Here is a 72,089-nt window from a genome sequence, read left to right on the forward strand (position 1 = left end):
AACATTTCGTATACGGCTTATTCTGGGATTTTATTGTGACAGAAGATCTCGCTTCCTGATCTTCTGTTGTACAGTTTTTCTCTTGAAAAAAGAAGCTTTTATTTCATTTATTTACATTTTCGGCTCGCGTTATCTTCCATAGGAAGAAATAAATTCAATTATATAACGATGCGTCGTGAATAAAATGGATAAAAAATGAATGCAAAATTCCATCGAAGATACGGCAAATTGCTCTTGGTAAAACGAATAATTTGTTGATTGTCTATTAAAGACGTTCCTCAATAAAACATCGGCATGAATTTTTCACATTAAAATCGAAGAGTTTTGTTTAAATGTCCAAAGACTTTTAAAACAAAAAAGAAATTGCGAACGAAACGAAATTGATTCTTTGAAAGTGAAATTAAAAATATTTGTATTACTATGATTAATTAATATTGTCGACTTAGTATAATAGCGTGAGTGAGATATCCATTCACTGATTGAATTTCAGCAGTTATCAATTCATAAGTGCAATCAAAGTGTCGTTTAATGATTTTTCAAAAACTAGCAATATCAATTGAAATTTGAAATCTGCAAACTAAATGCTATCTTCAGAATAAAATATCGTAAAACGGGCTGAATATAGGAATGAAACTTTGTAAAAGCACAAACATAATATATTCCCCCTATTATATTCGCAAAAAAAATTTTCCTTTCGCAATTTATTTTTCAGTTGGCTAACATGATAACAGAAAATTCTTTTGTGAATCTAATAGGGAAATATATGCTTGTGCTTTTACAAAGTTTCGTTCCTATTCCCCCGTTTTACAGTAAAACATACGAAACACATTTTGCAAGAAGCTGGAGTTAATGAATTATATCACAATATTTTTGTTGCCTTCATCTAAATATATTTAGCCTCTCGATTTATCCCAATATTAATATCGTACTTCTTTCAAACGTACCAATTGTAGTAGAATTTACAACACCCACAAGCTATTCCATTAATTCTTAACCCTGTTAGAGTGAAATTACTTGCGGCACCACAAACTGGAGTTGTCCCTTCCCAGTAGATACTTTTTCTTCTTCTTAACCATATGTGCACCTCGTATATATTCGTCTGAGAAATTTCTAATGAATCGGTACAATTCGAAATGTGTGTTCTGCGTGCCTAACGTATTTAGTTCTTTGACCTAACGTATTTATGTTGCCAGAGTTGGGCTCGTTTTGTGTTCTTGCTGGGGTTGCCATCCAAATCGATACCGGTTTCCCCTTGTCGGAGCACTCGATGCACGGTATAAATAACTCGTGGCCCTTTCTATCCATTCCGTTGAAAATTTTAAACACTTCGATCATATCCCCTTGTCTCTTCCCTGCACCCACCCTACGTCTTTTGTTCTGAAGTTCAACCCATATAGATTCAATATCACTTCTCTGCACGTTACACTCTCTAGCCTTCAAACAGGATTTCACGTATATCAACACTCCACCCCCTTTCATATCAGATCTATTTCTCAAAAAAGTATCGTATCCTGAGATGTGTAAGAAAGATTCATCCCCATCGTTTGCTCAAGGTTCTGTAATGGCTATAAGATCCAACTATCACAGTTTCTAAAAAAATCTTTCTTATTACCCAAGCTCCTGGCATTTATTACCACACATTTTAATTTGCCCGGTGATTTAGTGTTAATCGAGAAGCCATCTAAGTCAGAGGTGGGTAATTTCCCGTCAGTACTGTTGTGATCAGGGCCGGTCTTAGACCTAGTGGCGCTCGGTGCAAAAACAGTAGTCAGCGCCCCCCCCCCCCAGGTGCGAATCCAGAGTGATATGTCAGAGGAGGCATTTTTTGCTAGTCATTACTGTCCCGTAAAATAAGGGACAAATTCATTCTACCATACTATCAGACTCTTTGGTGTGGTGATCGTCCCCATTCCCTCCACACCTCTTGGTTGGATATTAAGGGACGAAGAAGTCGGAGAAGCTTTGTTCTTAGAACGGGTTAACTGGTATTTAACTTGTAAACAAAAGCATAAAAACCAACTTGTTTGATTTAATTAAGAGATTTAAAAACATTAAAAAAGCAAAAGTCTCACATTTATGCAGGATACTGATCACAAAGAATCTATCTTCATCATACTTATTTTATATATATATATATATATGTATATATAATTGAATTTTATGGTAAAATTCACGTAGTGCACGCATCACGTACGGGCAAAGCTGATAATAAAAGTGGTTAAATTAAAGTGATATAAATATAAAAGAAATCATACATAATAAGACCCATGAACTTCATTTGAAATTATCCCTTTCAGACCCAGTACTAAGAAACAGAAGGGGCAGGCAAACACCAGCTAAAGCACCGAACCCTGCAACTTGTGCAGTCCCGTAACTATTCTTGGGCGGTGCAATGAGCCGAATGGGGGGGAGGGGAGCTTGTAACTCCTCCTTTTTCTGAGCATAACCATTTCGAGGAGACTCCAAGAAAAGGCTGCCCCCGAGAAAGCACGCTACGGTTCCGGGGAAGGGGCAGGGCCGTCCTAAGAGCATCATGTGTCACCGGGCCAAGTAGTTTTTTTTGAGGTCCTACCTAGTAAATTCTAGAAAATTTGAACTAGATCTCATTTTCGTGAGGCCCTACTACACTTGAGGCTTCCGGGCCACTCCCGGGTGGATCCATGTGTTAAGACGGCACTGGGAAGGGATTATTTTTTTCTCTCTGAGATATTTTTTAACCTCAGGGACTTTAATTTCAACGATAAAATTCTTGAAGTTTGGGCTGAACATCCCTGAGGTTAAAAAAAGAATATCTAAAGTGAAAAGAAGCAACCCGCACGTTTGTGCACACAGGGTTTAAATTTCGCAACATTCATCACTTTTACCGAGACGATTGATGATTATGCATTACCGGTATGCTTTTCCGATTCAACGCATTTACCGTAACATACATTTAATTCCATATTTCATCAGCTTATAAAACCTCATTTCAAACATACGAAGATACATATCCGAAATTTCTCTCTTATACGAAATGGATTTGCCGCTGCCCCCTCCTTGTTTTGGATATGTAAGGTACATTACTTTATTTCTACATTTCCATGGAAGTCCCAATTAACCTACCTATTCTGCTGCGTATAGTCCGTAGATTATACGTTTAAAAAAAATTACGTTGAAATGAAAACAAAACGTTGGAAATGAATTTCTTATTGTGGATCGAAGTTGCATGAGAAGAGTCTTAACTTTGAAGTGGCTTTAGTGCGGATTTATCTACGGCTGTACTGATAAACTACGTACGGATTTACTGCGTCTTATCTACGGCTTTATTTTTTTTCCGAGACAGGTTTCATTAGTTATAATTACGTTAAAAATTTATTAACGAAACATATATATTTTAAATATTTGTAGATTCGGTAGATGCCAGTACAAAAATTGGCATTTTTCTCTACAAAACCGTGTTAAACAACAAACCCCCTCTCCCACCTTAAGAGCGATTTTATATTGATAAATGAAATTTTCACATGTGGGTTATATACTGCTGCGGACTATACATGGTGCTTTTTTTCCCTCACACTAGCAAAGTTTGCATCTGCAAATTATAAGCAGCAAAATTCGATAGGTTTTGTTTAATTCTTATTCAAAATTAACGTCGAGAAAATGACTTGCCTTCAAAATGACTTTCTTTAAGATGATCAAAATTCTTACAAATTTTATAGAAAACTAATACAAACAAAAATTAAAATCGAAAATTTCACTAGAATCGCCAGATTTTCATTTCGATCGAATTTATATTGAGGTTTTCGGCCTTTCTTGAAAGTCGGTTGGAAAAAGAAATAAAATCTAACACGTTCCTCATTAGTTTCTTGAAAGGAAAAATATGTCTTTTTAGAGTACCGTTGTGGCCACACCTTACCAAGGCCTCCTAGACAGTATCATAGGAGGCTTTATCGTTACTCACCGGGTACCTGGAACAAGATCCATGAAACTCCGAAAAGATGTTCAGTTGTGCATATGTACGGTTTGTTAAAATTTTCCACAACACACATACGTTGCACTCAGGGGCGGCTCGAGACAAAATCTCTACCCGAGTGGGACCTATTTTTGGGCCCCCCGACCTCCCCAATTAAAAAAACTTTTGTTTCAATCGCTTCGTTTTGATGCGTTAAAAGGAACAGCGATATTTTATGTCATAACATATGTCAAATTTCTTTTGGCCTTTTACCTTGGATTTGGCGCTCCTCCTAGAGCGGGCAGAAATCATTTTCCCATTTTTTCGCCCTTTTACCTAGAACTTAACGTCCCTACTACAGAGGGCACGAATAAGTTTTCCTAATTTTTTTTTTTTTGCGTTTCCACTTCGGATATAACGACCCTTCTAAAGTGAGCAGAAATAATTTTCTGTAATTTCTTTCACCCTTTTACGCCGGATTTGGCGCTCCTACTAGAGGGAGCAGAAATCATTTCCCCTAACTTTTTTTCGCCCTGCCTACCTCAGACTTGGCGCCCCTCCTACAGCGGGCACAAATAAGTTTTTCAAAAAATTTTTTTTGCCCTTTCGCTTCGGATTTGACGCTCTTCTAGAGCACATCCAGTGGCACCGAGCTGCCCCTTTGAACTAATAGGAAAGTGGTGAGTCGGGAGACTGGCCAGTGATCTTGGGCGGTATGCATGGGTTTTCTCGTGTGAGCACATTTTTGTTTCTCCTCTTGTGACAGGTAGGAACGCGGCCCAAGTGCAGGATCCCTATTTAAAATAGTCAGCTGATCATACTGTTTAATTCATTCATTTGCTTTCTTAAATGTTTTTTTTTCTCGAAATACTGTACTGTATTGGCGATTCGATTCTGCGTTTTTAATACAAGTAATACAAGTCGGGAAAAAAGCGGCATAAAAAGCCACTGTCTCAAAATCTTTCCCACATCAGAAGACACCTTCAATTCCTGTAATACTCCCCACAACACAGCAAAACACTTTTGCTCTCGTTAATAGAAAAATTGGGTGACCGAGGGCGATTCTCTCTCCTCCATCATTTTTATTTTTTACTGCACAACAACAGATATTTCTTCTCCAACCCCCAAAAATCTCCTGCAGGGGTAAACGAAAAGAGCTCGAGAGAGGGTGTGTATTTTTGACTGACCAAAATCGCTATGTACTGTACGTATGTAGGTGCACTGCCCATCGATTATTTTCTTTTCGAAATAACCGTAATATTATATACACTCAAACCTTTTTTTTTTTTTAATTTCTCATCTCGGTCATTTTTCATGTATTATAGTTATTTATCTATTATAGTTACTTTTTTATAAATACGTACCTTAAAGATATTTTTCTAGTAATGTATATTTAACGCGTTTCGGCGCTCCTTCTCATTTGGCGCCCTTGCACCGGTCGCACTGTCCTAAGACCGCCCCTGGTTGTGATTATGATTAACTAACCCGCATTCCCGACTACGTTGTCTGGGAGTAAAAAAACCTGACCTAAGACTATCGTAAACCTCCCAGACCCCCTCTTATTTAGATGGATCCCATCCGAACGAAGCCACCTATCGGTAAATGCTGGAAGCTCCAAGAACGTGACCGCAAGTGAGGAGCAAATGCCCTTCAGGCCTATATAGAATTGGTGGATCCTACTCCTCCTAAAGTACAATTTAAACTTATTAGAATTAACTAACTATCTCAAATCACTAACACTGCAACAATAGGCCCGAGTGGAAGGAAAAACAAAGTTATTGAGAGTACCCGGGAAAAACTATACACTGTTTGCTAACATTAACGTCCAAAAAAACCACGAATTTATATCAAAGAAGCGAGAAAAACCACACCTGGCGAAAATACAATGAAAATGAAATGCGAACGAGAAAAAAAAATTAAGTCGATCAAAAATACACAACGAAAATTAAAAAAAAAATGAGAGCAATATAATAAAAAAAAACACTTATCTCGCAATCCAACGTGAGCTAGAAAAAAAAGAAAAACACCGCAGAATATGACCCAAAAATAAACAACACGCTAAATAAAACTCACGAGAACGAAGAAAAACACAAAGAAAGACACAAAATGGCGCCCTGACGTGACGGATAATCCTTCGGTAATCCCCAGGCAACGGTTTCGGATAAAACTGCTACTACTGGTCGGTAAGCGGAGCGCGATAAAAACACGTCCGTTCCCAACCACGGCGAAGACGACTAAGTCGTATCGTAACTCGTGGTTAGCAGGATTATTTGTTATTAGCAATCTAATTTTATTGTATATATTATCTAATTCAAGTATGTTAGAGTATGCACTTCCCCAAGCACAGATTCCATATAGTTACTATTGAGTATATCCGTGAATAAAAGATATATTTTTAAAAATCACCATCTATTGTATTTTTAAGTCTATAATACTGCTGCAAAAGTTCAAATCTTTTTGATTATTTTTACACACAATGCAAATTCCATTTGAGGTCATCTTGTATTATTATGCCCAGACAGTTATAGTTGAAGACTGTTTCTTTCAGGAATTACAGTTTGATATGTGTGATTTGACTGGGGGAATACCTATGAATTTTTATATGTATGCTATCAAAATCATTGATGTTTCTTGTATTTAATCAAAGATATTTTGTTTTTTGAATATTTATTTTCAAGTTGTGCGTACTTAGCCAACTATTTATTATTAAAAGATCTACTTTTTTAACAAACTTGCTATTTCTGTGTTGTCTACATAAAGAACTGGATTGTTGGCAAAAGATATTAACTTTCCATTTAGTTTAAATTTGCAAAAATCGTTTATGTAAATCAGGAAAAGTATCAGTCCTAGAACTGACCCTTATGGGCACACCCATTTTCATTTCCAAAAATGTACTAATTTTTCATTTATTTTAACTGCTTGATGTCTTTTATGATATTATGTTTCGAACCATTTTAATATATTGCCTCATATGCGAGCTGACTAAAGTTTCTTATAGTCCGTTTCAGGTTAACTTTGCAGTGAAGGGGGAACCGCATCACTCGTTGCTATGGCAACGGAAGCCTCTTAACAATGTATCGATGCGCGGCCTTGGTAAGGTATGACCGATTCGATTTTTTCTTGCCAATCTCACCGAGAAAATTTTTTTTTACGTGTAACGTAATGCATGTAGAAAATTGCACAGTAAGTTGATGAAAAAAAACCCACTGTCGATACTTTCAGAACCTAAAGTGCGGTTTTTAGAAATCATTCGTTTTTTGTGGTTTTTTGATTGAAAAGTGTTTTAAAATTTAGAAAAAATAATTATCTTATGTCAACGTGTCACTTACTCTTCATTGCTGACATAAGTAACACTAAAAAAATTTCGAAAAGCATAGTAATATTTTTCTGCAATATTTCCCTTCCCTCAGCTGAAATTTATTTATAAAGAAAATACTGCACAAAATGATATGAAAGCAACGTATAATTTTAAAATACTGTATATTAATGAAGCCCTGGCGTACACATAACACAAATTTATTACAAATTTTAGCACAAATTACCAAGACACAAATATGTCCCAACTAAGAATCAGACAAACTGAACATACTTCTGTGTGTGAGTCAGTGAGTGATATGGCTCTCAAAAGTCGGGGGAATTTTGAATTTTTTTTTCAATTTATATGGAAAAAATAAATGTTAAATAAAATTTTGGAAACCAATAAAAAAAAATTAATTAAGAACAAGCAGATTAACTGCTATTAAACAGGTTTTCACGTTCCAATACCGGAATATCACCGGTAGTTGCTCACCGGAAGTAGTTATAAATAATAATATATTAAGGTACGGAAAAGTTTAGAATTCTTTTACTCACTTTTGTTGTCGAATTTTCAGCCGCTCACGCACCCGAATGGTATACGCCTATGGCACTTGTTTTCACTACAGTTTTAGTCTTTTGTTACTGATTCTCCTCACTTGAAGTTGAACTATCGGATTCTCTATTAATTATTAATTGTTGTTGCTCCAACACCTCTTCCATCAGGCTTTACAATACAAAATTCCTCTTCTTTTTCAATAATGTGCTTTGGAAGGGGAAATCTCTTTCAAGGCTTGATGAACGAGACTTTTCACATCTTTTAATTTGAAAATCGTATTTTTATTTTGCACTTCATATCAATTCTATGGGATTGAGCTCCCAATGATAAGGAGGGAGACGGAGAATCTCCAGACCCACAGCTTTTGCTATATTATCGACACGACAGCAATCAAACCGAGACTTCACTTGCTGCACTATTCCTAATAGCTCCAGCTTTAAAATGTTAGGCTGAAAAGATATGCCCTTAGACGTTAGCAAACCCTGAATCTTGTCTTTCCTCCATGACTGGGTGGGAACTTTCTCACACCTCGCGGAATGGTAAGGGGAGGGGCGTTGCCCATCACGATCACACTGTTCGGCTTCAGTTTTGGGATTCATGAAATTGTGAACCACTGTTCAAAGTGTTCACTATCCATTTCTTCGTAGAAGTCCGCAGACTTCTTTCCAACGAAAACATCAGCAGCACCTACAACAAAACCATCATTACTGTCAGCGTGGATGACGATGACATTACCACCTTTTTCGAATGGTGCAGCAAGTCCAGTGGATAGATTCTTGCGTTTTGCGTCTGATGCACTTGCAATTAATGTATCCTGCCATATTTTGCTAACTGTGGGATCATCATTAACCCACGTTTCATCTATGTACAGTAGACTCTCGGTAACTCGACACGTGGATAACTCGACTATCCGGATAACTCGACATCTATTATTACCTTGGTTGGCACAATACCAATTTTAATGAAGGGAAACCTCTCTAACTCGACACATGTTTGACTTAACTCCGTTTAAGTCGACTACGATTTTTGTCCCTTCACCACAAGGTTTTTGCAATTGGCCTTTGTGGTTTTTACAATTTGTGGTTTTTACAATTGGCCTTCTGTTACCAGTTCTAAGAATTTTTTGACATTGTTCATGGGTATTTTGACAATCCTTTGTTTCTTTGTTCTCTATGATGGGTCCCTTTTTTGCATTGGGGGTGGGGGGGCGTATATGTGAAGAATTAATGTTTGAAGCCTGTTGGCTGGCTTATCATTTTAGTGGAGTTTCCAAAAAAGGTCTTTCATTCTTTTCATGGTCAAAAAAGTGTGGATATTGTCAACATCCAATAGGGATAAAAATCTTATCTACTGGGAGTTTTGATATCTTCTGTTGTAAAGAATGTTTTCGGTGGAACTCAGTTTTACGATTTCTTGGAAAAGGAGTAAAAAAAAGAGCTAAAGCCTAGTTAGATGCTGAATGTCATTTGGTTTTCATCTTGAGTATCGACGGCCATGAATATAATGGCTCCACGCAAACTTCACACTAAGTTTAAAATCAAAAGTTGAAATTTTGAAAATAATGGAATCGGGTAAAACTCAAAGTGAACTCGCCAAAGAATATGGAGTTGCACTTAGAATAAGACAACCATAAGTATTCTTTATGGGTATTGTATAATATTTTATCATGTGTATATATTGTTTGTAATTTGTGTTAATTGCATTTTTAATTGGGTTGCTGTATTTTTGAAACATATGACATCCATATTTTTATGGGCATCTTTTTATCAGCCACCTCGTTGGGCATTTTGCCTGTTGTGGCGTTGTATTTGTATTTGTAACACTATTTCAACATTTGCCAAAAATAAGGAAAAAATTTTGTCAGCATTTGAATCTTCTTATGAACCAAGCAGAAAACGCATAAGAAAATCAGAGTTCAGTGATGTAGAAGAAGCAACTCTTTTGTGGTTCAAATCCGCTCGATCTCGCTCAATCCCATTATCAGGACCAATAATTCAAGAGAAACCAAAGGATTTCGCAAAAAGTCTCAATCGAGGTGATTTTATTGCGAGCAGTGGATGGTTGACCAGATTCAAAGACCACCATGGCATTGGTTTTAGGAAAGTTTGTGGAGAGAGCATATCTGCATCTCAAGAAACAGTTGAAAATTGGAGGAATGATATTGAATTGTTCTGAAACCAATGATAGAAGGGTATAAAGATGCAGATGTGTTTAATTGTGATGAGACAGGTTTATTTTTTCGCTCTTTGCCCAACCAAATGCTTGCCTTCAAAGGCGAAAAATGTGAAGGAGGTAAAAAACACAAAGATCGTTTGACAGTTCTTTTGGCTTCAAACTCAGACGGTTCTGAAAAATTGAAACCGTTAGTTATCGGAAAATCGAAAAACCCGCAGTGCTTTAAAAATGTTAAAACTCTTCCTGTGGTCTATGATGGCAACAAAGAGGCATGGATGACATCAGAGAGTTTCGAACAATGGTTGAGGAAGTTAGATAGAAAATTTTCAAGTGAGAAAAGAAAAGTTTTATTTATTTTGGATAATTGCACTGCTCATCCAAAATAAATAAAACTTTCTGCAATAAAATTATGCTTTTTACCACCTAATTCAACAGCAATTTCACAACCACTGGATCAAGGAATTATCCTAAGTATGAAAACGTTTTACAGAAAATTACAGACCAAAAAAATCTGTGAATTTTTGGATGTTGGAATGGACACAAAAATTTCTGTTTTAGATGCTATTGAAATGATTGATTCTGCGTGGAAATCAGTCACGAGTGCCACGATTCGGAACTGCTTTCGTCGTGTTGGTTTTTGTTCAGTCTTTGGAAAACGATCATTTATCCAAAGATTCCTCTCAAATTGCGCGTGGAGAAAGCATAAATAACGCTACAGGTGATTTTATAGAGGATGAATTTGTGAACGTTGACTTTGATCTTGTAACTTCAGGACTTTTAGAAGACGATGATATTCTAGAATCAATCAATCAAAGAGGAAGTGCCTCATGTTCCGAAGAAATAGAATCACACAGAAAGTTCAGATGAAGAAGTATCTGCATTATCTCGCGATGATGCATTAAAAGCTGTAGATGAGATACGTCGATTCCTACGCACTCAGGAAAAAGCCGAACAATCGCGAGATAAACTGAACAGTGTAGAAGAATTTTTGTTTTCTCTGCGGAAAGACAAACAAAACAAATAGACTTGATTATTTTTCATGAGATAAATGATTTGATTCTATTATGAAACAACCCCGAATTAAAATTAATGAGAGAATTCGCATTTTATTTAATCGAATTGTTTGAATGCATATAATTACGTACACAAAACCGATCGGACAAAAATTTAGAGCAAAACCCCGCAACTCGACATCCGCTTAAGTCGACATGTTTGTCGATATTCTTAGCGTGTCGAGTTACCGAGAGTCTACTGTATAATATCAATATCAAATCTTTTGGGGATACTTTAAAAATTGAAAATGTCTTTTTGATCGCTTTTTCTTCTAATTTATTTGCAATAAATTTGCATCTAAAATTTGGATTAGCAATAAAAAAAGCATGGCCTACCAATATTAATAATTAATTTTTATTCGACCGATGCACAATTCAGATTCACACAATTTAGATTATAATCTATATATATAAAATTGATTTTCTGTGTGTGTGTCTGTGTGTGTGTATGTATGTTCTCTATACAAATCTACAATTTTAGATCGATCGTCGCTAAATTTTGCATATATACCAAATGGGACCCAACTTGAACGATAGGCTACTTTAAAATTTTGTTAGAGCAGGGCAAGTGCCCCAAATGAGCAAAAAACTCTCGGGCAACAATGGTTTCTCGGGCTCAACAATCACTTTCCGAACGTTTACTTTGGTTACCTTGGTTCCTTAGCAATGCGTTTCAGACGTGTATATGCCTTTACAATGGTTTGTCGCTTCTTTTACGCTGCCAGTGTATATGTATAACAGTTTATGCCTTTATAATGGTTTGCCACTTTTTTCAATAGTCGTCAGAATCATAATCAGCATCACTTTGAAGGTCAGGCAAAGGATGATCCCCCATAGATATCAGTGTTAAAATTGCAGATTTTACTGCATAAATACGGAAATTTACTGGGAGTTTCCTGTCACATCAATAATTTTAAAAATTGCATTAAATTCTCGATTTTTGAAACATTGAGTTCGCTTTGAGAGATATACGAAGCCCAAGAGATTAAATATGAAGTAATTATCCGGACCTACTTTTGAGTTGGATATTCATGCAATAACATTGATTTCAACTTTTTATTTATATCTTCTCAAGCGTGAAAATTAATGTCTCCGTATAGTCTTTTGATATTCAAACTGCATAAATTCATGTGGGGTAAGATATTTTAAAATTAATTATGGGCCCGTAAAAAGTACATCGAAAAAATTCCACAGCTTTAATTAAGCATTTTTGGAAGCTGAAACTGGCAGATGGATAACTTGAAGTTCGGGGGGGGGGGTCGAAATACTGAGCGACCCTTAAAGAAGGGGGGACAATATATATATATTCATTTCTACGTTTCTTTAAATATGGATTTGTTTATTTCATGAAGTCGCGCAGGAAGTCGCCATATTGGTTAATTTAGACACGGTTTGCATGTCCCTCAAAGAAAGAGGGAGATATCACGTGATCCAAAAAGCATCATTCAAGAAAACCCGGGCAGCGCCGGGTATTATAGCTAGTGAAATATAAAATTTAAACTCGAAATATAGGGTGCACATATCCTAGTTTAGAGGAAAATTTGTCACATATTATCAAATCTATCTCGATTCCTCGAAAAAAAGGAATAAGAGCAACACATCGATTGAATTATTAAAGTTTTCGATTAAAACACTATGCATTATTCTAAATACTCACTAATGGCCAATATCACTAAACGAAATTAAATGCATTGACTTTCAAATCCACTCTTCAAAGAAAAAAAAGTTGAAACTGCATCGTTCAAAAAATTCGATTTTCAAAAGCGCCCGCAGCAGAAGAAATATTCGATGCATTTAATATAAAAGCTCACTTTTTCTATTCAAAAACATTTGTCGTTTTTTCGCTCATTTATGCTTTTTAGTTTTTCATTTTGTGCTGTAAAATATTTTCCCCCTTTCTTTTATTTTGAAAAACTTCTCTCATACATATGTTTTCTTTTCTGTTCTATTTTCGTGCCCGAACACACACCTGCACATACGAAACATTTAAAAGTAGCTCGAAATTTTATTGAGTAAACTTTTTGTTTTCATTTAAACATAAGAGGAGAGAAACAAAACACTTTTCTGTTTATCCTTTAATACTTGAAGCAAGATTTAATTTTTACCTTTTCTGTGTGAAAAATTGTAAATCTTTTGAAATCTACTTAAAAAAGGCAAAAATATTACTTCCAAGTATCTCTAATGAGAGAGAAATAAATATATAATTTTATCGTTTGAATCACAATATGTTGTTTGTGTTCTATAGAAAAAATAACTTTAGTAACTCATTCCTTTGATTTGTATACAGTAGAACTTGGTTAATTAGAACTCGATTAATTCGAATTTTCGATAATTCATACCTTTACGAACTCCCCTTGAGAGATAGAGAGATAGACTGCTTTTTTTTCTCAGCCCCTTATATCAAGGAAACAATTATTTTCTGGATTTTATGCCGAAATGAACTCGGAAAAAAAATCATCTGGTCTCAACCGGGACTCGATCCCAGGCTCTTGGAAACCGAGCAAGCATGTGTGCTACCATCTACACCCCCATCTACTATTTTCTTTCCGAGTTCACCTCGGCATAAAATCCAGAAAATATCTGTTTACCGTTGAGAGAGTTTTCATCTAATTTATATTTATAAATTTTTTTGTTTAATTCGAACTTTTTCAAATTTTTTGGCTAATTCGTAGTTGGAGGGAAAAAATGATTTTTGTATGAGCAAATTTAGTTTGGAGAAATTCCACAAGAAAGTCAGAGACTTTGCTTTTCTCGATCAGGTTGTTAAATAACAAATTTTTAGAGGCTAAAAAAGTTTGAAAATTCTGTTCTTCTCTACTCTTTTTTTCTTTTTTTTTTTGTAAATTTGACATTGTTCAGCTGAAATGCATCGAGATTGTGTGCCACTTAACCTTCTTAGGTTGTTGCAATGTAGCATACACCTAAGGAGTTCGGGTCAAAAATGACCCACGGTGCACTTTTCAATATTATTGAATTATGGTCACATTTTATCAATGTTATTGAATTATGGTCACATTTTATCAATGTTATTGCCGTAACTGTTTATTTAACTATCATTTTTCTGTATTGTATATCATTTAACGTTGTCTTACAGGTAAGTTTTCGTAACCATAAGGAAGTATATATTTGTGAAATAAAAATGCAGTAATTCTTTCACTGCTGAAAATCACACTGTAAACTTTCAAATACAATACAATGTAAGATGTATTTTCCCTATATTTATTGCATATATTTATATTTACATTCAATGGATAGAACAATATTATCAAAAGAAAAATTACGAAATCGTGACAAAATATTTCTTACATTTGGGCGTTTGACAGTCAATGATAGGACGTAATATAAATTTTTTTCATTCTTTAGTCATTAAGTTGTTCCATTCATATACAGTTGTTGCCCACTTGGGTGAAATGTTTCTTACAAATGAACTGTCCACATTTGAAGCACTGTTTTGGTCAGTCTGTGGGCACAAGCGGCATCTTCCCCCTTTTGCTAGTAATTGCTACACTTCCAGATGCTTCAGATCGGGGTTCGGGTTGTCCTGAGTTTTGAATACTCACCACCGATTGTCGAGCAGCCCTTGCTCTTGTCAAAAGTTTCCTTCAATATGTTGGGTAACCAAAGTCATGCCCAGTTTCAAAATGAAGATTCCCCTTTTATGAAAGGAGTTCATTTCCCATTCTGGATTGACCTTGATGAATAGTGCGTATGAATTATACGCGGAAATGTCTAGGATGTTGGAGAAAACTACGATGGACCATCTGTTTGTCTTCCTGCGACAGGAATAGTGAGAGGCAAGTTTATCTAAAGTGTCTACTCCTCCTTTGGTGCTGTTATAATCCAGAATAATTTAAGGTATCTTTGTTTATGTATCTGCTACATTTCTATCACGGTGAAGCGTACTCTGGAGTACTATGCACTTGCCTCTTTTCCGAATGTACGATACAAGAGCCGAATCCTATGTGAATACAAATGTTGAAGTGTACTTTGGAGTCCCTTTTGCAAGTAATTGCGGAGGAATTGTTGGCTTGTAATTTCTGATTGTTCCAATCATTGTGGTTTTTCTTCCGAAGAAGCTACCCAAGTTCATACGACGTGAAAAAAGTGTTGTTGCGACATGAAAAGTTATTGTTGGAGAAAAAAACAACATAAATGCAGAGTATTCGTCATCAATAGTAGAAGTGGCGTATCTCGTAGGCCCTGGAGGCATATTCACAACATTTTCTGCCCCCCGCCTTCCACATGAGGCTTGTGGTTCTGATTTTCATACAGTTTTACCATCTTTGCTAAGTAGAGTCGCCGTCTGACTCCTTGACTGGTCAAATTCGTCATCTGTGTCATCATCGGATGATAGTTCATTTTCAGAGACGAGATCGTCAATTTTCTGCAACTTCTTCCGACAATGCAAGCAACAATTGCTCAATTCATTTACCAGCAGGTCCATGATTAGCCATATCGCAGAGTTTGGAGATTCGTAACAAAACACGTAAGAAATAAATTGTGAAAACTACAACGTCCACACTCTAGGAAAGGGGGAAAATAAATGCGGGAAGCCAAATCTGGTAACAGAAACTAGCAAATGCTGAGAACAGTACACCACCTATCATCGTCATTTATCGCGTTAACAGAGAAAGAAATACATACCGGAAAAGAATGTGAGCATTAATTTGTTGTCACAGCTACAATAATTGAATAATATATTGGAAATTGCAGTTATCATCTTCCTATGCACTGAAAATTCTACACGGGTCAAAAATGACCCGAACGACTTATGTGTAACTATTTTTACTGTAAAAAAACTACCATTTCAAAAAACAAATTACACATAGCTGAATATTCACTATGACAAAGGAAACAAAGTCACAAAATATTTTTTAAAAATTCCAAAAAATATAGAAGATCTACACAAAATAATTGCACTGCTCATCCAAAATAAATAAAACTTTCTGCAATAAAATTATGCTTTTTACCACCTCATTTTGAACCTCTCTATTCTATTGCCCGACTATTCCACATTCCCCTATAAAAATAATCATTTTAATGCCTTTCTTCATAGTTATAATATTTATTTTTGAATACGACACACTTGTCAATGCAAAGAAAACAAACCAAATTTTGACAGTGTTTAACAGGAAATATAGATTTCAGGTTTCTACCATGTATCAAATTGGATTAATCGAAAAAAAATAAAAGTGGTATTCCGTATTATCCGAATGTACTATATCACGAGAAACTGTCTAATGCGAAAGTGAAAACAGTATTAGAAAATAATTTAATACAATCTTTACTAATTGATTCCAATTAGCAAAACATTTTACTATTATCTCATCCAAATCTCTTTCCAAGTGTAAATGCAAATGCTACTATTTTGCCGAAACAAAATATAGAAAATGTTATGGATAAACGAAATATGACATTTTGACCAATACGAGTATCGTGCGACCTATCGAAATCCGTTAATCTCATGACATCGAAAACTCCGTTGCAGTAGAAAAAATGGGCGTTTTGACATGGCATTTGCTGTTACTACTGCTGGTCGGGTAACTGCTGTGACATTGGTATTTTTTTCAACGCTAATAAAAAATAATAACAATCATAAATATCCTACCATCCATTCCTTTTTATTGATTAGGTGGAGTTTGTATAAATGATATCTCTAGTTAGTCGATGATTATTTTAATTATCTGAAATGGCCATTCACGGCCATCAAATAAAACGGCTTCTTTTTTGTTCATTTTGTTAGAGAAACGTATACGTTTTGCATGTAAGATGTAATTCTTTCGTTCAATCCGTGATTATTTCAAGAGTGAAAAAACAACCATTAATAAAATAACATTAGATAATAAAACGCTCATTTATTTAGAGTACACTCTGAATCTGATCGTTTAGAGAAGCCATTTTTCGGTTGTACATCTCAATGTAAATAGAACATTCATAATGAAAGAATATAATCTAACTAATAATCAATCTAACATTTTTATTTCTAGAATGCGCAAACCAGTGAAATGTCTTCCAAAAGGAAGTGACAATGACGCAAGTTTCATGAGTTGTAAGACCGAATTATTGGTTTCTTGAACATGCTACTATTCTTAGCCCTTAAATGTATGATTTTTTTCGAATTGTTAATTTTTTTTCATACTTAATGGCACGTATATGCGAAACTACAAAAATCATTTAGAAATATTTATTTCGAATTGCACTGCTTATACACGGCCTTGAAGAGGTCATATAGAGCCTCAAAAATCGCCCATAAAATAAATGTATTGCCATAATGGAATGTAATATTGCTTTTATTTTATGGCGATAAAATAAAAGTAATATTACGTTCCAAATATATAACAACCTTTTTGGTGATTCAAATATAGAAAGATAAAAAATTCGGATTGCAAACTTCAAGGTAGAAAAAAAGGAATGCACAAACTAAACATTTTAACAAATTACTGATATCACAGACAAATGCTCTACAACAAACAAAGAGTTGTTCTCATTAATTGGGATATCTACCAGCAAATTCAAGGTATATAATCGAAAGTAAATGACCTCAGCAAATTCAATTCTGATTTTTTATCTTCAAACTGGCTGCAGTAATGAACGTCCAAAGTCCCGAAACGATGAACCTTTCCGCTAATTATATGAAGTACAGATGACTTCATATAATCTGGATACCAAGCGAAAATAATTGGAAAGAAAAGCAAAATTCTTCTGTGGGGAATTGAACCACCAACTTCGCACTTTCTGGGAGCGTGCTCTACCATTAAGCTACAGAGGACAGACGTTTTCACTCCTAAGAACACTATGTTCCTTTTTTAGGCTGAACGGGACTGCGCAATAGACAGCCTTCTAACTCAGCAACAGCTCGTAACGAAATTAGCCTCCAGGTGGTGACAAAGAACGGAACGATGAAGATGTGTTCTTAGGACAGAAAATATCTGTTCTCTGTAGCTTCATAGTAGAGCAGGCTCCCGGAAAATGTAGGTTGGTGGTTCGATTCCCCAAAGAGGAATGTGACTTTTCTTTCCACTTATCTTCGCTTGGTAACCAGTTATCTATACTTTGTCTAAAGTACCGTTTACGTGGGAAATGAAAAATCCGGTTTCCTTTACTTTACAATAGGGATTATGGAAAAGGGTATGCACCGCACAAATCCTCGTGGAAGAGATGTTAAATATTTTTTCCTCTTTCCCTACGAGGGAAAAAAGTTGTCAAGCGGGAACAAGAACTCCCAATGCTACCGCAATATTGCCATATTTAAACGGAGCTCTTAGGATCCTTTGCATATGTGCAAAGCTACGCATTTAAGAGTTAAAACTGATTAAAGAACATTTTTTCAACCTTTTTTATTACCTATTATAGCTATAGTATAATTTAATTTTATATGTTGTTTTTGGTAAACGGATATTGCACAGTAAAAAACGTTCAACTTCGATTTTGATGCGACTTCAAAGATGATCATATCAACAACCATTTAAATTTGAAATTTAATTTATTTGTAAATTAAATTCCAAATGCTATTCAAACACGATATTTGGATTTCAAATACAGCTGCTTTATTCGAATTTATTTCAAAGAGGGAATGAAACATGAAATAACTGTCGTAAACTTATCGACAAAGAAGAAAACCGTTTATTTTCCGCTATTGGATCCGAAGTATAAAAACGCCAAGTGCTTGACAAACGTCTTAAATTTACTCTTTAGCTTTTGAACGAAAAGAAAAAAGGCTGAAGTATCGCGATTCCGAACTTTCGTTTCATACTTTAGTTCCCACTCGTAAAACACTTTTCCTTTTAATTCGGGCTCCAAACACTCGCTCGTAAACTTCAAACTCCTTTCGATTTTTCACAGAATTTCCTTTTTTATTTTTATTAATTTGTTTTTTTTTTTTTTGTTTTACTTTTTACGGAAAAACCCGAAGCAAGTCGTTTTCAAGATATATGCAGTCGACGCCGCTTATTATAATCACGAATAATGTTATCTTTCGGGTGTTATGACTTTTGTAAGGAAAGAACCAATTTCATAACATGGGAAAAAATTCGTTCATAGTTATCGGGACTTCGGATAATGTTACCTTTTTTTTCCCCATTGAAAGTTTTTTGCGCATTCTGAAGCTAAGGTTTAACCAAACTTAATTTTTTTTACTGTAAGGTATCGTCATCATCAGGCTGCGAGACTTTGCAGGAGGCTAGAAGATGTTTTCCTCCCCCCCCGCCTTTTGTTGACAAACATTTCCGTACATGTTGTAGTCTATCACTAGTATTCGCTGCGATCTGTATATGTTACGATAAATGTGATAAATCTAACGTCTTACTATGCATGCTTACTAATCGTCTTAGTAAGTTTGATAAATTTTTCACACTTTTACCGGTGAATTTGCATAATACCCAAGCGTCGTTGGTTAATTTGACAAATACTGAAAACATTATCACTTTTTTTTACCGGCGTATGAGTAATAACCAATTGTAGTTGATAAATTTGATAAATACTTGAAATTTATCGCCTTTAACTGTGATTATGCATAATTCTCAAGTGTAATTGGTGAATTTGATAAATATGAAAAAAATTCCAAATGAGTCTAGTGTATGTGATGAATAAAGTCGAACGCCGATATGCGATCTTACCCCGATATACTGATAACAAATTTTTCGATCGTACCCCGATATAATGATGTAATACATTTATAAATTATCATGTATAGTATATCATAAAGTACGATTTATGATGTTTACCAACGAAGCGATGCTGATGCTTGGGTAGTATGCATAATCTCCGGTAAAAGTGATAAATTTAGGCAAATTCATCAAACTTACCAACGACGCTTGGGTATTATGCGTAGTCACCGGTAACAGTGATAAATTTAGGGAAATTTATCAAACTTACCAAAATGATTGGTTAGTATACATAATAACCGCATTTATCACATTTACATGTAGGCCTACGTGTGGAGCTGCTTTTACAATGGCCTTCCCATAGTGAAGGCAAATGTATGACGGAAAAAAAATCGCTTTACCTTCAGTTCTTGATCAGTTTCTTTCAGTTGATCAGATTTACATTTCTTTTCCCGAGAGACTTTCTCAAGGAATCTATGAAACGTATTGTGTACATTAGAAAAATATCATAATTTACCATAATTTATGTGACAAGCATTAGACAGTTCCATTCTAACGTCTCAAAATGGCTGAGAATGACAAAAATGCAAAATTTTAGCTAATAGGCAAAAAAAAAAAAGAGGTCCCGTTTTAGAATAGAAATGAAAAAAATGCAAACGAACATTTTGCAACCAATTATATTGGAAAGAAAAGTAAACATTTTACCAATATCAGTTTACCATACGTCCTGTTCGACCAAACTGGATGTATGGTCATCATAATTGCAAACGGACTTTCACATATAGTTATCATTCGGTTAATATTATCAGACACCTCGAGTCTCGAAGTGATCACATTAAGCGACGTGGAATGTATTTTAAGCAGAAAATATTTCAAATAATCATTTAAGGGGTCTCATCTTTTAACATGGTGAAAAACTATGCTCTAGTAGAAATACCATTAAAAATACTATATTTAACCACTGATTTACTTCAAATTTTTTTTATGCATGTTCTTGATTGTATGTGCTATGCTATTCTATGACAGTACATATATAGTTTTACATGTCTAATACTTAATTTTTTGTAAATTTCAAAAAAATGCATTAAAAACGGCTTGCACGCATAATAAAATATCATGACATCAATGTGTAATTGAGTAAAAATATTGATTCAAAATAAACAAATCGTTTAGTTCATGAAATGAAGCAAACGTTTGAAGTTTCATTAACTCAATCTAATTGAAAATTTAAAAAGTTTTGAAATTTAAAATTTTAATTTTAAAATTTAATTTTAAATAAGATTGATAGCCGTATTAACTGACAGAGTTTAACTGCAATCGCCGGGGTTAAAGGATTAGAGATCGACACGGGTTGGTTAAAATCCCAAATTTAACCAATTCGTTTCGATCTGTAGTCCTTTAACCTGCGATTGCAGTTAAACTCTGTCGGTAAATACGGCCGTGTGTCAATGAAATCTCATCCTTTTTTTCCTCCATTTCATGAACTGAACAGTTCCTTTCATATATATTTTAAATCAATTTTTATTCAAAAACATCACAGTTTCCCAACCTTTTTGTTCCATCGCCCCCTTCTTTAGCAATTATTTTCTCTCATCGCCCCCCAACTCAAATAAAACCTTAGGATGCTATGTTGTACCCGTAGCCTCTATCGTCCCCCTGGACCATTCCATCACCCACCAGGCGGCGATATTGCCCACTTTGGGAAACACTAAACTACATTGATGTTATGGTATTTTATCGTGCGCACAAGCTGTTTCTGATGATTTTTTTTGAAAATGTATAAAAAAATCAAGTATCAGAGATATGCAAAACTTTATACCGGCAAAGGATAGCACTTACAATCAAAAACATATATAAAAAAATTTTAAATTAATCAATGGTTATATATACGGGGGTTGGACAAAATAATATGGACACCTGTGAAATGAGACAAAATCTTTATTAATAGGCTGTTGGCCCTCCTTTTGTATTAATTACAGCTTGTATCCGTCGTGGGATGGGCAAATACAAGTCATGCACAACAATCACAGGGATACGTAGCCACTCCTCCTGCAAAAAGGCAACTAATTCAGAACGTGTCTTTGGAGGTGGAAACCTACTGTACATTTTGGCATGCAAAATACCCCACAAAGGTTCAATTATATTAAGATAAGGGGACCGAGCGGGCCACACGAGGTGTTGCAGTTCATCATGGTGTTCATCAAGTCAGTCTCCGACAATTCCAGCAGTGTTAACGGGCGAATTATCTTCTTGGAACACAGGTCGAGAATCAGGGAACAAATATTGCACCATTGGATGAAGATGGTCGGCCAGAATACTGACATAAACCGCTGCATTAACTCACCCATCCAGGACAACAAGTAGGCCGACACCACGGTAAGACATCGCGCCCCACAGCATCACTAATCCCCCTCAATGCTTAACAATAGCAAGGAGACAATCAATGTATATATGAAGGAGACAATCTCCAAACGTAAACACGTCCGTTTAGTCTGTATTAATGTGAACGACGATTCGTCTGACCAGATGACATTGTCCCATTGTCGTTGTGTCCAATTCTTTATGTTCGTGACATCATGTTTGTCGTTTCAAGGCATTGCATGGTGCTCGTTCGCTCTTATGGTGAACGGGGAATTCTCCGGTTGGACAGGCGTCACAAGTGGAGTTCCTCGAAAAAGTGTCCTTGGCCCCATACTTTTTTCACTTTTTGTCGATAAACTCGATGAGGGTATTGATGGGATTGCTAGCAAATTCGCAGATGACGATTACCCCATTAGCTGGGGGTAATCGGGAATCAAAGCGATAGGGAGTTGATGCAGACCAACTTAAACAGGATTGCAGCATGGGCAAATGAATGGAGCATGACGTTTAGCGTTGATAAGTGCATGGTTGCTCATTTTGGTGGCTCATTTTGTGGCTTTGAATTTGTATTTATTTGTATGTTTGCTGCATGCAGTTCACGGTGGATAGTTTTAGTCGATACACCTTCCTTTAGATGTGTGTTCATCTCAGATGTTATCTGGGATGCTGTTATTTTGGGCTTTCTGGTCACACACAATCCGCTTCAAAACCCTTCTGGGTCTATCAGTCATCTTCGACTTTCGGCCACTGTTGTGCTTGGTAGATGATGTCTTTCCCCGTTTGCTATAGGCTGTCTTTACCATCGACATAGTACTTCTCCCGACACCAACAATGGTGGTCGTTTTCGTTACTGTGGCCCCGGCAAGAAGGGCTCCAACAATCATGCCTCTTTCGAAATCTGTGGGGTCAGTCATAACGAAATTTTAACGTCCCAATAAATATCGCATCCGAACGATATCACTGCTACGACTAGACTGATATGTGCACATTCTCACCTGCTAGGTGACACTCTTCCACACTAGAGGGCGGGAGTATAAGACAGGTTCTCTCGAGCGTTGCTTTTTTCACAGGTGTCCATATTATTTTGTCCAACCCCTGTATGTATATATATAGTATTTTTAATTATATTTCTATTGGATCACAGTTTTTTTAATATGTTATAGCAGGTACGAGAGCCCTTTTAACTCTTGATAAAATTGCTCCCCAATTCATTCTGATTTTTTCACTAAATAAGCTTATATTGCATAGCTGCCAACTTTTGAAAATGAAAATTCGGGAGATTTTCGCGCACACCCGTATTTTATGCTAAAACCACTCCCTAATAAATACAATAGGGATTTTTCCAAATAAAATAGGGATTTTCCAAACATAAAAGTTAAAGCGTAGGGAATAAAATCCCTACTCAAAAACTGAAGTCAAATTAAAATAGGGATTTTACACACATGGAAGTTAAACCGTTGGGAATAAAATTCCTACGCAAAAAACAAGTGAAATTGGAGGCCAAAACTTCAATAATATAAAAATAAATATTGTGTTCAATCAGAAACGCTGTGAACAAACATTCTGCGCGAATGACTCCAAAATCATCGGAAGATGAAGGAAAACACCGTCAATTTTTGAAGAACACTGACTTTTTGTAACGCTTGCTTGATGGGTTTTTTTTTCATTTCACGAGTGATGATGGCAGTCTTTCCATGACCGATGTTTATGTCCGTAACACAACTTGTACAAAAAGGAAAAGTCGGCCCCTCTTCTGGAACGTTTGATGAAAGGAAATTCATCGGAATAAGTATCTTTAAAATTGATTAAATATGTTTTTGCTTATCAGTATTCGTGTTTTGTTATATCGCACGTTATAACAAAAGAAATTTTGACCACATGCGCGTGACTATAATCTTCAATTATTATCCAGGACTATTGGCTGCTAAGTCATTTCCCTGCACGATAAGACAAACAACTTTCTTGTTACCATCAGAGGGTTTGTAAAACTTCCTTAAAAAGGGAATTTCCCCATTTACGACGTGTGACGTCATTTCAAAAGGGAAAAAAAAGAGGCTTGATGCCCCACAAGAAATTTCTTAGGGATTGTTTTCATAGATTTTTTTTAATGAAGTAGGGAATGTTTACGGACAATTAGGGATTTTTGTGATTTTCGTAAAAATTCGGGAGATTTAAGAACTTTTCGGGAGGTCGAGCGATGAAGTTAAAATTCGGGAGATTCCCGAAAAATTCGGGAAACTTGGCAGCTATGATATTGTGGAATTCTTTTAAAATGTGGAAAAAGACAACCAACAGATGCAGAGACAGCCAACTACATGTACGTTATGTGAGATGCAGATGTAGAAAATTAAAACGGCATTTGCTTGTTTTACTTGAAAAGGCCCTCATTTTTTCATTTTTGCGTCAGCTGCATTTTATTATCTTGTGCATGTTGAAGAAGTTTTTCTAAGCATTAAATTTATATAAGAAATTCCATTCTCCGTCTTGATAGAAAATTACACAACCACTTTCTTTTTTTTCTATTCCTTCGAGCAACTTTTCTTTCATCTCACCCGAGGCTTCGTAAAACTTCAGAATAAGGTATAAATTATCACCACTGTGGTGGTCGAGTGGTTATAGTGACGGACTCGCGATGCGAGGATCCGAGTTCGAACCCCACAGTGGTGGTCGGCTGAAGTTGGTTTTCTGTGGTTCCCAACTTCAAGGCGCAAATGCGAGCCGATCTCCCCGTTAAAAAGTCTCGCCACAGAGAGCAACAGTCCTACAACGATAAATCATTCAATCATAACACTTCACTCATAGTTAGAAAACCTGGTGACAGATGGCAGCACTACACATAACAAGCATTACAGAGAAACAAAAAAACTTCACGTCAGGTTTCACTACACGTACACGCACATTCCGTGGGGGAATGTACCGATGCGTTGGGGGGTTCCGCGGGGGAGGGGGTGCATGTGTGGTGTAGCAGTAGTAGGTAGGGCCCCCAAAAAATGGGTCGGGGATCCATGTTGTTCTTAAATCAGCCACCTCGTTGGGCAGTTTGCCTGTTGTGGCGTTGTATTTGTATATTTGTATTTGTATCATTACGTATTAAGCACCAAATTTGAATCAAAAATGGATGTTGAAATAAATTGTTGACTAATTAGGAAAGCATAGTTATGTGTGAAGCGAATTAAATAATGTCTTAAATAAATACTTGCAATAAATTTTGCTCTTATTGCTGCTACTCCTCAGGGGAAAAGTTCGTTTTCCAAATCACCAATAAAATTGTTGTTAAAATTGTTAAGAAATTTTTATTTTTATTGAAATACAAGATGATGGGAAATGAAAATGATTTGGGTAAAAAACGTATACATTATTTTCACTTTATATAAAACAGTGTTTCCCAAAGTGTGCATCGCCAACCTTTCTCAGGGACGTCTCTGTGGAGATATTGATTTGTATGTCAATTTATGCTTTATAGCGATTCTTTTGTATAGCCATGGCCACACACGGGTCAAAGCTGGCCCAATACGTTCCATAGGCAAGCAGTGTGGCCGCTCCACCATTGGCAATGACCGTCGAATGTTAAAGACTGGTCGAGTACCTTCCATCTTCCAACCCGCGTCGCGTCTTCCTTCCCGATCTTCCAATCGGTCTCGCCACACATTGGTCTAAGAACGCCAAAAGTCACGACACGAAGGGTGTTCTGGAAAAACTGACTCTTTTCTTGGTCTTGGCAAATATTCGCCAAGGCGTAATGGGCCAAGCTGGGCCAGTGTGTAGTAAGCCTATGCCGCTGCAGCTTCTTTGTATCCGGGAAGGCAAATATTGGAAGCAAATATTTCCGAATGGCTATTGGGCTAGGCGTAACACGAGTGTGGCCCTGGCTCATAGGAAAATATCTGCCAAACTATTCTGGGGAGCCGCAGATAAACATTGAATTGGGCAAGGGCGCTTGTGAGAAAAGTTTGAGAACCTTTAATCTAAAAGGTACTTTTGAATCATTTCAATGAATGTTCTCTGAGTGATAACAATCAGTTAAAACAATAGCTCATAAAGCTTCAGGAATGTGCGAGTAAAGCGAATGATTAGGCATGAATGATACAGTTGTTTATGAATATTGCACATTTTTCATCTAATTTCGGGAACGCGTCAACTGGCTTGTAATCAAACAAGTTGAATAATTTGAATGGTAAAATACGTTTCGTAACTTTGTTCATCGTGCTCAGACGAGCAAGATCCATTTTATGACGGAACATGAAAAAAAAATAATTGTCTCGTTTTTTGCGCACTGTGCTAAGCAGCGTGGTTGGTCTGGACTGGAAGCGACTTTGGAGAGAAAATAAGAAGATATATTTTATACCTCCATAATATATATATCGCCTATGACTAAAAGAACGATTTTTTCCGCATCAAATGTGGTATGTGAAATTTCCTTGTCACTCCTTGTTTTGTGAAAAAGGTTGCCATATTTTGGCGACTTCTGAAGTGCGGTGAGGCACGTATCCCTGGAATAAGTGGATTTTTTCCCATGGGTTTCATTTCAAAAAATTATTTGTTTCTATGTGTACTGTCACTCTTTCATTTTGGAGCCAGAATTCCGGGGGACACTGTATGCATCCATATACCTACAAACAGAGGATTCTCGCATGCCTTATTAGGGTGGGTCGAATTAAGTTTGAAGTATTCTACATTGGTACCCCCGTGGTGTTAAACGTCCGAGAAGGCGTCCCCACGCAAGATGGATTGACGAGATCAGGAAAGTGGCAGGAGTCAACTGGATGGCTAAAGCATCAGACAGAGCAGAATGGAAAAATTTAGAGGAGACCGTCATCCAGCAGTGGATTGAAAATGGTTGATATTGATGATGATGTTGATTGTGATGATGATGACGACGACGACGACGGTGGTGATGATGATGCTGCTGATGATGATGATGGTGGTGACGACGATGATGATGATGCATTCATATACGAAGGTTTTAACATCTGGCTGATGCGAGGATGAATTCGGGAAAGAAAATCCAACTGCTTCCGTGGGGCATCAATTCACCATCTTCTCGCATGCCCGGCGAGTGCGCTAGACCATCACGCTACACAAGCAATGGACATTTTTAATTGGAGCTTATATTCGCTGAACGTGGGACTGAACAGTCAGACCTACCTCAACTAGTAGCTCACATATACTTACATTTTTGCCACCAGGGGGCGACTTATCTGAAGGTGTGTGTGTACGTGCGTGCGCTATTCATATACACAACATAATATAAACTACATGCCAGTTTCGAAGATTGATGGCTAAACACGCATAACATGCATAACGCTATACACATGATGCTGTAACTATATCAGCACAATCTCGACACATCTCACCTCTAAGAGGCTGAAATTATAGTAAATTGTTTTTGGCGATGAACCGGAGTTGTAGACGGTTTAGACAAAAGAAAAACAAACATGACTAGAGAGAGAAAGGTAATTTTTGGTAGAGATATAATTGTTTTTACAATATTATTATAGGGTTAAATCTGTCACGACACACGTGATATGAACAAAGGAAGTAGAGCAGCCATCTTCAACATGTTGCTCGCGAACATCATAGTGCTCCCCAAAGAACGAAGAATGCTCAGTGCTCGCGTCTGATTTCATGATAACGAGCACTTGATTGACGAGAATTTCGCGAGCACTTGATTGATTGCAATTTTCACTTAAACATCCTGTGAAAATTGCATACAAGGACTACAATTATGCAGATTTCAGGCACACTCATATGTCAAAGTGGCCGTAAGGGTGCCTTTTTCATTTGATGATGAGCGTAGGCAATACTCACGACTCAAGAAAGGTTGGAGACCCCTTGAGGAGAGTGATATGTAATATAATTTTTTCCATACCATTTCCAATATACCGTGCACGTTGTATCGTACTGTATGGTTAAATTGGGGATTGCGATGAAAAGCTCTTCTTTTCTTCCATGCAACGTTAGTTTTAAAAATCTATCTATCTATATATATAAAATTGATTTTCTGTGTGTGTGTATGTATGTTCTCTATACAAATCTACAATTTTAGATCGATCGTCGCCAAATTTTGCATATATACCAAATGGGACCCAACTTGAACGATAGGCTACTTTAAAATTTTGTCAGAGCAGGGCAAGTGCCCCAAATGAGCAAAAAACTCTCGGGCAACAATGGTTTCACGGGCTCAACAATCACTTTCCGAACGTTTACTTTGGTTACCTTGGTTCCTTAGCAATGCGTTTCAGACGTGTATATGCCTTTACAATGGTTTGTCGCTTCTTTTACGCTGCCAGTGTATATGTATAACAGTTTATGCCTTTATAATGGTTTGCCACTTTTTTCAATAGTCGTCAGAATCATAATCAGCATCACTTTGAAGGTCAGGCAAAGGATGATCCCCCATAGATATCAGTGTTAAAATTGCAGATTTTACTGCATAAATACGGAAATTTACTGGGAGTTTCCTGTCACATCAATAATTTTAAAAATTGCATTAAATTCTCGATTTTTGAAACATTGAGTTCGCTTTGAGAGATATACGAAGCCCAAGAGATTAAATATGAATATGTCCGGACCTACTTTTGAGTTGGATATTCATGCAATAACATTGATTTCAACTTTTTATTTATATCTTCTCAAGCGTGAAAATTAATGTCTCCGTATAGTCTTTTGATATTCAAACTGCATAAATTCATGTGGGGTAAGATATTTTAAAATTAATTATGGGCCCGTAAAAAGTACATCGAAAAAATTCCACAGCTTTAATTAAGCATTTTTGGAAGCTGAAGCTGGCAGATGGATAACTTGAAGTTCGGGGGGGGGTCGAAATACTGAGCGACCCTTAAAGAAGGGGGGACAATATATATATTCATTTCTACGTTTCTTTAAATATAGATTTGTTTATTTCATGAAGTCGCGCAGGAAGTCGCCATATTGGTTAATTTAGACACGGTTTGCATGTCCCTCAAAGAAAGAGGGAGATATCACGTGATCCAAAAAGCATCATTCAAGAAAACCCGGGCAGCGCCGGGTATTATAGCTAGTAAAATTATATTTTCTAGGAAACTTACCCATTTATTTGTTGGAATAAAAATTGTTTTTCTTGTTTTTGGGGTGGTACGAACGCACTTTTCAAGCCTACTTTGGTCCGGGAAAACCGTTGAATGATTCAGACATAAAACTAGGGAGCTGACGATTGCATCAAATTAATTTAACTAAACCAGTGGGTTTATTTTGGAATCATGCTTTTTTTTCAATTATTCTTTTACACCCATCCAAGGTAACAATATTTAAGTTATGCTTCAAAAGTCACACTAATATATTTCAATTTCTTTATTTTTCAGACCTATTTATATGCCATGCTATTCATTGCATTTCCCCCGTAAATTATGATCATGTTTATATGCATATAACACAACAACTCAAGACATTTTTGAGGAATTTAAATGTGCGAAGTCAAGAATTTCAGCTACATCATCCATGATGCACATATAAGAAATAACAATTAGTGCTATATAATACACTGCCTATAAAATTAATATTATGGTTGTCTAATCTAAGTATGATAGCTTCTCAATTTATCTCACTATGTTTATTTCTTTTTTATTTCTTTTTAAACGTCTCAGTTGTGTTAGTTACGACACCCGTAGGTAAGCTATTCGATTTATTCACAACCCTACTAGAGAAGAACTCTCTGCGACACCTCAACCTGAGTTGTTCCTTGCTAAACGATACTGGTGTCCCCTTGTAGAAGCAGCTGATTGACGGTGTATTAATAACTCATGGTCCCTCCTATACATCATGTTGAAATTTTTAAATTTTTCGATCATATCCCCCGACACCTGCGTTCCTCCAATGTAAACATATTCAACAGCTCAAGTCTTTCCTCATAGCTCAAGTCTTATGTGCCAACAAGAGCACTTCTCTGCACCCCTTAAACCAAGTCTATGTCCCTCTGTAGTTATGGTTTCCAAACCCTTACGGCATACTCCAGTCCAGGACGAACTAATCCTCCGAAAAGCGAAAGAATAACTTAAACAGAACGCGAAGAGACATTTTTAAGAACAAAACCGCGCCGCGAGCATTCTATTCACTTTTTTGACAACCGCTGAACAATGTTCAGAAAACCTAAGCTGCTCGTCAATAAAAATTACCTGATCGAGGTTGTTCCGGTGATTATGAAGAATATGTCAAAGAATTTTCATCTTTACTATATACATAGTTTTTAGATAGAAATCAACGTACCGTCAAATTCACATCAAGATTGTAAGAACAGATTTTAATTGCAAAATAATTATAATTATTCACTAATTATTGTTCTTAAAGCTGACATTACATTGCATGTTAGCTAATTACCTATCTCAGTTGAATGAAATCGCCTCTCCGACACAAGCTTGAAGGATTACAATAACTTTTCGGCATGATAGTATCAACTTGGTTATATAGGCTAATAATGTAGTTAGTATAAACTAATATGGAAACACAGATGGAATGAATTTTTTACCCATTTTAATCATTTTTCGTGCCCTTGATAGCTTGTGTGTGTGTGTGATTTTCACTTATTTTTCTTTTTTACATTAATTATAAATGCCACTTTTAGTGCCCATTTCAAGCATTTTTACTGCCTATTGTTTCAATTTTTAGTGCCTAAACTTCCTTTCTCTAAAATAACAAATATTCTCCCAAACAAAGTTTTTTTTTTTCATTTTAAAATAATTGCATTTTTATCGTAATTATCTATTTTTTATAGGATGTTTCTGAGCTGCACTGATCTGTCGAGGATAATCCGTATTTCTATTTTGTTTCGATAAAGTAACGATAATATTGTCACGATAAATTCCAAGGGATCTGATCTGGAAATTGAAACAAGTTCTTAAGCGATGTTTTTGTTTCGGCAACGGCTTATTTTCCGAAAAGACATTAAAGGAAAGGAAGTCAAAGCTTCTAATGCGTTACATTGAAAAAGAAAGACATCCAAGTCAAGTTTTTTTACTAGATTCAAGAAAAAATGAAATTAATTTGGAGATGAGATGCCCAAAATTTCTGTATCCAGGAAAAGAGAAGAAAATTAAGAAATCTGGCTTCGTGTCTTTTTCCTTTGCGATTTAAAGCTCGTCCCTTCTGCAATATCATTTACATTTTACTCTTTTCAAGCAGACCAGCGATTGTTTTTCATTTGTTTTTCTCTTTACTAATCGTGTACACACATACACATATCTAGCTTTTTTTTTTGTTCTCATTTCTTTTAAACGCGACAGAGTTGTACTTCATTGTAAAAGAGGGCATGCATTCTAATTGTCGAAAAACTTTGCATGATGATAGGTGGAACAAATCACTCGTATGAATGGTAGAAAATTTACGATAAGTGCTCTTCCACTGGAAGATACGTCAGCAAACTCATTATCCACTTTATATTAATGGCATCGAAAAAAAAGAAATTTGTCAAATCTTCTTGTTAATTACCGGCATTTGTTAAAAAAATACTTGAATACGTGAAGATTTTGATGTTTGAATGAAAATGAAGTACACTTTCACCGTATTAATTTGTTAGATCAATTATTAAGTCACAAGATGATGGGCTTAAACTCATTCATTATTTTTTCTCGCATATCATAAAAATAATAAATACTAATACAGTAAATAAAGAAATCAAGTAGCTACGTTGTTTGTTCCCCAAACTGTGTTCTGATACTTCTGGATTCTAATCCTGGTTCGGATACGAGTAGTTTTGTCTAGCAGTTCGGAATCGGATTGAAACTTTGGTTTATTTTGCTTTGCATTGATCCATCTTAAGAAGTGCAAATATGGTCTGATAAAATGAACCAAAAAGAGAAAAGAAATTCAAGAGGAAGAAATCTATTAGTAAAAATAACTTTCATTAAAACTTTCCAATTGAAAACAAAAATATTATCGGAAGAAACATTTTACGCGTAGTTTATCAAGTGAACTGTGCATAAGTTTTATTTAAATTTTTTGCTTCTAATCAATACGGTTTCCAAAAGAAAAATACAGAAATGGCTATAATAGATATATGCAATCGATTAAATAGTGGCTACAACCTAAATAAATATTCAGTAACCATATTTTTTTTAATTTAAAAAGAGCTTTTGATTACGTTTACCTAAACATTCTAACTAAAGTCGTTCCACGTTAACTTTGCAGTGAAGGGAAAGGTAGAGAGAGTGTATTTCTTCGTCGTAGAATATAGTGCCCATATATCGGAGGTTTATGATGATCCTTTTTACAGAAATTTCCATTTTTTTTCTATGATTTTGAAGAAAAAACCTGAAAAGTATCGTTTTGAACCGACATTTGTTCGTTTAAAATTTTTAAAATAGAAAAACATATTGGTTACTATTATCAAAAATCCATTATCAAAACCGCAACAACATTTTTGCGCGATATCCTAGAAATTTTCCCCGCCAGTATCAGTGTTGTGCTTTTTTCATTGCACAATTATATGCTGTATATATATTTTTTTATTCATTATTTTCGTTATTCAGTTGAATTAAAAGAAATAATAATACCATAACGATAAAATTTTTCATTCAGTTTTCCATGTAGTTATAGGCCTACATCCAGACGGATATTCTCTCTCTCTCTCTCAATCAGTTTTTTTTTCTCCCAAAAATAGGCTTCAATGACTTCAGATAGTCACTCATAGATTACAGGAAATGTAACCCTTTCACGAGGGCACCGATACCATTGTGAGAGGTTCTTTATGGGTGTAGGTTTTGGTTTCAGGTCTTCCTTGTTTTAATTAGTTATATCTTGCCATGTTCGTGGGATAGGGGTGGTTACCGAATTCCGATAGCCGAGTGCTGGCATAGGTAATGCGTCTTCCACTCACAAGAACGCCTTCTTCCAAACTACAGCAGGGGGGGCCATCTATTTCTCCAGATGCCCCTTTAGTGTCTGTTCAGATAAAATAAGCGAGAGAGGGGCCCACAGTGATTTAGGCTTACTGTGTATTTTTTCCTCTTTTATATATACGTATCAGTAGTATCTTTCCCTTTTAACCAGAGATAGCCATGCTAAAAAGTTCTTTGCTCTTTTCATTCCTCAATACTATATTTTTGTTATTTGAATACTTGCCGTAAATAGACATGATAAAAAAATCATCCATAATAACCGTGAGAGCACAACAACAAGAGAAGCTGTTGAAAAAATTGTGGCATTTCCTTTAGAGCCATCTACAAGCCGACAAGGAAAACCTCTACAATCAACTGCAAGGAAAAACATTCTTCTCATTTATTCAATTGTTATGGAGGAAAATCCAGAATGGACGACAACAGACGTAGTGAGGAGAGTATCAAAACTCACAGGCGTGTCACAGACGGCAATTTATGCCATAAAGAAAACTTGCGAAGATGTTCCGAACTCCCGGAAAAAAAGACCTTCAGCAATTTGTAGGTAAAAGCGTCCAAACCATTATGATGATTTTACTTTCTCAGGCATCATAAGAAAAATCCATAACTACTTACGCCTGAATGAACTTCCTACATTGGGTAAATTATTATCCGAACTAAATGCTGATGAGGAAATATTACCAAAAAGGGGTAAACCGAACAACATTATATAGGTTGCTAATAGGTTTGGGTTTTCGGTATAAGAAGAGATAAAAAAAATTCTCTCTCATACAAATACAACGCCACAACAGGCAAATTGCCCAACGAGGTGGCTGACTTAAGAACATCATGGATCCCCGAGCCATTTTTTGGAGGCCCTACCTACCTACTACTACACCACACATGCACCCCCCCCCCCCCACAACGAATCGGTACATGCGGGAATGTGCGTGTACGTGTAGTGAAACCTGACGTGAAGTTTTGTTGTTTCTCTGTAATGCTTGTTATGCGTAGTGCTGCCATCTGCCACTAGTTTTTCTAACTATGAGTGAAGTGTTATGATTGAATGATTTATCGTTGTAGGTCTGTTGCTCTCTGTGGCGAGACTTTTTAACGGGGAGATCGGCTCGCATTTGCGCCTTGAAGTTGGGAACCACAGAAAACCAACTTCAGCCGACCACCACTGTGGGGTTCGAACCCGGATCCTCGCATCGCGAGTCCGTCACTATAACCACTCGACCACCACAGCGGCCAAAGACGCGCGTCATAGAAAGCAACGACATCATTTTGTGGAGGAGAAAATATTTACGTACGATTAAGCAGTTTCGTAAAGAGCCCAACACAAATATTTATTACAGTAGACTCTCGGTAACTCGACACGCTAAGAGTATCGACAAACATGTCGACTGAAGCGGATGTCGAGTTGCGGGGTTTTGCTCTAAATTTTTGTCCGATCGGTCTTGTGTACGTAATTATATGCATTCAAACAATTCGATTAAATAAAATGCGAATTCTCTCATTAATTTTAATTCGGGGTTGTTTCATAATAGAATCAAATCATTTATCTCATGAAAAATAATCAAGTCTATTTGTTTTGTTTGTCTTTCCGCAGAGAAAACAAAAATTCTTCTACACTGTTCAGTTTATCTCGCGATTGTTCGGCTTTTTCCTGAGTGCGTAGGAATCGACGTATCTCATCTACAGCTTTTAATGCATCATCGCGAGATAATGCAGATACTTCTTCATCTGAACTTTCTGTGTGATTCTATTTCTTCGGAACATGAGGCACTTCCTCTTTGATTGATTGATTCTAGAATATCATCGTCTTCTAAAAGTCCTGAAGTTACAAGATCAAAGTCAACGTTCACAAATTCATCCTCTATAAAATCACCTGTAGCGTTATTTATGCTTTCTCCACGCGCAATTTGAGAGGAATCTTTGGATAAATGATCGTTTTCCAAAGACTGAACAAAAACCAACACGACGAAAGCAGTTCCGAATCGTGGCACTCGTGACTGATTTCCACGCAGAATCAATCATTTCAATAGCATCTAAAACAGAAATTTTTGTGTCCATTCCAACATCCAAAAATTCACAGATTTTTTTGGTCTGTAATTTTCTGTAAAACGTTTTCATACTTAGGATAATTCCTTGATCCAGTGGTTGTGAAATTGCTGTTGAATTAGGTGGTAAAAAGCATAATTTTATTGCAGAAAGTTTTATTTATTTTGGATGAGCAGTGCAATTATCCAAAATAAATAAAACTTTTCTTTTCTCACTTGAAAATTTTCTATCTAACTTCCTCAACCATTGTTCGAAACTCTCTGATGTCATCCATGCCTCTTTGTTGCCATCATAGACCACAGGAAGAGTTTTAACATTTTTAAAGCACTGCGGGTTTTTCGATTTTCCGATAACTAACGGTTTCAATTTTTCAGAACCGTCTGAGTTTGAAGCCAAAAGAACTGTCAAACGATCTTTGTGTTTTTTACCTCCTTCACATTTTTCGCCTTTGAAGGCAAGCATTTGGTTGGGCAAAGAGCGAAAAAATAAACCTGTCTCATCACAATTAAACACATCTGCATCTTTATACCCTTCTATCATTGGTTTCAGAACAATTCAATATCATTCCTCCAATTTTCAACTGTTTCTTGAGATGCAGATATGCTCTCTCCACAAACTTTCCTAAAACCAATGCCATGGTGGTCTTTGAATCTGGTCAACCATCCACTGCTCGCAATAAAATCACCTCGATTGAGACTTTTTGCGAAATCCTTTGGTTTCTCTTGAATTATTGGTCCTGATAATGGGATTGAGCGAGATCGAGCGGATTTGAACCACAAAAGAGTTGCTTCTTCTACATCACTGAACTCTGATTTTCTTATGCGTTTTCTGCTTGGTTCATAAGAAGATTCAAATGCTGACAAAATGTTTTCCTTATTTTTGGCAAATGTTGAAATAGTGTTACGTGCAACTAAATATTACAAATACAAATACAACGCCACAATAGGCAAAATGCCCAACGAGGTGGCTGAGAAAAAGATGCCCATAAAAATATGGATGTCATATGTTTCAAAAATACAGCAACCCAATTAAAAATGCAATTAACAAAAATTATAAACAATATATACACGTGATAAAATATTATACAATGCCCATAAATAATACTTATGGTTGTCTTATTCTAAGGATGGATAGCTTCTCGATTTACCCCAACATGTTTATCGTATTTCTTTTTAAACGTGTCAATTGTGTTATAATTTACTACCTCCGTGGGTAAGCTATTCCATTTTATAACAACCCTATTAGAGAAAAATTCCCTGCGACACCATAGCCTTGCATTGCCCCTCACCAATCGATACCTATCCATCCCATTGAAAACTTTGAAGACTTCGATCATATCTCCTCGACACCTGCGTTCATCCAATGTAAACATATTTAAAAAATGAAGTCTCTCTTCATAACTCAAGCCCCGTGTGCCAATAAGGACACGCGTAGCTCTTCTCTGCACCCCTTTAACCAAGTCTATGTCCCTCTGTAGGTATGGTCTCCAAAACCTTACTGCATACTCCAGTCCAGGATGAACAAAGCATCGAAAAAGCGGAAGAATGACTTTAGGAGAACGCGAAGAGACCTTTTTGAAAATGAGACCAAGCATTCTATTCGCTTTTTTGACCACCGCTGAACAATGTTCAGAAAACCTAAGTCGCTCGTCAATGAGAATTCCCAAATCGGTGACCCTAGTTGCATCCGGGATAGTGACACCATTCAACTCGTAAGAGAACTGTGGGTTGTTCGAACTAAAATGAGCGACCATGCACTTATCAGTGCTAAACGTCATGCTCCATTCATTTGCCCATGCTGCAATCCTGTTTAAGTTGGTCTGGAGCAACTCCCTATCGCTTTGATTCCCGATTACCCCCATTAGCTTCACATCATCTGCGAATTTGCTAGTAATTCCATCGATACCCTGATCGAGTTTATCGATAAAAAGTGAAAAAAGTGTGGGGCCAAGGACATATTCTTTAGCGAGTTCACTTTGAGTTTTACCCGATTCTAGTTTTTCAAAATTTCAACTTTTGATTTTAAACTTAAAGTGTGAAGTTTGCGTGGAGCCATTATATTCAAGGCCGTCAATACTTTATATATATATAGATGATAGTTTTCCAACATTTTTTGTCCCAACGCCCCCTTTTTCAGAAATTTTTTTCTCCCACCGCCTTCCAAAGCAATCTAACCCATAGAATCCTATGCTATACCCGTAGCTTCTACCGCCCCCCTGGAACATTCCATCGCCCCCCCCAGGGGGCGTTAACGCCCACGTTGGGAATCACTCTAGATGAAAACCAAATGACATATTCAGCGTCTAACCAGGCTTTAGCTCTTTTTCTTTTACTCCTTTTCCAAGAAATCGAAAAACTGAGTTCCACCGAAAACATTCTTTACAACAGAAGATATCAAATCTCCCAGTAGATAAGATTTTTATCCCTATTGGATGTTGACAATATCCACACTTTTTTGACCATGAAAAGAATGAAAGACCTTTTTTGGAAACTCCACTAAAATGATAAGCCAGCCAACAGGCTTCAAACATTAATTCTTCACATATACGTCCCCCCCACCCCCAATGCAAAAAAGGGACCCATCATAGAGAACAAAGAAACAAAGGATTGTCAAAATACCCATGAACAATGTCAAAAAATTCTTAGAACTGGTAACAGAAGGCCAATTGTAAAAACCACAAATTGTAAAAACCACAAAGGCCAATTGCAAAAACCTTGTGGTGAAGGGACAAAAATCGTAGTCGACTTAAACGGAGTTAAGTCAAACATGTGTCGAGTTAGAGAGGTTTCCCTTCATTAAAATTGGTATTGTGCCAACCAAGGTAATAATAGATGTCGAGTTATCCACGTGTCGAGTTACCGAGAGTCTACTGTACATAGATGAAACGTGGGTTAATGATGATCCCACAGTTAGCAAAATATGGCAGGATACATTAATTGCAAGTGCATCAGACGCAAAACGCAAGAATCTATCCACTGGACTTGCTGCACCATTCGAAAAAGGTGGTAATGTCATCGTCATCCACGCTGACAGTAATGATGGTTTTGTTGTAGGTGCTGCTGATGTTTTCGTTGGAAAGAAGTCTGCGGACTTCTACGAAGAAATGGATAGTGAACACTTTGAACAGTGGTTCACAATTTCATGAATCCCAAAACTGAAGCCGAACAGTGTGATCGTGATGGGCAACGCCCCTCCCCTTACCATTCCGCGAGGTGTGAGAAAGTTCCCACCCAGTCATGGAGGAAAGACAAGATTCAGGGTTTGCTAACGTCTAAGGGCATATCTTTTCAGCCTAACATTTTAAAGCTGGAGCTATTAGGAATAGTGCAGCAAGTGAAGTCTCGGTTTGATTGCTGTCGTGTCGATAATATAGCAAAAGCTGTGGGTCTGGAGATTCTCCGTCTCCCTCCTTATCATTGGGAGCTCAATCCCATAGAATTGATATGAAGTGCAAAATAAAAATACGATTTTCAAATTAAAAGATGTGAAAAGTCTCGTTCATCAAGCCTTGAAAGAGATTTCCCCTTCCAAAGCACATTATTGAAAAAGAAGAGGAATTTTGTATTGTAAAGCCTGATGGAAGAGGTGTTGGAGCAACAACAATTAATAATTAATAGAGAATCCGATAGTTCAACTTCAAGTGAGGAGAATCAGTAACAAAAGACTAAAACTGTAGTGAAAACAAGTGCCATAGGCGTATACCATTCGGGTGCGTGAGCGGCTGAAAATTCGACAACAAAAGTGAGTAAAAGAATTCTAAACTTTTCCGTACCTTAATATATTATTATTTATAACTACTTCCGGTGAGCAACTACCGGTGATATTCCGGTATTGGAACGTGAAAACCTGTTTAATAGCAGTTAATCTGCTTGTTCTTAATTAATTTTTTTTTATTGGTTTCCAAAATTTTATTTAACATTTATTTTTTCCATATAAATTGAAAAAAAAATTCAAAATTCCCCCGACTTTTGAGAGCCATATCACTCACTGACTCACACACAGAAGTATGTTCAGTTTGTCTGATTCTTAGTTGGGACATATTTGTGTCTTGGTAATTTGTGCTAAAATTTGTAATAAATTTGTGTTATGTGTACGCCAGGGCTTCATTAATATACAGTATTTTAAAATTATACGTTGCTTTCATATCATTTTGTGCAGTATTTTCTTTATAAATAAATTTCAGCTGAGGGAAGGGAAATATTGCAGAAAAATATTACTATGCTTTTCGAAATTTTTTTAGTGTTACTTATGTCAGCAATGAAGAGTAAGTGACACGTTGACATAAGATAATTATTTTTTCTAAATTTTAAAACACTTTTCAATCAAAAAACCACAAAAAACGAATGATTTCTAAAAACCGCACTTTAGGTTCTGAAAGTATCGACAGTGGGTTTTTTTTCATCAACTTACTGTGCAATTTTCTACATGCATTACGTTACACGTAAAAAAAAATTTTCTCGGTGAGATTGGCAAGAAAAAATCGAATCGGTCATACCTTACCAAGGCCGCGCATCGATACATTGTTAAGAGGCTTCCGTTGCCATAGCAACGAGTGATGCGGTTCCCCCTTCACTGCAAAGTTAACCTGAAACGGACTATAAGAAACTTTAGTCAGCTCGCATATGAGGCAATATATTAAAATGGTTCGAAACATAATATCATAAAAGACATCAAGCAGTTAAAATAAATGAAAAATTAGTACATTTTTGGAAATGAAAATGGGTGTGCCCATAAGGGTCAGTTCTAGGACTGATACTTTTCCTGATTTACATAAACGATTTTTGCAAATTTAAACTAAATGGAAAGTTAATATCTTTTGCCAACAATCCAGTTCTTTATGTAGACAACACAGAAATAGCAAGTTTGTTAAAAAAGTAGATCTTTTAATAATAAATAGTTGGCTAAGTACGCACAACTTGAAAATAAATATTCAAAAAACAAAATATCTTTGCTTAAATACAAGAAACATCAATGATTTTGATAGCATACATATAAAAATTCATAGGTATTCCCCCAGTCAAATCACACATATCAAACTGTAATTCCTGAAAGAAACAGTCTTCAACTATAACTGTCTGGGCATAATAATACAAGATGACCTCAAATGGAATTTGCATTGTGTGTAAAAATAATCAAAAAGATTTGAATTTTTGCAGCAGTATTATAGACTTAAAAATACAATAGATGGTGATTTTTAAAAATATATCTTTTATTCACGGATATACTCAATAGTAACTATATGGAATCTGTGCTTGGGGAAGTGCATACTCTAACATACTTGAATTAGATAATATATACAATAAAATTAGATTGCTAATAACAAATAATCCTGCTAACCACGAGTTACGATACGACTTAGTCGTCTTCGCCGTGGTTGGGAACGGACGTGTTTTTATCGCGCTCCGCTTACCGACCAATAGCAGCAGTTTTATCCGAAACCGTTGCCTGGGGATTACCGAAGGATTATCCGTCACGTCAGGGCGCCATTTTGTGTCTTTCTTTGTGTTTTTCTTCGTTCTCGTGAGTTTTATTTAGCGTGTTGTTTATTTTTGGGTCATATTCTGCGGTGTTTTTCTTTTTTTTCTAGCTCACGTTGGATTGCGAGATAAGTGTTTTTTTTTATTATATTGCTCTCATTTTTTTTTTAATTTTCGTTGTGTATTTTTGATCGACTTAATTTTTTTTTCTCGTTCGCATTTCATTTTCATTGTATTTTCGCCAGGTGTGGTTTTTCTCGCTTCTTTGATATAAATTCGTGGTTTTTTTGGACGTTAATGTTAGCAAACAGTGTATAGTTTTTCCCGGGTACTCTCAATAACTTTGTTTTTCCTTCCACTCGGGCCTATTGTTGCAGTGTTAGTGATTTGAGATAGTTAGTTAATTCTAATAAGTTTAAATTGTACTTTAGGAGGAGTAGGATCCACCAATTCTATATAGGCCTGAAGGGCATTTGCTCCTCACTTGCGGTCACGTTCTTGGAGCTTCCAGCATTTACCGATAGGTGGCTTCGTTCGGATGGGATCCATCTAAATAAGAGGGGGTCTGGGAGGTTTACGATAGTCTTAGGTCAGGTTTTTTTACTCCCAGACAACGTAGTCGGGAATGCGGGTTAGTTAATCATAATCACAACCAGGGGCGGTCTTAGGACAGTGCGACCGGTGCAAGGGCGCCAAATGAGAAGGAGCGCCGAAACGCGTTAAATATACATTACTAGAAAAATATCTTTAAGGTACGTATTTATAAAAAAGTAACTATAATAGATAAATAACTATAATACATGAAAAATGACCGAGATGAGAAATTAAAAAAAAAAAAAGGTTTGAGTGTATATAATATTACGGTTATTTCGAAAAGAAAATAATCGATGGGCAGTGCACCTACATACGTACAGTACATAGCGATTTTGGTCAGTCAAAAATACACACCCTCTCTCGAGCTCTTTTCGTTTACCCCTGCAGGAGATTTTTGGGGGTTGGAGAAGAAATATCTGTTGTTGTGCAGTAAAAAATAAAAATGATGGAGGAGAGAGAATCGCCCTCGGTCACCCAATTTTTCTATTAACGAGAGCAAAAGTGTTTTGCTGTGTTGTGGGGAGTATTACAGGAATTGAAGGTGTCTTCTGATGTGGGAAAGATTTTGAGACAGTGGCTTTTTATGCCGCTTTTTTCCCGACTTGTATTACTTGTATTAAAAACGCAGAATCGAATCGCCAATACAGTACAGTATTTCGAGAAAAAAAAACATTTAAGAAAGCAAATGAATGAATTAAACAGTACGATCAGCTGACTATTTTAAATAGGGATCCTGCACTTGGGCCGCGTTCCTACCTGTCACAAGAGGAGAAACAAAAATGTGCTCACACGAGAAAACCCATGCACTTTACCGCCCGAAATCACTGGCCAGTCTCCCGACTCACCACTTTCCTATTAGTTCAAAGGGGCAGCTCGGTGCCACTGGATGTGCTCTAGAAGAGCGTCAAATCCGAAGCGAAAGGGCAAAAAAAATTTTTTGAAAAACTTATTTGTGCCCGCTGTAGGAGGGGCGCCAAGTCTGAGGTAGGCAGGGCGAAAAAAAGTTAGGGGAAATGATTTCTGCTCCCTCTAGTAGGAGCGCCAAATCCGGCGTAAAAGGGTGAAAGAAATTACAGAAAATTATTTCTGCTCACTTTAGAAGGGTCGTTATATCCGAAGTGGAAACGCAAAAAAAAAAAATTAGGAAAACTTATTCGTGCCCTCTGTAGTAGGGACGTTAAGTTCTAGGTAAAAGGGCGAAAAAATGGGAAAATGATTTCTGCCCGCTCTAGGAGGAGCGCCAAATCCAAGGTAAAAGGCCAAAAGAAATTTGACATATGTTATGACATAAAATATCGCTGTTCCTTTTAACGCATCAAAACGAAGCGATTGAAACAAAAGTTTTTTTAATTGGGGAGGTCGGGGGGCCCAAAAATAGGTCCCACTCGGGTAGAGATTTTGTCTCGAGCCGCCCCTGAGTGCAACGTATGTGTGTTGTGGAAAATTTTAACAAACCGTACATATGCACAACTGAACATCTTTTCGGAGTTTCATGGATCTTGTTCCAGGTACCCGGTGAGTAACGATAAAGCCTCCTATGATACTGTCTAGGAGGCCTTGGTAAGGTGTGGCCACAACGGTACTCTAAAAAGACATATTTTTCCTTTCAAGAAACTAATGAGGAACGTGTTAGATTTTATTTCTTTTTCCAACCGACTTTCAAGAAAGGCCGAAAACCTCAATATAAATTCGATCGAAATGAAAATCTGGCGATTCTAGTGAAATTTTCGATTTTAATTTTTGTTTGTATTAGTTTTCTATAAAATTTGTAAGAATTTTGATCATCTTAAAGAAAGTCATTTTGAAGGCAAGTCATTTTCTCGACGTTAATTTTGAATAAGAATTAAACAAAACCTATCGAATTTTGCTGCTTATAATTTGCAGATGCAAACTTTGCTAGTGTGAGGGAAAAAAAGCACCATGTATAGTCCGCAGCAGTATATAACCCACATGTGAAAATTTCATTTATCAATATAAAATCGCTCTTAAGGTGGGAGAGGGGGTTTGTTGTTTAACACGGTTTTGTAGAGAAAAATGCCAATTTTTGTACTGGCATCTACCGAATCTACAAATATTTAAAATATATATGTTTCGTTAATAAATTTTTAACGTAATTATAACTAATGAAACCTGTCTCGGAAAAAAAATAAAGCCGTAGATAAGATGCAGTAAATCCGTACGTAGTTTATCAGTACAGCCGTAGATAAATCCGCACTAAAGCCACTTCAAAGTTAAGACTCTTCTCATTTTTAATGTTTTTAAATCTCTTAATTAAATCAAACAAGTTGGTTTTTATGCTTTTGTTTACAAGTTAAATACCAGTTAACCCATTCTAAGAACAAAGCTTCTCCGACTTCTTCCTCCCTTAATATCCAACCAAGAGGTGTGGAGGGGAATAAGGGACGATCACCACACCAAGAGTCTGATAATATGGTAGAATGAATTTGTCCCGTATTTTACGGGACAGTAATGACTAGCAAAAAATGCCTCCTCTGACATATCACTCTGGATTCGCACCTGGGGGGGGGGGCGCTGTTGTTTTATGAGCACTACTGTTTTTGCACCGAGCGCCACTAGGTCTAAGACCGGCCCTGATCACAACAGTACTGACGGGAAATTACCACCTCTGACTTAGATGGCCTCTCGATTGACACTAAATCACCGGGCAAATTAAAATGTGTGCTAATAAAAGGAGCTTGGGTAATAAGAAAGATTTTTTTAGAAACTGTGATAGTTGGATCTTATAGCCATTACAGAACCTTGAGCAAACGATGGGGATGCATCTTTCTTACACATCTCAGGATACGAGTGTAACGTGCAGAGAAGTGATATTGAATCTATATGGGTTAAACTTCAGAACAAAAGACGTCATAAACTTATTGTTGCGGTTTGTTACATCCACAGAATAGGTATTCCAACTACATCGCTAAATTGCATGATGAAATTTCGTACATGTGTAGGCGTAGGATGGTTCTCATGCTAGCGGATTTCAATTACCCAGGTATTGATTGGGAGAACCTTTTAGTATATCAGTATGAAAGAGACTTTCTTAAGTTGGTGCTCGAACATTTTTTGTATCAGCATGTATCAGAAGCCACTAGGGGTACTGCCATTTTGGATTTAGTTCTTACTAGTTCTGAGGATCTTGTTGAACATGTTTCGGTGGGGGAAGAGTTTTCTTCCAGTGATCATCGTATCGTCAGATTTCACTGTAGCTTTTTCTCGGGTAAGGTTGGTAACAAAAGACTGGTTCCTTGTTTTCGGAGAACCAACTTTGATGTTTTGAGAGGAAGGTTAGCGGAAGTTTTCAAAGACCGGTTGAAGGGGTTGTAAGTCAATGGGAAGAATTTAGTACGAAGCTGTCCTCTGTTTTGCACAACGTCATACCATTTGTTCGTAAAAAGCGTGTTTGTACATCTCCCCCTCTATGGTTCACGGATAGCGTGCGTAACCTTTATCTTGGAAAGAAAAGAGCATTCAGAGAGCATAAAAGTGGGCGAGGTCACCTATCATTGTTTACTAATAAAAGAAGAGTGTTGAAGAAAGCGATAAGGTATAGTAAAAAGGAACTTGAATCTAGGTTGGCAGATAACATTGGCTCTGACCCAAAATCATTTTTTCGATACGTCAATAATGGATTTAAGGGGACAGTTGGCCCCCTCTCGATAGGAGGCTAATGTAGGCATGTGTAGAGCTTTCAATGACTTTTTCGCGTTGGCTTATAATGGAGATAATGATATTCGATATACGGGTGTTGCATGGGGTAATAAAACCCTCAACGATATTCAAGTAGAAGACGTGGAGGTCCTAAATCTTCTAAGAAATGTATGTGCAAGCAAAGCACCAGGACCAGATGATATCTATCCCAGGGTCCTCAAGGAATGTGCTAATGAATTGTTGGGGCCAGTCACACAGATATACAAGAGTAGTGTTGCTGAGGGTATCGTCCCAAGAGATTGGAAACTTGCTAACGTTGTTACAATATTTAAGAAGGGTAGTAGAGAAGCAGTGTCAAATTATCGTCCAGTGAGTTCGACGAGCTCCCACTCGAAAATTTTGGAAATTATCATCAAAAGGCAGTTTGTGAAGTGAATAGACGAGAATAATGTATCGTCGGATAATCAGCATGGGTTCAGGAAGGGGAAGTCATGTGTAACTAACCTCCTTTGCTTCTATGATCACGTGACTAAGACTTTGAGTAAGAGCAAAAATGTAGATGTTGTTTACCTTAATTTCCAGAAGGCATTCGATCGGGTCCAACATGATAAACTCTTGAAGCGTTTACACGAGATTGGAATTGTGGACAACTTGCTGAATTGGATAGAATCGTCGTTAAGAGATAGGTCGCAACGAGTTATTTTGAACGGAGAATTCTCTGGTTGGACAGACGTCACAAGTGGAGTTCCTCAAGAAAGTGTCCTTTGTCCCATACTTTTTTCACTTTTTATCGATAAACTCGATCAGGGTATCGATGGGATTACTAGCAAATTCGCAGATGATGTGAAGCTGATGAGGGTAATCGGGAATCAAAGCGATAGGGAGTTTCTCCAGACCAACTTAAACAGGATTGCATCATCGGCAAATGAATGGAGCATGACGTTTAGCGTTGATAAGTGCATGGTCGCTCATTTTGGTTAGAACCGATGGTTCTCTTACGAGTTAAATGGTGTCACTATCCCGGGTGCAACTAGGGTTACCGATTTGGGAATTCTCATTGACGAGCGACTTAGGTTTTCGGAACATTGTTCAGCAGTGGTCGAAAAAGCAAATAGAATTCTTGGTTATTGGTTTGATTTTCAAAAAGGTCTCTTTGCATTCTGCTAAAGTCATTCTTTTGCTTTTCCGAGGCTTAGTTCGTCCTGGGCTGGAGTATGCTGTAAGTTTATGATGACCATACCTACAGAGGGACATAGACTTGGTCGAAGGAGTGTAGAAAAGAGCTGCGCGTGTCCTTATTGGCACATGGCTTGAGTTATGAAGAGAGACTTCATTTTTTGAATATGTTTACATTGGATGAACGCAGGTGTCGAGGAGATATGATTGAAGTTTTAAAAATTTTCAATGGGATGGATAGGATGGACCATGAACTTTTAGTACACCGCCAATCGACTGCTTTAACAAGGGGACACCAGTATCGATTGGTGAGGGACAATGCAAGGTTATGGTGTCGCAGGGAATTTTTCTCGAATAGTGTTGTTAATAAATGGAATAGCTTACCCCCGGAGGTAGTAAATTGTAATAGAATTGACACGTTTAAAAAAAATACGATAAACATGTTGGGGTAAATCGAGAAGCTACCCATACTTAGTATAAGATAACCATATGTATTCTTTATGGGCATTGTATAGTATTTTATCATGTGTATATATTGATTATAATTTTTGTTAATTGAATTTTTAATTGGGTTGCTATATTTTTTTGGAAATATATGACATCCATATTTTTATGGGCATCTTTTTCTCAGCCACCTCGTTGGGCATTTTGGCTGTTGTGGTGTTGTATTTGTATAACTAAAACATAACTGAGTGTCGCGCATTACCCATGAAAAAACTGTGTATAGAGGATAATAAAATTTTTAATATCAAATGAATGATGGTTGATAAAGAATCAAAATAGATCTCCACAGAGCAATGTGACTTTTCTTTCCAGTTATCTTCGCTTGGTATCCAGTCATCTGTACTTCGTATAATTCGCGAAGAGGTTCATCGTTACGTTCTCAGAAAGGAATATCAGTACCGAAAACAAATAAAACATTATTCAAAAAGAGTTTTAGTGTGTATCCTCTAAAGACGACACCCATATCGTGTCGAAATGTATAAGGAGCTTTGATTTTTTCCTTGTATTTTCCTTTCTTGTTGGTTGATTTTTCTGAGAAAGTGTTTTAGTTACACTGCTCCAAATATGCTGAATAATATTAGAAAATACTTTATCACGCTATCAATCACACAAACATCAGGTTAAATTATGATATTTTTAGTTTTGCAAAGAGCATCGTTTTCGATACAATAATACAGTAAAAATAAATGTAATAAAAAGGATTTTTTTCATTTAACGATGCATATATATATATTTTTCAAATACATGTATATGTATATTCATCAATAATTTGTATATTTATCAATTATCCATGTTTGAAGAGATCACACTATGAACCTGCATAATTATATTAATTTGTAATTTTTTGTAGGACACATTATAAAACAAATTGCGCGTGCATACGACTGTAAATATGTATTGTATATGTATATAGAATGCTATGACAAGTTGCTTTATCAGAAATAGAAATTTATTATTAGTAATTATTATTGACCTTCTGGAAGGACGTGTAGTCCCTTGAAAGTCGCATAGCAGGTGTATGTATATGTCCCTTTTTGTTTATTTTCTGTGTACTTTTGTCTTTGTTATTCTGTCCTTCTTATTTATTTTGTAACGTTTTCTGTTGATTAAAAATAAATAAAAGTATCAATGTAAAATATAAATGTGTGTTGCTTATTTACAAATAATAATAATGTAACTGCTAAGTAATAAAGTAACTGCTTATTTACACTGGCCGTCCAATAACGATGCTGATGACGTCAGTTCATAGTTACAGTTTCACCACTGGGTGGGTCACAAAATAATTGATTTTGAAATTGTTGAGAAACTCCATACAAATTATATGTTAGTTTCTTCGGCATATTCCCAGATACCCGTGATTCATTATCTCTACAATAAATACTTGCTATGAAAACTATTTTCGTGATTGTTGATCAGGAAAAAAAATAAGAAACTCGATACATATCACACGAGGTTTGAGATTTTAAAAATCTCAGTTGGGAATTTGAAAAATGCATTGCCGATATTTATTTAATACAAAATGAGGTTGAAAGACGTCTTTGTCTTGACGGAAACTATTATTTAACGAAAGTTTGAAAAATGGGAACAAATAATCAGGCATTTCGATGTTGTGTATTTTAAAGGAAAAATAATTCGATAAGAGTCTTAGAAGTCGTGTGTGTAAGTTTTTTTTATTAAGATTTAACAAAACCATCGGAATATTTAAAAGAAAGTTCAGACTTATAACAATTAATAAATAATTTTTATAGCAAATATTTTTATCACGATGTATATTTGAAAAAGAAATGTTAGTTAGTATTCAAAGATTTCTTCAAACGTTGATGTATTGATACATCATAAAAACACAAATAATGCATTTTAAAGTTTTTGCTGCAAGGGAACATCATTAGCAATGTCATTATTTTCTGTTCGTACTTGTTTTTCGGTGCAACTTCGATGGTAACATAGATATTAAAAACAGAGTATGTGTAAACAGTTTCTGTATCAGACACAGGCTCCTACGCAACATCATCAGTTCACTTTGATTACAAACATAAAAACAACTTCATCCTAAAAGAATAATGTGTGAGGACTAACATGACCTGATATATTTGATACTACCAATTTCACACAAAGAGAATCTCCCTCTAATAATAAATGACATCATCACCAGATTACGATCCAGTATTCGTTATAAACGTGATGTCATTTTCCATGATTTGTTACTAGTTACAGACCTTACTCTAGACAAGGTACAGACTGGATACAATATAGTGATTTTTTTGTTTTGGAAAGAAAATTCACATGCCTTCACGTGGAATCGAACCACCATTCCCCCCAATCCAAGCAAGTGTGATAGACCACTAAGCAACAGAAGCACCAATTTTTCCTTCCTTACACATGCTAAATGGTTTTATGCGATAGACAGTGAAACTTTGGGAAGAAACGGAAGAGGAAACTATAGCTAAATGTGAGTTACAAACGGTTTCCGGGCTGTAGGCCATGACCTAAGGCATTTCATTCCTGTTTCGTCCACATCTGTGGCAGGCATCTTCTGAGGCTAAAAACACGTAAGCTTCCGCGACAAGCGAGGAAGACGTCGTACATCTCTAGTGTCGTCGAGTTGTTCTTTGTACAGATTTCTCAAGCTTGATCAGCCGTCGAAGAGTCTATCCGGATAGAAAAGTCTATATATAGAACAACTCGACGACACTAGATGTACGAAGTCTGTCTTGCTTGTCGCAGAAACGGACGCGTGTTTAGCCTCGGAAGATTCCTACCACAGATACGGGCGAAACGTCAGGAAGAAAATGCCTTAGACCATTGCCTAACACCACAGAAACCGTTTGTAATACATTGAACGCCTGCTATGGAAGCCTCAGACAATACTTATAGCCAAATAAATCGGTAAGTTCTTTTCATTTCTGAGTTTTCGCTCTAATTTTGTTTTTTTTTTCCCCTTAAATAGTGGAAACCAGTGCTCATATAAGGACGCAAAATTTTATTACTACTACTTCATCTCTACTACAGAATATATAATATTATCCGCTATATTTTCTTTAGAGAAGATTAGATATAAATTTAATGCCGTTAAAAGATAGTTAGTGTAGAATTAAGTTGCGTTTCTTAAAACGCGCAAAGAACTTTCACGTATGAAATTCCAACGTGTAATCAACGGGGCACGATATTCGCTTCTGTTAATGTTCTCGTTTGCGGAACAACAGTTTGAACTAAACTCGGAGGATTCACAAGACGAATCCTTTGAATGCAAATTCACGGCGGCACGTTATGTAATGATTCACAAAAGTAAAGTTTCATTCTATGAATATATTCGTGGATGCAGTTCGTTTAGACTTTCGCACGAATTTACTTCGTGATTTATCGCGTTTCAAGTAACACATTCTTAACAAGTTTGTTAAATTAATTCAACATTTGTTTTTCCTTTTTTTTTCAATATGGAATTTAATTTCAGAAAAATTTTGTTCCAAGACCTCGCATGCTTTGTTTTGATGAATTTATCGTAATCCCTGGAAAAAACTCAAAAAATATAAACAGTTGAGGTTCGTTGTAACGACCGTCTGTAAACCATTTTATTATAAGGATCAGTACATGTTCCAAATATTTTGCGATTTCCGCCATGTTATATTTTATCCACTGTGACGACTGGTAAATATCATTCAATCCATTACAACGATGGAACTCAGCTCGGTTCTATGTTTTCTGCAAAAAAAGGACAAAATCCGTTGTTCAGTGTTTTTTAACCTTAACTTTGGTGCTTGAAGAAGAAAGGGTACAAAACATAAGGATGGTTTAAAGATAAAACGTTTTCACTTCTATAGAGATCCCTGTGGTTAACCAGTTCTATCACTGGAAACTTTGTTTATCATTCTTGTTTCATTTTCTCACATAGTGGCTCACTTCCACTTCCCACGGGGTTGGTTTTTTACCTTATTTTATAATTTTCATTGCGAAATTTTACTTAATTTCTCATTGGAAGAATACACAGGCAAGTCAACTTTTGTATTTTGCTGCATGTTGTAAAAAATAAATATAGGTTTGGGCCATATATATACAGTATTTTCGTAACTACGATGTACATAGATTGTATTATGTGTTTAATTTTTTTTCAGCCAGATACATTTCCATTTTAACACTTTAACAAAATGATTTTTTTTATTACTTCAATGCAGTTTTTAGGAGAAGCTAAACTTTTTGATTTTTCAAAAAGTTAGATATTACGCTTGGGTGTTATGCATATTCGCCGGTAAAAGTGATGAATTTTTATCAAACTTAACAAGACGATTGGTAAGTATGCATATATAATAACCAATTTATATCTTATTTACCGTAATATATACAGGGTCTTTTAATTATAAAATACATTTTATAATTAAAGTCCTCGTGTACTCTGAGTAGTTTTTCTAAAAAACTTCTTATCCGAATACAGTCAAACTTTTAGGATATTTTAATCAGACCATGGGAGAAAGATTTATGAAATAAAAAATAGTTCAATTTTCGGCTACCAGCTGAAAAAGTGGCGTTTTTATTGCATTTTATATTTTCCCATGGCCCATATAACGTGCATACCACTTTTCAATGGAATACGTCCTCCATAATGGGCGCCACATAGGTCGGAGTAGTGTCAGTATACACTCAGGTATACCTGTCCCGCCCATAAGGGCATACAGTTGTTTCTGAAGGTCTACGTAGAGCCAGGAATCCAATCGGCACAGATTGGTCAATTAATTTGCTTCTAATTTATATCTTAGTTATTACTATCTTCTGCGCTGTCTCCATTCTTACTCATTTTAATATCAATACAATTCCATTTCTTCTACCCAATACATTTAGTCAATTATGTCTTGAGCAGGGCACTAGCTAACTGGCAAGTGCTCTGCCCTCAAATTTTAAATTATTAAGTTATATATGGTTTCATTATCACAACCCGCTTATAATACAATCCGGGTTGTGTGATTTCACTAAGTGAGGCGTTGGTTGATCAACCAGCCCCTTATTTTCACATTTCTTTGTAAAAAGCAAAAATATATATACAGGGTGGTAACTATCGACGGCCCAATAATTACACACGTGATTCCTTGTGAAAAACTGATATGGAAAAGTGTTTTCCGTTTTTTGATCTGACCCATAATTAATGAGTTATAACGCTTTAAAAATTGATGACGTCACTTGAAAGTCCGGCCAAATTCACCAAATGTATATCTTGGCGTTTTCTTAAACCATGTGTACCGGAACTTCGGAGAGCATAGCTTGCTGAGTGGAGTGATCTTCCCAAAGATCAGATAGATAATTTGATACTCAGCATGCCTAGGCGTTGTACGGACTGTATTTCATCGCATGGGAGACATACAATGTATTAACCATCATACCAACCATGTAATAGTAAGTTTTTGTAAAGGAGATATTTTTTACAATTGCTCCAGGGAGCAAAAATCGTTTTTATGAATGGTATCATACATACACCATCGTTTTTCTTCTATATCTTTTGTTCAATAAATGGGCTTTATGAATAAGTAACGTTTGTTTTGTTTCTGAACCTTTATTTGCCGGAGCTGGCATTATCCTTACTTTATGGACATTAGTGTATGTTACGGCAAAACCCGAGGACTGGTAAAACCTAGGATTTACCGGTAAGACCCAGGTTTTACCAAGGCGAGTTGGTAAATGCCCGAAGTACGCTTGTAAACGTTTTCATTCTGTCTTTTACCAAGTCAAAGCCTGTTTTTGGATAATCAATTAACCATCATGGACTGAGTAGTTCCTGATGCTTATTAATTGATTAATAATTATAGTTATATACACCATCGTTTTTCTTCTATATCTTTTGTTCAATAAATGGGCTTTATGAATAAGTAACGTTTGTTTTGTTTCTGAACCTTTATTTGCCGGAGCTGGCATTATCCTTAATTTATGGACATGAGTGTATTTCAGCAAAATTTCATAATTTTTGGAGTAGTACACACACACACACACACACATATATATATACACACACACACACATATATATATATTTATTTATTCAGATTTATTTCTGCTACCTCGTCCATGTCTCCAGCCTTGGTAAAATCCTATGGAGCGATGTTCTGTAATGTATTGATTCATGTAAAAGTCAGTTTTTAATCTGTTCATATTTACTTTTGGATATAATGCATAAGTAGATCTTCCTTTTTCACTTTTGTTCCGTATAGCCTCTGCCAATTTTCCAAATTCAGTTTCTTAAAAAGTGTCTTGATTTGCTCCATTTAGAGTATTTAACTACTTTATCAATTGTATTCTCGAAAGTAGCTTATTTTGCCCTGCTATCTGCATATTCGTTTCTAGGGTTTCCTTTATGAGCTCGCATCCAGTGCAACTTCATTTTAATTTTCTCGCTCATTTTATGTCTTCTTTAATTTCATTATTGTTCTTATCTGAGTCCAATGTCTGTAAAGAAGACATTGAGTCAGTAAAAATATTAACCTCGTCAAGTTTCATTTCTATGGCTTTCTCAATTGCGTGGCGTATTGCCATGAGCTCTGCAATAAAAACTTTTGCATTGTCTGAAAGTCTAACCCCTTCACTGCGAATTATGTCTTCACCACAGTACATTACATATGCATAACCCATTCCAATATTTGTTTTTGAACCATCTCAGTGTAGATAGAATACCTCTTATCGTCTTTTTCACATTTGTCCCATGTTATTCTCTTTTTCATCCATGGTTCTTGGAAGTCAATTCTTTCTTCGTAGACATTGCCTCCTGTTATTATGATTCTACCCATTCGTATGTCTTGATGTAAATGTATTAAGTCATAGGTCAGTTTTACCATTCTGGCTTTCTATACAAGTGGCATACAACCGGAAAGAATTTGCATTGCGTGATTCGAAACAGTTGTGCAGCATTTTGTCCCAGTAATCAGTGACTTTCTTTGTATCTGTTCAAGTTTTAGGTCAAAGTACTGAAGTTCATCGAACTAAATTTCAGCCCCATAAAGGATCATTCTTTCAACGCAACCAAAATATATAGTCTTCATAATATTGGGTTGCAGTCCCCACGTATGGCTAGTAATTCTTCTGAGTTTCTGAATAAAGCCAAAGACTTTATTTTTTACGTCCTCTAAATGATTCAAAAAACTAATGTTATGTTCAGTTCGTACCCCGAGATATTTCACGAATGAAGCATGTTTTATAGAGATTCCATTTATCTTAATTGGAGAATATCTCTTAACCTCTTTACCCAACTTAAATATTGAGTAGGTACATTTGTTGTAACTCAACGTCAACCCATATTTATCTGTCCATCTAAGGATTTGTTCAAGAATAGTCTTCGAATACTGTTCGAAGAAGCTATAATTTGTAGATTTGATGGAAACTATTATATCATCTGCAAAAGCTTGTAAGTTTACTCTCTCTTTTGTAGTTATTGTCAATAATTCATTTATGACTAGTGTAATGGAGAACGGGAAAAATGGAAGGTGCATGGTCATTATTATTATTCTGTGATGTGTTTTAGAGACTGAGTTAAAATGAAACCTGATTACTTATTACACTCATTTTTCATACACACATGCACACGTAAATACTCCCTATTCGTATATGTGGCCCACACGTAAAAACAAACACTACACAGTCATCTTCAGCGAGGCTGAAAGTTGTATTTTTTTTTATATATTTTGAAATGGACAAATTCACACTTGCGCACACTATTTCACCCCATCTATTGATGTAAACCCTACACCAAAACACGCCACATATCCACTAATTGCATCATGATTGGTACTATTATTTTGTTGTATGATATTCAAGGGAAGTGACGGAAAATATTATTTTTGTCATTTTAACAAATCCTCACGTCACACCTCAATTTTCCCATACCACCATGTATGTAACCCCCACCTGGAACACCTCACACTCTAATTGATTGCCTTAATTAGAACCCCATTGATTAACATGTGAAAAAATTAAATCCCTCTTTTGGCCCACTTAACTCTGTTCGTCGACGATGCGATTGATCTCGTTCGACGGGGAATAAAATCAACAAATCGAATTCAAGATCTCAGAACTTTCAACTCATAATTTCAACAGAAATTCAAATTTCAAATGCTAAGTCAAGATTTCTGCTTATTCGTGTTTCAACACGCTTTTTGGCCCTTTCCACAGTCCCTCCTCCACTTCCCCCAGGGGTGAGTCACCATTTTCGCGCGTTTTTATCGAGAGGACATGACGTGGCAATCTCGTGACCCCTCCGCCTCCAATCGGAAGGCCGGAAAGTTGAAGGTCCGGAGAAGAGTTGACGAAGACGGGGCTTTTTTGGACCGAAAGATGTTTGAGGTAGGACGTGCACTCATCGAGCTGCGTGGCCCCCTCACCACCTACTCCCCCGTAAGTCCGGATAATCCTCAAGTCCACCACTAAAGAAAAGCTCTCCTCCCTCAACCATCCGGGAGGAAGTTGCGAATGCTGGTATCGCCATGGGTCAGCGACAGGGCCGCGGTCTTGCTACCTGCCAATATGCCGAACTCCAGTTTCCAGTAAACGACCAGTTTTCACCAGTAAACGACTGAAAAAGTGACACATCCCTACGAACGATCTCAGCCAGCCACCACCTTGGGTCTGCCCGTACAGCACTACTAATGAGTGACTCAGTATTCCGACTGCCTTACACAATATTCACAACTCCTGAAGAAGATTTTTGGTCATCTTCCACCGGGACATCAGCATTGATCAGCAACAAGTACCGAGCTCTAGTTTCTAGATGTCACTAGTGAAGACCGAAAATTCGGCACTTCATCTATGAGCGACCTCAGTCAGCCACCACCTTGGATCCGTCCGTGCCGCACCAGTGAGTGACACCCACCTTCCGTTTTCCTGAGACAATTCACATTCCATCCGAGAATGAGCTGAGGTCTTCATCCTCCGAGGGACAGTCCGGGTAAAGTACCCTAAATTTACCTATCTTTCGGGTACCCCCCTCTCCCCCCTTTTTTTTTGTTGGCTCCGTCATCTGGCGATAATGCCTAAAATCCTGGATCTTCGCGCAAGGATGCCGCCGTTCGCGGTATGTCCATGCACAGCAATTAATATCTCCTTGTAATATTCATATTATCCGTTCTATAAGGGGACCCTAAAACCAATGTTTCATTTTTTAATTAAATTCTTAATGATTGAAATGTTGTCTTTCTTCATTCACTGCATCCTGTCATTTGTTGAGATGTTACTTTTATTTTGGTAATAATTTAGTTTCAGAAACTGTAAAAGAACCTGGGTGGTTACTCACCCCTTTCCCCTCTTATCACGCCCTTCCCCTATTTAAATTTTGTAATGGTAAAATTAATCATTGCACTAATAGTTACACTATGATCGAAGTGTTCAAAATTTTCAATGAGATGGATAGAATGGACCATGAACTTTTAGTACGCCGCCAATCGACTGCTTTTACAAGGGGACACCAGTATCGATTGGTAAGAGACAATGCAAGGTTATGGTGTCGCAGGGGGGGGGGGATTTTTCTCTAATAGGGTTGTCAATAAATGGAATAGTTTACCCCCGGAGGTAGTAAATTGTAACACAATTGACACGTTTAAAAAGAAGTATGATAAACATGTTGGGGTAAATTGAGAAGCTATTCATACTTAGAATAAGACAACCATAAATATTATAGAATAATATTTATGGGCATTGTATAATATTTTATCATGTGTATATATTGTTCATAATGTTTCTAATTACATTTTTAATTGGGTTTCTTTATTTTTGAAATATATGACATCCATATTTGTTATGGGCATCTTTTTCTCAGCCACCTCGCTGGGCATTTTGCCTGTTGTGGTGTTGTATTTGTATTTGTATAGTTAATCTAAATAAACCATATAACACTAGCAACCACAATATAGTTCCCATGAAGGATCTATATGTGGTACACCTACATTATATTCTTGCTCTTCTTCTGTTTTTCCTTTCTTTATGGCTCTATTCGATAAAAAAATCGATAATATGTTCTGTCAGTCCCAGAGGAACTTCATTCTTGTGCAATAATTCACGTGTATACTTGTCAGTTTAACACTATTAAAGGCGTTCTTAACATCGAGAGCAATGAGGCAGGTTTACATTTTATTTGTGATATTTTGTTTTAATTGTGTTATTATATTATGAAGTGCATCGATTGTACTTTTCCTCTTGCGAAATCCGAATTGTCTATTATTGATCTTTTTGTTTCTTTCCAAATGACTTACTAATCTTTGTGTAATTATCCGATCTAGTATCTTTCCCCAAACTGGGAGCAAATATATAGGTCGATAGGACTCGGCATATCTAAAGTCTTTGCCTTCTTTCGGGATATAGGCCACCATTGCTATTTTCCACAATCGTGAGAAAATATTATTTTTTATGCAATAATTTAATATGTATGCAGTGTCAGTATACTGAAATTGCTCAGACCCATGTAACGCCCGTTCTGGTGGACGTGTATTTCATTGAAACTTGGTATATATACGCTATATGGACCATGGGAAAATGTAAAATGCAATAAAAAAGCGCCGCCACTTCTTCACCTGGTGGTCGAAAAAAAATTAAACAATTTCTTTTATTTCATAAATCACTCTCTCATGGTCTCAATTGAGATAATCTAAAATTTTGGCTGCATTCGGATAAGCAGTTTTTGAGGAAAAACTACCCAAAGTACAGGAAATTTAATTATAATCACCCTGTATATAGACATTCTATATTTCTAATTTATACATTAAGTTGCTGTACTAGTACGCATTACCTTTCATCAACCATGAAAATAAAAGATTCCGCATGCAAATGATGAATAATTAGAAACATTAAATAAAACCCAAGAACATTAGTTGGTTCGATTTCCAATAGGAAGAGGAAATTAAATTAAAAATAATGGTACGTGTGTGTGTGAGAGAGAAATAAAATAGATAATGGTATAAAAAAGCGAAATATTTATTTCTATTAATTGCGCCAAAAAGTGAAAAATTAGGACTACAACTAATTATAATAGCTCATTATCGAGAATTTCTTGAAAATCCATTTGAGGTCAAAGTAAGCGTCGGAAGTCATCTTCTGATTATAATCCATATAATTAAGTCTAGGACGAGATGGAAAAATAATTTCGGAACACGAAAAATTATTGAAAGCCATCTAAAATTTTAATAAATTAAAAATTGTTTTTTTTAATATAAAGAAACACACACAAGAGATGGTTTGGTAAAATGTGGAATGCAGGGACGAGAAAAATTCTTCATTTTTTGCATTAGTAGATCAATTAGGGCGGGATTACATTTTATAAGTTTCAGAAAAGTTCTTTTATAAAACTTTAAAAATGCAACCAAGTTGTGAAGGTTTTTTTTTAAGTTTTGTAAAAGATCATTTATCAAACTTTTATAGTGTAATGCTGGCCTTACAGAGGAACTTCGAAAACGAGCTATTCGGTTAACTTATCATTCATGAACGTTTTATAAAAGTCATTTTGTAAAACACGAAAAATTCAACCAATAAGCTTTTATCGGTTGCATTTGCTCGTGATAGAGGGAAATAATTTGTGATAATTTCCCTGCTCAATTTAACCGTAACTGCAACTGATAATGTGGGAACACTACGCTGTTTTGGCGCACAAGAAGGTGTTTGGCGAGATAGAATGAGACCTTCAGGAAGAAGCCGTAACACAGAGACAGTGACCAGAAACACCAGCGAGCGCGGACCCCTCTGCCTGGTGGCGGTAAGTTAATTACTGACTCTTCTCTCTTCCACTACTTGCCACCTCACGTAATTAAATGATTATGTAAATTTTAAGAAGTGTGATGAATGCTGGAATAAACGAGATGGCAAATGAACCTGGAGTTAAGTACTTTATTTGAATCGTACTTTTGTCTAATTTTAATTGATACAACCGGCCTTCGTAACACTGGTCCCGTGACCAATCCTCGTTTAATCCGCATCCATCCACTTCTTATTGTGCAATGTCTCTCAATCCATGATTTTATTTTAACGAAATAATTGCAATATTCACGATTCCATCAGTATTTTTTTTGTTGTTCGGTAAAATATAATTTTAATGTGACCACGTTTTTTTTTTTTTTCTCTTGTGAAACCACGTGACGTGAAAATTCGTAATGAAGTCTTGAATTAATCGGAAATAATTAATTAATAATTGGTGGCTTGTGTAAAATATTTCATGTTGTAAAATTTCATTGTTTATTTACAAGTATTTATAATTGCATCTTGAGAAAAAAAAAAAAGCCGTAATGAATAGACGCATTCAACGCCGAGCACCCGTGGTTACACGCACAATCAGACGGGTCCCCACAGCAAATTTCAATGCTTCTTTTGTGGATTTAATTCCACCGTTCTCGGGAGAAGGTTCAGGCAGCGTGAGAAATTTTCTGAATAAAATAAACGAAGTTGCGTGACTCAGCGTGTGGTCCGAAGATGACAAAATTCCCATCGCTAAATTAAAATTGACGGCAACCGCCGAAGCATTTTTTTTTCCGTCCCACAAAATGACCAAATTTCCAGTTTTTCGGAGTTTTCCCAGAAGTTAGTCTCGAGATTTGAGAAACAAGTGCCCCTGGCTACCCAGTTGCACACCCTGGCAACCTGTGTGCAGCAGGAACAGGAGTCAGTTGAAGATTTTGCCACTCGAGTGCGACACCTTGGCAACAGGATTTTCCAAAACACAGCCGCCATTTCTCCAGAGGTCATAGCAGCCAACGACAGGTTACTGCAGGCTCGTTTTGTTGCTGGGCTTAGACCCGACATACAACGCCATGTGCTTAGAAGAGCCCCACCAAATTTTGACCAAGCTGTAACTGACGCACTCACCGAGGAGGCAAATAACAAAGTTTACATGAGCTCACTGCAGAGTAGAGAAGAGTCACAAGGAGACATCGTGTCTCAATTGAGCGACCAGATTAGAGAGCTCACCATGCAAGTACACAATCTGAGCTCACAACAAGTTAATACATATACTCAGAGAAGCAGCCGAACACACATACCACGATCACACATCACATGTTTTTTTTTGTGGCCGTGTCGGACATGTACAAGCAGATTGTTGGAGAAAACGAGAGAGTACACAGCGCAATCGATCACACTCACGAGGTAGGAGAGTGCATTTTGCACACAACCCTCAGGGAAATAATAGAGGAAACAGGCAAAATTTAAACGGGCAAGGGACGCGCCAAAATTAAATACTCGTGTTGGGCAAACTGTGCGATCTCCCCAAAATTCAAATTTTGGTCCTAAATTTTTTTTGCGAAGTCAACTTAAATGGCCATGATTATCTTGCATTGATAGATTCAGGAGCATCGGTTTCACTCATTTCTCCAGATCTTTTTGGTAAAATAAATTCACACGGTAAATTGATACCGTTGAAGACAAGTATTCAAATTAGGGCAGTAAATGGAGGAGACGTAGCCATCAGTGAATCGTACGAAATTCCTATTGCTATAGGCAATTTACGAACTGAACATAATTTTTACGTCACACAATTTGAATTACTGACCGGGTATCAGGCTATTTTGGGATATGACTTTCTGAAAAGTAGGCGATCTATTATTGACATGAAGAATAATTATTTGAAATTTAATGACATTACTGTACCAATTGTAAATCTTGAGATGGGAGGAAAATCAACAAATTTGAACGGGGAAGACATATCTATGAGACTGAAAAATAAAACCTTCTTGCCCCCTAACCAAAGCACCATTGTTAACGTCCATGTACCTGTTTTGACACATTCTAGTGTAGAAGCGAGAGTTGTTATCAGTCCCAAATTGCAACACAAAGGTGTAGAGATAACATCTCCTATTGTTAATGTAAACAGTGATGAACAAGAAACCAGTGTCAAAATAACTAACTTGTCTAGGGAGCCAATAATGTTAAATAAAAATATGAAAATTTGTACTGTCAACAATTTTGAAGAGATTCCCACAGACATTCACGTTTCAGATATAATATCATTACCTTTGTGTGAGAAAGATTTTTCTTTTCATGATGTCGACACACATCTCAAACACAAACTGTTGAAACTCTTGTTGAAACATTCGAGTGCTTTTGCTCGCTCTACCATTGAGTTATCAGCAGCTTTAACTGAACCACACGAAATCACATTAGAACACGAAAACCCCATAAGATGTCCTATATATAAAATCCCTTACAATTTGAGATCTGAGTTTCGCAAACAAGTCAGTGACTTAGAAAAAGCTGGAATCGTATCGAAATCTCAATCACAATATAACACCCCAGCATTTTTTGTCAAGCAGCGCACTAAGTGGCGCCTAGTTCTTGACTTTCGTAGGCTGAATGAAATCACAGTAACACAAGAATTTGCCATTCCTACACTAGATGACATTTTACACGAGATATCTGGTTCAAATTATTTTTCAGCATTAGACATGAAATCTGCTTTTAATCAGATACCACTACACCCAGATGATAGACACAAAACAGCGTTCTCTACACCTGACGGTGACAACTATGAGTTTAATAGATTGTGTTTTGGATTGAAAAATTCACCTAAGGCTTTTCAGTCTATTGCTCAGGAAGTTCTTGGTGATTTGTTACACAACGGTGCTCTTGTATATATAGATGATATAATTTTTTTCATTAAGACTATTGACGAACACTTGGTGTTATTAGAAAGGGTACTTCAGAGATTTGAAGATGTTCGTCTGAAATTCAATCCCGAAAAATGTCAGTTTCTCACTAAATCTTGTAAATTTCTTGGGTACATAGTTACTCCTCAGGGTATGATGATAGATAAGGATAAGACAGTGTCCATTAATGAATTTCCTGTCCCCACTGATCAGAAACAACTAAAATCTTTCTTAGGCTGTAGTGGGTTCTATCGTCGGTACATCAAGAATTTTTCTTCTCGTGCCCACCCTTTAACTACACTTTTGAAGAAAAATGTACCATTCGTATGGAATGACGAGGCTCAAGCTGCATTCGAGGACATTAAGAGTGCTATATTAAAGCCCCCTGTTTTGGCATTGCCAGATCCCTCAGCAGAGCTGCAGATAACAACAGATGCATCATGTAAAGGTGTAGGTGCAGTTCTTGAACAGAGATACCCCAATGGTGAAGTGAAACACTTGTATTTCTTTTCTAAGGAATTGAATCAGTCACAATCCAAGTATAGTGCCACTGTTTTGGAATTTTTTGCCATCTATTGTGCACTGAATTTTTTTAGACCATTTTTAATTGGAAGGAATTTCAAGGTCTACAGTGACCATAAACCTCTGCAGGGCTTTCTATCCAATAAAAACCCATCTTCTAAAATATTGCATTGGAAATTGGCACTACAAGAATTTAATTATGAGATATGTTATGTAAAGGGAACATTAAACGCAGTAGCTGACCATTTGTCTTGCAGTGTCAACACTTTCACTATAGTTTTTCCTGAACCTGATGAACTTTCATCAATGCAACAAAACGATGATAAATTAAAAGTAATAATTGACAATGTTAAAGAATCTAACACAGACCCTAAATATAGAAACTACAAGATTGACGAAAGAGGTATATTGGTACATTTGTCAAAACGACATTCAAAATCCCCTCGTCAAGATGTGCGAAAACAAGTTTGTGTCCCTCATTGCCTCAGAGCTAAAGTGTTGGAGTCTGTACATTCAGAAGCAGGAGGTCATTTGAGATTCACCAAAACATACTATAGTCTAGCAGAAATTTTTTTTTGGAATAACATGTACACAGACACTAAGAATTTTGTAAACTCGTCCACAACCTGTCTTTCTCGTCGCAGTGCTTTCAGGGTCACTTCTGCCCCAAATGAGCCAGTAGATCAAAGTGAGAGTCCAGGTGAAAGGTGTCATATGGATGTGTTTGGTCCCTTAAAAACCACTAAATCAGGTCACAGTTATGTTCTATCCATGATAGATGCTTTTTTGTCGACCAGGCTGCATCGAGGCATCGTCGACCAGGCCAAGTGTCACCCAGACACACACCAGCATGCAAAGCCATCGCAGCACCATCATCGAGATATCGTCATCAAGTCACCATCGCAGCACCATCATCGAGGTATTGTCATCAAGTCACCATCGCAGCACCCTTGCAGGCTTCATCGAGGCATCGTCGACCAGGCCAAGTGTCACCCAGACACACACCAGCATGCAAAGCGGTGGACATAATGGGACATTACGAACACTTGGACATTACGAAACAATGAACTGGTAAATTTAGTTGAAAATCCCTCGGTGGCAAGTTTTACAAAGGGGGGAGGTATGGTAGAGGGAAATAATTTGTGATAATTTCCCTGCTCAATTTAACCGTAACTGCAAGTGATAATGTGGGAACACTACGCTGTTTTGGCGCACAAGAGGGTGCCGGTTGGCGCACAGAACGAGGCGAGATAGAACGAGACCTTCAGGAAGAAGCCGTAACACAGAGACAGAGTGACCAGAAGCACCAGCGAGCGCGGACCCCTCTGCCTGGTGGCGGTAAGTTAATTACTGACTCTTCCCTCTTCCACTACTTGCCACCTCGCGTAATTAAATGATTATGTAAATTTTAAGAAGTGTGATGAATGCTGGAATAAACGAGATGACAAATGAACCTGGAGTTAAGTACTTTATTTGAATCGTACTTTTGTCTAATTTTAATTGATACAACCGGCCTTCGTAACACTCGAATGTAACCTATGAGTTTCATTGGTTGGATTTTTTTTAAGTTTTATAAGAGGGCCTTTATCAAACTTTTATAGTGCAATACCGGCCTTAGGCTGGGATCAATTAGGCTGGGAAATTTTCATTAAACACCGAAGAGGTGATAGACTCTTTTTGTCCGAATAGCTGCATAGAGTACGAAAAAATGACATGATTTTCATATTTTTTGCTCGTGCATCATCGCGTTTCACATCAAGTATTACTCAAACGAATATAAAACTTTCCCAAGTAAAATACTAATAAGCATGTTAAGTTTTTATCGAATCCATAATCTATATACACTCATGTCCATAAATTAAGGATAATTCAGAATCACACGGAAATCGAAATCTAAAGTAGTAATTTCACCTGTAGAATTACATCTGCAAATTTCAGGAAGCCACCAGATGATGCCGATAGTACGTCACAATGACGAGAGTGTAAGAGGGGGGGGGGTATATAAGGAATGGTGGCAAACAAGTGAAGTTGTTCACAAAAGTTCTGTAAGGCGCTCAGTGCCATAAGCGAATAGTTATGACACAGAGGACGCATGTGGATGATTTTTTACGTGGTAGAATTATCGGCCGCCTGGAATGTGGGCGTACTCAGATGGAAGCATCCGAGGAACTTGGAATTGCCCAAAGTGTCATCTCTAGGCTTTGGCAACGATTCCAAGATAACGGAAATGTCAGTAGACGTTACAGTACAGGTCGCCCCCGAGTTACAACGCTGAATGAAGACCGGTATTTGGCAGTAACTGCCAAAAGAAGCAGACGGAGCACAGCATCCGACCTGTCTCGTCAGCTATCTGCAGCCACGGATACCACAGTTTCAAGGCAAACCGTGTACAGACGTTTGGGAGATATTGGTCTATATGCTCGCAGGCCTGTCAGATGTGTTCCGCTCACGGCAACTCACTGTTGGCAGCGATTAGCCTGGAGTAGAGAACCTGCAATGTGGACATCGTCACAGTGGGCTTGTGTGATGTTTTCCGACGAGTCCAGGTTTAGCTTGCAGTCTGATTCACCTCGGACTTTCATATGGAGAACGCCAGGTACCCGTTACCACCAAGACAACATCATTGAACGACACCGTTACGGTGGTGCAGCATTGCTCGTTTGGAGTGGAATTATACTGGGTTGCAGAACAGATCTGCATGTTCAAACCGGAACCATGAAAGCCCAAATTTATCGGGACATCATCCTGGAACAACATGTACGTTTGTTTAGGGGTGCCATGGGCGCAGAATTTGTGTTTATGGATGACAACGCCCGTCCTCACCGAGCAAACATCGTAAACGAATGCCTTGAATCTGAGGATATAACCCGTATGGAATGGCCAGCATTCTCACCTGACTTGAATCCGATAGAGCATGTGTGGAACATGCTTGGCCGATGAGTTGCAGCCCGTCAACCACCTCCTACATGTCTACCGGAACTTCGGAGAGCATTGCTTGCTGAGTGGAGTGATCTTCCCAAAGATCAGATAGATAATTTGATACTCAGCATGCCTAGGCGTTGTACGGACTGTATTTCATCGCATGGGAGACATACAATGTATTAACCATCATACCAACCATGTAATAGTAAGTTTTTGTAAAGGAGATATTTTTTACAATTGCTCCAGGGAGCAAAAATCGTTTTTATGAATGGTATCATACATACACCATCGTTTTTCTTCTATATCTTTTGTTCAATAAATGGGCTTTATGAATAAGTAACGTTTGTTTTGTTTCTGAACCTTTATTTGCCGGAGCTGGCATTATCCTTACTTTATGGACATTAGTGTATGTTACGGCAAAACCCGAGGACTGGTAAAACCTAGGATTTACCGGTAAGACCCAGGTTTTACCAAGGCGAGTTGGTAAATGCCCGAAGTACGCTTGTAAACGTTTTCATTCTGTCTTTTACCAAGTCAAAGCCTGTTTTTGGATAATCAATTAACCATCATGGACTGAGTAGTTCCTGATGCTTATTAATTGATTAATAATTATAGTTAATTATTGGATACCATTATTTAATAATTAACTAATAAATGACGCTTATTCGTTATTGATTATAAATATTTAAGTGAAACTTTTATTTTGTCATGACCCATATGATTACCTAACCAACTATTTTATAATTTACCATGAAAAACAATTAATTAACCACTAATTATAATTAACTGATAAATTCATGATAATCAGTTGATAATTTTAAAAAAAAAGACTTTTTAATTTAGTTCAATTATGAATCAATTGATTTATAAAAATTCAAGATAATGATTGCATACAAAGTTAATTAAATCATTTTTTAATTATTTGTAATTATTGAATAATTATAACTATTAATTATATAAAAGCAGCAGGAACTAATAAATTCATGATAATCAATCGATTAATTAAAAACGGGCTTTGACTTGGTAAATGTCCGAAATGAAAACGCTTACAAGCGTATTTCGGGCTTTAACTACACTGGTGTAAGAAATTAAGAGAATTTGCAGACTTGGTCGATTATCTCTACTGTACCGATTTTAATGAAGTTTGATATGTACATACATTGATACAATACGAAGCAAATAACCATTCAATAATTGTAATACACACGCATGATCGTGCGTAACACTCGTTGGAGTCGGAAGGTATGAAACAGCGGTTGCAGAATAAACAAAAAAATGGGTTAATAGGGGGTGTGGTCCCCGCTTACAGATATACAGGTCTCGCCGCGTGATTTCATACTTGAAATAAGGCAGTTTATCATTTCCTGTGGCAATTGGTCCTACTCGTTCAGCAACGCTGTTTTCATTCCCTGGATGGTTCCCGGAGGGGGGTTGCGAGTTGCAATTGCCCTCCCCAGAGTGTCCCAGACATGCTCTATAGGGTTAAGGTCTGGAGATCTGGCTGGCCAATCCATCCGGCGAATATCCTCACTCTCTAGAAAATCGTCGAGCAGAAGAGCTCTATGTGGCCTCGCGTTATCGTCCATTAAAATGAACTCAGGGCCAACTGCACCCCTGAAAAGGCGAACATAGGGCTCCAAGACCTCATCCCTATTGCTATGGCGTCAATAGCCATCGCTATCAGATGAAGCGGGAGAGTTCCAATTTCCAGCCCAATATAATATAATAAAAAGGGAAAAGGGGACTTAAGCCATTTAAATGTACAAAACATGCTCTTTCGCCTCCATCAACACTCCTTAATTTTATGGCCACTTACTTAAAGGGCCCCTTCAAAGTTTGCGTAATAGCCGCTACGTATTCTTCTTTTCTCTCTCTCTCCCCTATATACTGAAGCCTCTTGACCTTTGTAATTGCCACCTGCAGGCGATTGACTTTATTTCATCTCTTGTACGCATCCCTTCTTGGGAATATGTGCCTTCTGACTTTCTTGCTTCCTCTCTACTTTTCTTTTCCTTCTTTTTTGTACACCCCCCCCCCCCACCACAGAAAACGTCTTCCTCCCATATGCTTCGAAAGATCGTAGGGGGTGAACCTTGACCAATGATGTCAATATTAATACTAATTTGTACCTACGTAATCCTCATCACCCAATGGAAGGATCTTTCTTTGAAGCCGGACTACCAATTAGAAATACGTGGTTGGTACCCCTCAAAACTTTCCTTTTTGGAATCTTTGAAAAATTTAAAGCAGATTGATTAGTGCAAGCTAGAAATCAAGTTGAGAAAAGATGTAGTTAGATTTTTGTTTTTACACATTGCTATCGATTAGCATCAGGAGCGGCGATCATCCGTGATGAAAGGGATGGAGGAAAGGTAGGAAAGAAATTCTTACCACATTTTTAGTAAGTTATAGACGTTTAGTTAAAACCTAAATTAGGAGGAATTAACAGGGGGCAGATGTCGAAATTAGGCATAAAGAGTGATTAAAAGAGAGTTATTCCAACATCAAGTTAAAATTATTTTAATTGAACATATAGTATTCTGTCTATGTATTATGCAGAATTTGATATCGTGGAAATGGATTTTTTTAATTGACTTTTATTTTGTGTAAATATAACTCGTTCTTTTCATATGATCATTTGATTAAATATTAAATGCTATTGAAATTTAACCGATTCTTTCTTTTCATGAGTCATCGTTTTATTCTAAATGTATATTGGACCACTAGGAGCCTGGGTTAATCTAGATAATTACATATATATACATATTCTTCCAGTGGTTCGATATAACACTATACCTCACACCAGTCACAGTGCCTTTTTCAAAGACATGGAGAGGTGTGCGGCCATCCAACATGATGCCTGCCAGACCATTAAACCTCCTCCGCCATAATGATCGATTTCGCGGACATTGGAGGGTAGGTAGCGGGTCCCTGGTTCTCTCCATATGAACGTACGGCGAGAATCGGTGCTTAGGCTGAACCGGGGCTCATCAGTGAAGAGAACGGTCGCCCATTGATCCATACTCCAATCTCTATGCTCTCTGCACCATGATAAACGGATTCTCCGGTCCGTAGAAGTGAACGGGATGCAAACAGCAGGTCTTCTTGCAAACAACCCTCTCTCATGAAGTCTTTTGGAAACATTCACGCTTGATACAAGTCACGAGAGAGCTGAGAAGCTGTAGCGCTCCTGTTACGCCTCGCTATAATCGACAAATGGCGATCTTCTCTGGCCGTCGTGGCTCTTGGACGACCTTGCCCAGGCTTTCTCTCGATGGATACGGTATCATGGAACTGTTTCCATAAGTTACACACGACGCTGGGCGTTAAATTGAACTCTCTACAAATCTGGACTTGAGATTGGCCTGCTTCTAGCCTCCCCACAATTCGCCACCTCATTCCATCATCTAAACGTTGGTGGTTACTCATTTTTACTGCTACAATTTGAAATTAACCGATTGCTGCAAAATAACACCAAGAAATTCGCCGAGGTGTGCTAGCGAACGAAATGCGTCTTAACTTACGCGCGCTTATAAAGCCTGTTTCTCTACTGGCTCCGCCTACACACACGTGTACGCTTACGTATTTGACGTACAAGATTTGCATTTTTGTCTAGAAGCGGTGGTTTCACATTCAGTTCAGTTCTTTTCATGAAATTCGATAAAATATGCAAATTCTCTTAATTTATTTCACCAGTGTATATCTTTTACCAAGTCTTCGTGCTTTTACCGTGACATATACAGAGTGTCCTGTAAGGGGTTATGTGACTTTTATCTTATCAACCTTCCGTCGTAAAGTTATAGTTTCAATTTAAAAAACGCTCAAAAGGGGTTAAAAAATTATCCTGTACCAGTTTTGAGAGTGAAAATACAGTGTGTGAGGAAATAGAAAATCGTACATTTTATACGGTCCCCCTTTCCTCTAACTTCCAATTAGAAAGTTATTGTCCTATCTCTCTTGAGGCCAACCAGGTTTCAATTATTATCGAAAGGCAACTGGTGAAGTGCATAGATGAGAATAATGTATTGTCGGAAAACCAGCATAGGTTCAGGAAGGAGAAGTCATGTGTAACCAACCTCCTTTGCTTTTATCATCACGTGACCAATTCTTTGGGAAATCACAAAAACATTGACGTAGTTTATCTTGACTTCCAGAAGGCATTCGATTGGGTCTAACATGGTAAACTTTTTAAGAGTTTACATGAGATTGGAATTGTGGGGGGAAGATACTTTTTGAATTGGATACAATCGTAGTTCAGAGATAGGTTACAGCAAATTACGGTGGACACGGAATTTTCTGATTGGACAGGTGTCAAAAGTGAAGTCCCTCAAAGTGTCCTTGGCCTTTATACCTTTTTTCACATTTTATCGATAAACTCGATCAGGGTATCGATGGGATTATTAGAATATTCGCAGATGACGTGAAGCTAACTGGGGTAGTCGGGAATCAAAGTGTGATAGGGTGTTGCTCCAGATCTGTGGGATAATCACATTGTTTCAGGAGGGGAAAGTCATGTGTGACTAACCTCCTTTGCTTCTATGATCACGTGACGAAGGCTTTGGGTAAGGGCAAAAATGTAGATGTTGTTTACCTTGATTTCCAGAAGGCATTCAATCGGGTCCAACATGGTAAACTCTTGAGTCGTTTGCACGAGATTGGGATTGGGGGAAACTTGCTGAATTGGATAGAATGGTGGTTAAGAGACAGGTCACAACGTGTTATGATGAACTGGGAATTCTCTAATTGGACAGACATCGTTGTTGTCGTTGGCCCCATACTTTTTTCACTTTTCAGCGATAAACTCTATCAGGGTATCGATGGGATTACTAGCAAATTCGCAGATGACGTGAAGCTAATGGGGGTAATCAGAAATCAAAGCGATAGGGAGTTGCTCCAGAGCAACTTAAACAGGATTGCGGCATGGACAAAGGAATGAAGCATGACTTGAGCGTTGACAAGTGGACTGTTCGAACAATCCACGTTTCACTTAAGAGTTGAATGGTATGACTATCCCGGATGCAACTAGGGTCACCGATTTTGGAATTCTCATTGATGAACGGCTTAGGTTTTCCGAACATTGTTCAGCGGTGGTCAAACAAGAGAATAGAACGCTCGGTTTTATTCTTAAAAAGGTCTTTTTCCGCGTTCTTGTAAAGTCATTCCTCCGCTTTTCCAAGGCTTAGTTCGTCCCGCACTGGAGTATCCCGTAAGGTTTTAGAGACCGTACCTACAGAGGGACAAAGGTTTGGTTGAGGGGGGATGTACTGAAGAGCTATGCATGTTCTTGTTGGCAACACAAGACTTGAGGTATGAAGAATGATTTTATTTCTTGAATATGTTTACACAAACACACATTGGAAGAACGCAGGTGTCGGGGGTATATGATCGAAGTTTTCAAAATTTTTTACGGGATGGATAGGATGGACCATGAGTTAGGGGCCATTCAAGTATTACGGCAGCAAATTTTTAACCATTTTTGACCCCCTCCCCCATCAGAAAAATTTTGTCATCAGCTCTGCCCCCTACCTCCTAAGGTATATTGGTGGGATCAGAGACGTACGAGGGAGGGATGGGGCTCGCCCCAAATATTTATTTTCATTATGCAAATTTTTGTAATTAAAATTTCGGAAAAAAATACCTTTATATGTTATTATAATCAATTTCTGTTTATTTAAATGATATCTAAAGAACTCAATTCAACCCACGCTCTAAGTTACATATGATAAACCCTTGGCCCACGGACGAAATGTGGCTCTGGGAGTAATCTGACGTGGCCTGCTCCCCCCCCCCCAAACCTAATTTTGTGAAAATGAACTAAGCGGGACATTTACAGATCGCTGAAGTGACCCGTGCCACAATTCCAGAGCATTTAAGCGGCCTGTGGCACATTTCAGATCACTCAAGTAGGGCTGTGGCACATTTTCAGATCACTCAAGTAGGCCCGTGGCACATTCACAGATCATTTAAGTGACCCGTGACACACCTCCAGAACACTTAAGTGATCCGTGGCACAGTTTTAGAGCACTTAAGCGGCACCCAGTGCGGTTCTACATCACTGGGGCCGTTACCCTAGGTGACTTTTGCCATTTTGGATAGTGTGTTCAATGCATGTGATAACTTATGGTAACACCAGTATCGTTTAGTAAGGGACAATTCAGGGCCGTGGTGTCACAGGGAGTTTTTCTCTAATAGGGTTGTCAATAAATGGAATAGCTTGGGTCGTGAATTCAAACACAATTGACATGTTTAAAAAGAAGTACGATAGACATAATATATATAGAGGGATACTATGTATATAAAAAGACATTACACTCCGCTGTTAATACAACAGATTCGTAAAATTGGCTACCCATACTTTATTAAGACAACCGTAATCTTTTTATGTGGGCAGTGTATTATATATTAATTTTTTTTTGATGATATATGCAATGCTTTTATACCGTGTACTTTGGTTAGATTTGACATCTGTATTTTTTATAGGCAAATTTTTTCAGCCACCTCTTTAGGTAATTTGTCTGTTGTGGCCCTTGTATTTGTATAAAAAAAATTGCAATGAAGGAAAGAAACGTTGGTCATTAGTTTTTGCTGTTCTTTCATAACTTTTTCCGATTTTTGAATTCAAATAGTTTAACGAATAAACCCGGCAGCAAATTTTATTTTGTAGAAAACGATTTCTCTTGTTAAAATGAAAAGCTCTCAATAAATCTTTAAATAACTATGAGAAAACGCCACGTTCGTCAAACTAGACCATTCGTTTTACAGAAAATCGAGCACTGAAGGTTACTAAAGTTGCTGTTATTTGTCTGTTAGTATACGTGAGGTAAAATAGGCGTCTCGAAAGAATACACTCCATTGTTAATCGTAATGCGCTATATACAAGGTCTCTCGGGAAATGTATACGCGTAGTATTACTTAGAACTTAGTATCACTTAGAAACATGGAATCTTTTTTGTTGGAATTAGGAGATACAGGGAAACAATTTTCTAATTGGAAGTTAGAGGACAAGGAAGGTCGTATAAAAATTTAGAATTTTTTTATTTTGTGGCACTCTGTATTTTCATTCTCAAAACTGGTACAGGTTAATTTTTGAAAGCCTTCTGAGCATTTTTTAAATTGGAATCATACCCCTACGACGACGAACGATTGATGAGATAAAGACCGCATTAGCAATTACAGGACACGAAACTGAATCACTGAAGGAATTATACGAAACTAAAATCACACACTGAATGAGTCATACGCATAGTTGACAGTATTTCAGTACCTGAATTTAAATTTGGAAAGATTTTAAATTTAATATTTTACAATAATGGAATTTTTAAAACTGTCATACGGCGTCAAGAATGTAACTCATTTTATGACAGTGAAATATTTTTATGCAAACGAAAAAGCAGCTACAGCGAAACCTTAAACTTATTTTTTCTCGTTTTGCGTGGGTGATAAGATAGAACATCTTGAAAATTCGATTTTGTAGAAAACGACTTTGAACTAATTTCATGTCTCACGTGTACCATTCACAATTTTGATCGGCACATCACGTGGGTACATCCCTGTGGCTAATTGAAGGAGCGATCAAAAATTTAATGCATTTTTTTTTCAAAGAAAAGATTACGGCAGAAAGAAGACTGCTTAATGCGTCAAGCTCGTCCTTCCGGAAAATTGACTAAATAATGAGATCGAGAAAATGGGGAGAAAGAACACATATATATCCCTGCACATTTTACGGAAAAGCAAAGACTAAAAGAAAAAACCTTAATTCAATAAACTGCCAATTAA

This window comes from Pholcus phalangioides, unplaced genomic scaffold, assembly GCF_987345545.1.
Source record: "Pholcus phalangioides strain wild (caught in Gottingen) unplaced genomic scaffold, Ppha-v1.0 ptg000007l_1, whole genome shotgun sequence".
NCBI lineage: Eukaryota > Metazoa > Arthropoda > Arachnida > Araneae > Pholcidae > Pholcus > Pholcus phalangioides.